Genomic DNA, 72089 nt, shown 5'->3' on the forward strand with positions numbered 1-72089 from the left:
GAGGAGGGACTCAGGGCATGAGGCATTTTTATTTTTTTATTTTTATTTTCTGCTGGTGCAGATTTTAGTGGACATTATGGGGTTCTGGAGCAGGTGGCTGTAACAATAGTTTCTGGTGTGGCAGACAGTTTCCTGATTTTACAGATGTCTGATCATTTTAAAGGCAGCAGCTTCTTCAGCTGCCCAGTTCTGCAGTGTGCCTTTGGGAATTGTTTCTAAAAGCTTAGGAGAGAGTCTTTTTCATTAGTTTTCCTAAGTAAGCCACTTAATATTCTGTAATAAATCTGTTTCCTTTTAAACTAGTCACAGTGGATTCTCTTCTTTGTATGTACTTTGTAAATACTAACCAATACAGTACTGGTTGTTGGGGGGTTTTTGTTGTTGTTTGTTTTGATTTGGTTTCTGGCTGTCCATGGGCAATATCATCCAGTACCATAGATTGATGTCTCCTAATTTTATAACTGCAGACTAAGCAACTCTGTTAAGCTCCAGATTTATACATCCAACTGCCTACTGGACAACTCTGTCTGGATGTCAAATGAAACCTCAAATTCACTGTATCCAAAAATTGAACTAATTTTCCCCCTAATACTTTCTTTGCTCCCTATCCAGATATATAACCTAGAAGTCCTACAGTCATCCTGTACTCCTTTTCTGCCCTCATCCTCAAACTTTCTATCAATACCAAGACCTGTTGATTGTAATTTCTAAATATGCCTTGTGTCCATTTTCTTCTCTGCATCCTCACTGCTGTGCCTTAGTTCTTGTCTGGATTATTAGAACAGTCTTTCTCTTCTCTTTTTCTTCATCCTCCTCCTATTCTTCTAGGGTTTAAAGTCTGTATTGAAGATAATTATGGGGCTTTTTTGTTTTTGTATTTTAACATGTCTGAAGTTGGGATACACTTATAATTGATGGTGTCTTCCACTTGGTGTCAGCCAGGAAGTCATTCTAACATAGTGATGATTATCTGCTTGCACAAACTTGATTATTATTTAGGGTGATATGACTGGACAACTGCAGCTCTCTGGTGTTTTATTCAATAATCACTAAAGGACCATTTGAGGAAGGAATATAATCAACTTTTATTGACATCTTCTGCTAAAATTAAATTATGACAGTATGAAAAGCTGCAGAGTGGGTGTCAGCAGCTTGGAAGAAAGCCCAAACACAATATTAAAATATTAAGTGGCTTACTTAGGAAGGCTAAGTAAGCACTCTTTTAGTAGATGCTGTATATTGTTAATACTCTGGTAGCACAGAGATCAATACTGTCTGGAAAAACATGGAGATCAACAACTTTGAGTCCAAGACAACTCAGAAGAGTTGGACTCTCTAAGGAAGTTTTAGAAATACTGTGGTTAATTTATTTAATTTACATGTTCTTTTTTATGTATGTACAACGTGAGATATGAGACGAAATCTAAGCCAAAATAGCTCTTTCAATCAATATAAAAAATTCTAAGCTATAGGACAGAATTTTGTCCTAATTTTTCAGCATTTTTTTTCGTTGTGGTACATAAAATAATAGTGCATCTTAGTACATTGAAATTCAGTGAAGTATGGTAATTCTCCAAGTTTTCTTTTTTTTTTTTTTTAATAGAAGTCAGGTTTCTTGTAGGCACATACCCCCATTTCTGCTTCTTGGAGGCAACGACTTTCTAATCTTTTAGATGTTTCTCCTGGTATTTGCCTCTTTTTTTCTAAGTAGCATCCTTATACTGCTTTCTTCTGATTTTCTTTTCCAGTTAGACCTATCTATTAAATTCTCATTATAGAAAACAAGTGTTTAATAAGTATTTCATGCTCTTTTGCCACCTTTCACCCTTCAAGACATCTTACATATCCTCCTCACTTTCCTTTTCCTCCCAGTATGGTTATAATTCTTAGTTAGATTCGTATTCACCATTTTCAATATTATGGTTGTGTATTCCCACCTGAGCCATGTAGTGTACTATTAATTCATTTCTTTTCTTGTATAATGTTTTGATTTCCTGTAACTAATAGTCTCCTTCACTTGTTGGTTTAGTTTTCTATTTCTCTCACTATTTCATGTTCAAATTGTTTGGAAAATCTGTATCTTTTCTCAATACATTTAAACACTCAGATATCCTATTAATTTTATTTTGGGGATAATATTTCTTTGAGTGTGATTTGTTTTGTTCCCATCTGGACTGGGTGTTCTCTAAGCCTGTATTAACTACCATCCTGACATTTCCATTTGCTATCACCCTGTGGTTTCCCTCACATCTCTCCTCTGTTAGATCTCAAAATTCTTGTATTGCATGCTTTCCTCTTTCTTGCCTTACTCTTTAGTTTTGGTGAAGTGCATATTCCAATAGCAATCTCAGAAAGGATGGTGGAGAAGTAAATGTTTTGAGACCTTGTATGTCTTAAAATGACTCTAGTCCCCTCTACCACTTGATTGATAGTTTTTCTGAGTATAGAATTCTAGGTTGAAGTAAATTTTCCTCCAAAATTTGGGAGCAGTGTTCATTAATTATCTTTTTGCTACCAGTTTTGCAAGGGAAGTCTGATGCCATCTTGATTCTAGATTATTCAAATGTAATCCTCCCCCCCCCCCCAACCCCTACCCCAGGGACTTTAGAGATTCTCTTTTCTTCTGGACTCTGAAATTTTGTGATGCTGTGCTAGGCCCTCAGTGGACTCTCATAATTTGGAAACTTTTATCTTTAAATTCTGAAAAGTATTTCATTGATTGTTTCCTTCCTTTGTTTATTCTGTTCTCTTTTTCTGGAACTCTTGTGATTTGAATGCTGGATCATCTAGAGTCCAACATCTAGAGTTTTACTTTCTAGGATATTTCCTCACTTTTGTCATTTAACTCTTCTACTGAGTTTTATATTTCCAGTATAACATTAAATTTCTTTTGCTCTCTGAATATCCTTCTTCATAGCTTTCCATCCCTATTTGTGAATACATCATCTTTTCTTATTTTTCCTAAGAATATCAGTTATGATATCTGGAAATTATTTCTCTTTAAATTGTGCTTTTTCCCAATTTGCTCTTGGGTTGTTGTTGTTTGTTTTAGATACTGTCTTTCACATTGGAAGCTTTCCTCAAATATTTGGTGATCCTTGGCTTTCTGCCCATATTTATAAGCAGGCACTAAATGCTGATTCGAGGCTCTGTGTGGGGAGGCTGGGCTTTTTCATGGAGGGCTTTGCTGTAGGGCCATCAGGCAGAGCCGAGACAGTTTTACTGTGGAATGCTCAACTATCTCATTATCTAGATGTCTCTTCTCTTGGTCTGATCACTTTCCCCAGTGACACCTCTTGTAAAGTCCTTTCTTACCGATTGAACCCATTGGACATTTCAGCATAGTTGGCACTCTGTATATTTTACCAATTTCTGATGTAACATCTATAAAATCTAGGTGTTAATGTATAGAGCACATCATTAAACTGTTTATTTATAGATTTTTTTGGTGTTAGTCTTTATACTCTCCAACAGAAAGTAGATACCTTCTTACTCATTCCTGTGTCCCTATCCCCTAACAAATGCCTGGCACACATTTGTCCTCAATAAATATTTCTTGAATACATATGCATCAGGTGCTGTATTAAGTTGTGGAGTGGGTGAGATGGGGTGGAAGTGGAATTTAAAAAGTGGGCCAAAAACCCTTTACTCTCAGAAAGATTGTCTATTCATACCCAAAGGATTCTTAAGACCAAAATTTTTATCTCAAGTTAGCTTTGGCTTTTGCTTGTATTTTTACAATTTAAATTCTTCATTTTTTCTTTAAGTTAATTTTTAAAGTAATTTAAATTTTACACTCTTCAGATTTTTCAAGAATGTTCTCAAGTATTCAGAAAGGCAGGCTATCTCCAAATTGATGAACATATCCTTATTTGAGATTTTTTCAGTAATGATGGTTTTGTTTTCTTTGTCTCCAATAGACTAGACATGGCACTCAACAACTTGAGTTGTAAAATTTAAAAAATGATAATGGAATGGTAGTATACCCTTACACAACAAAGGCAGAGGGTGTTAAATATTTTTAAGTGCAAAAGTATTTATCACCAATTGCCTACACTCATGCTTGGTAATTTCCTCCCTGCTCTTACTCTGCTCAGATATCATTAAAGGAATATAGCAAACTTCATAACCCATTATGAAACTGAACATATTACAGCATTAAAAAAAAAAGCTACTTTCTTAATCATAGTACAAGGTGTTTTTTAAAATTACTTGCTTATCTTTTTCTTTCATCTTCTACCCAGTCCCACACCCTTCCCCCACACATGACTACTAACTAAGTCAGAATGCTCCTGTTGCTTCCTGCTCAGCTGAATCAACACTCCTGGAGGCTGTGACTAATAAAAGCCACAGCCCATGGTTACACTTGACTTTTGAAAATCCTGGTTTGCTTTAGGGACATAATTATAAGTGTCCATACTTACAGAATGAGTAAGTTGATACAAAAACAAGCTAGACTTCATCAATGATTTTTAACTTATTTGGCTTTATTTTTTGGTATTGACTGATTACTTAGCTATTCTGAGATCATGAGGGTGTAAATAAAAGTATTTGGCTTATAGGCTCCTTCATGGCCCTTTGCTTTCCTATTCATGGCTCAAAATAATGAGGAATATAGAAAAGGGAAAATGTGATTTCTGAAAGACAGTCTAGCAGAGAGCATGTCTCTGAACATTATTTCAACAGCTAAATTATTGGGGAGATACATTGATCTCCAAGAAAAAGGGGAATGTTTCCTCCATCGAAAAATATAAAATCTCTTCCAGTAGTGTCACTGTGCTTCTGTCACTGAACCATGAGTAGACTTTTAATTTCCCCCAAGAAGAGGTTCCACTAAGAGCAAGTCAACGTTGTTACTTTAGCTGTCCCACCTTGATTGATATCTGTGCCCATATAGTTCACTTCCCTTTTCTAGTGCCCACCCCACTCCAATAAGCAAGGCAGGGTCCCTGTACACTGGCCACTCATGGAGGCCCTGGGCCTGGTGGAGGTGATAGGTTTAGTGAATTGACTTATTTTCTTCTACCACAGGCAAGTGTCTTGACAACATAATCTTAAACTTTCGGTTTTCAGTTCCCCATATTCCCTTCAGATCTCAGCGCCTTGCACTCTTGCTTCTGCCTTCAATACTCAGTTGACCTGCTCTCCAAAAGCCATTCTTGATGTCCTAGTTGACAAACACAGCAGACTACTTTCTGCCCTTATGTTTCATGAGTTTTTAAAAGCAATTGGTATAGTGGACAACCTTCCCTTCCCTTAGACCTCTCTGTTGGTTTTCCTTCTGATGCCTCAGTCACTTCTTCTTAACCTCTTCTTGTTCCCATTTTTTCAATTTCTCTATCACTATTTTCTCCATAGCCTTTTACTATGCTAAAGTTTCTACCATATTAAAGGAAAATTCTCTCCCCCAAACTTGTAATCCCTCTTAGAGATCACCTTATATTTTGTCCACTTCATTATTTAACCCCATAAAAGAATATAAAACATTCCCTCACTTCTTCATTGCTCATTCACTTTACAGCTCCCCATAATAAAGCTTATAACCCATCAATCTGGTGAAATGGCTCTGGCAAAGTCCTTAATGACTTTCTAACTCTTTAAAATCCTCACCTCATTTAAATTCTCTTTCCAGCACTTGACCATATTGATGACTTCCTTCTAGAAGCTCTCTCTTCCTTGGCTTCCATGCCATTGCTCTTTGCTGGTTCTCTTCTTGTGTCTCTGGGCATTCTTTTTTCAGACTCCTTCTGTTCTACTGTCAAACCCTAAACACTGATGTTTCCCATCATCTTGGCCCTTTTCTCCTCTTACCTTATAAGCAACCCTAGAGTAAGTTCACCCTTCCCCATGGCTTTAACCACCCTACACAGGCTGATGACCAGTATGTAATCTACAGAGCTCAGACTCTTATACTTTTGTTCTCTGCTATGCAGTCTTGCTTTTGACTACTGCCAGCCGCTCTGAGAGACATAGAGCAATGCCCGTCCTAGCATCCCTCTTTGTTTTGCAGATTTTTTTTCCTCAGGGGACCCTTTTCCTACTCTCAAAGACCATGGCACTTCCTTTTTATTTCCTCTCTCAATCCCCAGGGCCCCTTTGTCCCTTTAGAAATATAGCTGTGTTATTCCTATGGATTAAGGTTTGAAAACAAAATTCTCTTCACTCTTTTCTAAGGTTGAAGGATGTGGTTTCTGGGATAGGTTTTTGAGGCTAGGGAGGGAAAAATGTCTATCTAATTGGATGCTCTACCATCACTTCAAATACAACATGTCCAAAATGAATTTTGCTACCCTCTCCCATCATATCCTAGGCTGTATCTGCTTCTTTTCCTTTATTTACCGGGCTGGTAAATATCATCACCATCTATTTCGTTACCAGGCCAGAATCTCGTGTGCCATCTTGGGCTCTGCACTCCTCCTCACCTGCCTTGTCCAGTCAATCCTGCTAATTCTGTTGTCTAAATGTCTCTTAAACCGTTTCTTTGCATGGTCCTTGGTATCACTGTCTCTATCGAGGCTCTCTTTGTCTCCTTCCCTAGCTGTTTCCTCTAGTAGTGTGTCCTCCCATCTGTCCTGCACAGTGTTGTCAGAGGGATCATTTAACTACAGGTCCGGTTATATTTATCTCCTACTTAAAAATCTTTTGATGGTTTAACTTTCCAGTGATTTTTATGGGAAGTTCGACCTTCGTGTGCTGTGCTAAGACTTTCATACTCCTAGTCTCCTCTCTTGTCTCATCTCTTACCATTCTCTGTACCTCTCATATCCATCATTATCTCTAGCCTCTGAGTCTTCCTCTTTATGTTGGTTTCCCTGTCTGTAATGACCTTCCTCCTCCCACCCTTCCACACCTGTTGCCTCCACCAATATCTACTCATCAGGAAAATGCAAATTAAAACCAGAATGAGATACCATGATATATGACGTACCTACCAGAATGGCTAAATGAAGGACACTCACAAATAGTAAGTGTTGGTGAGGATGTGGAGTCACTAAAATACAAATACGTGGCTGGTAAGAGCAAAGTTCCCAACCACTTTGAGAAACTGGTATTTATGAAAGCTAAACATATTCAAAAGCATTCAAGAATCAGTTCCTGTTAGAAATAGTTGACTTCAACTCCATGATCCCATAGCAGTTTACTGCAGCATTTATCATACTTTATTGTACTTGTTCGTTTTTTTTATTAGTCCTTACCACTGGACTGCCAGATATTTCAAGAACAAGATCTGTCTTTTCATGTCTGTGTTCTGAAAGACAGGGACAGGTCTGGCACATGATGGATACTCAATAAGTGCTTGCTGAATGGATTGCATGTATACTTAAAAGAAATAGAATCTAATGCTCGCTTGGCAGTTCTAAGTAAAATTCCTTAGTTTATGAACTTGTATGATTTCTGATAGGAAGTGAAAACTGTAGCTCCAAACACCTCCCCCTTTACATTAATTTTCAGAAAACTCTACAACTTTAAAAATCAGGCTTTTAAAATATCAGTGCCAACTCACCTTTCTATAAAAGAAGCAAATAAAATGAACTGAAATCAGCATGTCACACCACTCACCTGGCAAAAATCTTCAGAGGGAGAGTAAAGTGGCATCAAGAGCCATGTAGAGAAGGGTCAGCCTGGATTAGTGACATCAATAGAAGCATCAATACGTAAAAAGTGTTTTAGATTCATATGTGATGACTTTATCTGGTTTACAACAGACAGAAATATAACACAAGACACTGGCAATCAAACACAGTAAAGATCATCTTGGGGAGCAAAGGGAAAAGACTCTACCAGCTCCCTGAAATGAGTCATCTGGTACAATAGAGTGATGGTTGAGCTCCCAATTTTCTGGAAACTAAGGGGAAGAAAAGAAGCAATGAAGTTACATAGCTTTCAGTTTCTGTTGAAAGGACACGTAAATTCACACACAAAGAAAATCAACCGGCTCATAGATGACAGAGCCAGAGTTTGAACTTGTCTGCTCCCAGAGCTGGTGTTCCGTCCAGCACCCCAGGCTGCCTTGTCCTCCCCAGTGGGAGGTGTGTCTGCACTGGTCACGGTGCATCTAATCTGGGGAGCAAGACTGCGCCCCAGAATAGCGAGGTTGGTTATGTAAATTTCAGATCTTATCAGTGACAAGGATGCATGATGAAAAGCGTAAAGGACTCTCATAAATGAAGACTAAAGTATATCAAGTTTACTTAAATTACATCTATTAGTTTTGATAAAAGAGTGGAATCATAAAATTCGTAATCTCTTGGTGTTCTGTGACATTTCTAAGAGTGAATGAAAGAGCTGGGTGGGAGACCTTGACGCATGACTGCACTGAAGACGTCTTCTCTCCCTAGTCACTGCACCTGTATCTGAAAAGAGGAAAGGAAAGAGAAAGAAGGATTTGACAAGAGATGTGTCTCATCCCATTCTTCCTTATGGAAAACTCTTTTCTACTCCAGTCACCGGTGCTTTGCCCACATGTTTCCTCTGCTTCCAGGTTGCATTTAGTAAGATAGTACAGACATCGAGTCAGGAAATTCCTTCCTTCTTTAATTTTTAAATTTACTTTCAGCCGCGCCATGCAGCGTGTGGGATCTTGGTTCCCCGCCCAAGGATTGAACCTGTGTCCCCTACAGTGGAAGTGCGGAGTCCTAACCACTGGGCCGCCAGGGAATTCCCTGAAAATCCTTCTTTCCACCCTGCTTCCTCATTTTCTTGCATTGCACCCTGCACCTGATGGCAGCTAATCTAAGTACAGTGAAGAAAGGAAGCCAGTAAAGCAACCACAAGTTCACTTCTGATACAAAAAGGAAATACAGATTGACTGTAAGGCAGGCACTGCTAGACCAATGCATTAGATAACTTGTTTTCTACTTTGCTGTCTGCATTCTCTTTCAGATCCCAAGTTATGCTTGGGAACAGCGTATCTGTGCGATGTACTGAGGGCACAAAGCCACGGGGAGGGAGTGGGGAGGAAAGGAGGAATATACCCTCCAATGCAATCCTGCTTTCTCACTGTTGAGAATCAAGCAGAATTTAACTGAATTAAAACCAGTTCTCTAAGGAATTAGACAAAATGCTGTATTGATAATTCAGTAGCAAACTGCATTTAAAAATACCACCTGTATGAAACATCACGCGAATTTAAGCAGCTACCCACTCTAAATTTATTGCACAGCATTGGAATTGAGGATTGGAAATTCATTTATGAAAATCATACATAAAAGATGGCATTAAATATAATCGTTTTAAAAGCTTAAAAAACATGGCATCTATTAACCTCTCCACCAAAATAAAACTCACCAAAATAAACATTTAAAGGCCCAAATCCCCAAAAGACAAGGAGAATTGAAGAGAAAGTGATTACAACAACATTTTGGGAGGGAAAAACAAATAGTGGGACCACAGAAAGCTAAAGACTAATTTTACAGTGACAAGTGCTCAGGAGCGGGTAAACTTTTATTGCAGAACCTCCAAAACACCCAGAAATTGAATCTGAAAGTGAATTGGATTGAAACTCCAAATGAGAATTACTCAGGTCCTCTTCCCATACTCCATACCAGGCAGCTACTCCTCTCTTAGCCTGGCAGAAGATGGAAGGTGACCCTTTGAATCAGAAGGACTCTGGCCTCAGGGACAGTAGACACACCTGTAGGCAGAGCACTGCCCTGAAAACAGGGTAAATCTATGTATTAAATGGATGCAATTCTTTCTTCCTGCAGACTACACGGCTCCAAAAATGTTGACAGAGAGGCTTGCACACCCTAGGCAGGAATTTGGAGAATTCCTCTTCGGGGGAACTGATCAACCCAAGAGAAAAACCAACAGATACTGATGGTTTGGGGTTCCCAACAAATGGCTGCATGCCTGTCCAATCAGTGAAGTCTGAAAGCCCTATCCACTCACTATCCATTTTTCAGTGCTTCATCTTTAAATATGATCAAAGATCCAAGGGTCACCAGAAAACTGAGGAAAAAAAACCTTTTAACATGAAATAGTGTGTACAGAACTGAAGGGGAAATTTTTTAAAAAAAGGAATTTAGAAGGTACACAGGCAAGGCAGGGAGCAGAAAACACTAGAAAATTATAATTAAAATTTGAAAGGTAAGAGAAAATAATACATACTTGAAAAGAAACATTCAGAAAATGACAATGACAATATCTTAAAAATGAAGTATATGGTAGCAGAGGTGAAAAATGTAACAGAAGAGTTAGAAGATGGGGAAATATTTCAGTATGTAGGAAAGTAATAGAGATAGAAAGAAAAGAGAGAATAGTATGAAAAATAGCCAAAGGAAAAAGTTCCAGAAATAGAGAGATAGGAAAATATAAGGGAGAAAATTAACTAAGAAATAGTACAAAAATTTCTCAGAATGGAAAGGTTTGAGTTTCCATATTAAGTACCCAGCATGATGCATGGGAAAAAAAAAACGCACAGCAAAGCAATAATCATTAATTTTCAGGCCTCTGAGAGCAAAATAAAGATGCTAACGCTTCCAGAAAGAAAGAACAGGTCATACACAAAGGTTTAGGAATCAGAATGGCGTTCAGTTTCTCAACAGTAACACTGGAAACGAGAAGAAAATACAACAATCTCCCTAAAATGCCGAGGGAAAGTGGTTACCAACCCAGAATTCCATTCCCAGTCAAACTTTTAATCAATTGTGAGACTTAGGTACAAAGCTCTCCAAATCTTTGACCCACATGCACATTTTTTTTCAAGAAACTACTGGAGGAGGTGTTCCACTAATAGAAGGAGTAAGCCAAGAAAGAAGATGATGACATAGGATTCAGATATCCGAAGAGATCCAACACAGGAGAAAGATGAAGGGAATTCCCACAATGGTGGTAAAGAGGGAACCCAGAATGACAGCAGAGAATCAGGTCAAGAGAAACACTAATTCAGTTTGGCACAAAAGGGCTGAGGAGATCAAGAGGGAAGTCTCTAAGAAGTAATGAAACTGACATTTTGCCAGATGTGTTTAACAGTTTTGAGAGAGTATTTATAGTTCTGTTGAAAGTCTGTATATGAACAAGAGGTATACATGGAAACTAAAGAAATGAAAAAGAAGCTATTAATAACTCCAGGAATAGCAAAAAATAAGCAAGCAAAAATATGTAATCATATTACCCTACATGTTCAGCTGGAAATAATAGTCATATAGTCATTTAATGTAAATAGCAATAATTGATTTAAACAATTTTAATAATAATGGGATTAGATGTTAGAGTAGGGTGTGTGTGTGTGTGTGTGATGTAAGAGAGCTAAGTACTCAACTTTCATTAAAAAAAATCAATAGATAATATTTAAGATAAAAAAGTCAAGAAACAGTATAAGCACACTATTTTGAAATATGGAGCTAACTATGAATAACAACTATAAACAGAATGAATGATCGCTTACCTCTAAATTAATGTAAGCATTTACTACTTCCCTTAGGGCATGGAAATTGGAAAGGGAAGAGGTAACATCTGGAATTTTTATCTTTTTTTAAAAAAAATTGTAGAATTATTTGTTTTAAAACTGTATACAAGTATAACTGATACAAGGTAATCTAAAAATCATGTAGAAATTAGAAAATTTGAGAACTGTGGAATCCCAGTATTGGAAAAGATTTTAGTAGATCATTTGTTCAGTGGCTTTCAAACTTTTTGGACCCCTACTCACCATTAGAATCTATTCACGTAACAACCTAGGACACACACCTACACACACACACACACACACACACTCATCCTGCCTCTCCTACCACACTAGTACATATTTCAGGAAACAGTGCTTTGGCTTACTATTTGTAATATGCTGACACCCCCCGTCCTCTATTCTATTCTATGTTTTTAAAAAATGTGTTGGGTTGTGACATTAATTGATATTGTAACCTGCAATTTGAAAAACACTGATCTAGCCAGATCATTTGATGTTGTGGACCCTGCCCCTCACACAAAACTTACTGATTCCCACTTAGTACTGATCTTTTGGCCAGTTGTTCCAATCAGACTCTCATGGATTGGGCTTGGGCAGGGTCCAATCGGACCATCTCACATTGGACCAGACAACTCTCCTTCCTCCAGGTCCTTCCTCCTTCCTCCAGGTCCTCTGGAGACAAGCCTGGAGGTTGGGGTATGTCTCAGTGAATGGAATAGCTTTCTGGGTCCTACAGTAATGTAAACATTTTCATTAATGCTTTCGCACACAGAAGGTGCTCAATAAACATTTGCTGAGTTAGCTTGACTTGTTCTGAAGACCCACTAAAACCTCATCATGAGCACGTGTTCATTCTCCTCCTTCTCCAGCCGAGTAGCTAAAGGTGATGGTTTATGTTTGCGTTGCCTTTTGATTTGGCAGAGACTGCTCCACTGCATCTTGAAGGGTTTGATGCTTAGAATGGAGCTGAAGCTCCATCACCAGTGCCTTTCTTTTTAAGGGTATTCATACATCATTGCTCAGTCAAGTGCATTCAACTTCATTGACAGGGGACGGACTCTGGCAGACCAACCATGTGGGGCTTTATGTTCAGCACACCCAAAGGATGCACATTTCAAACATCTTAATGAACCAGATCCTCACAAAAGAATGAAAAGCATTTGAAAACACAGAAGCATAGAAGAATTTGGTTTAATGAAAATATAGGCTTCTGGAAACTCTACTCTGCCTTTAATTCTCATACTTCAAATATTACAAGTGAAGGCTGAACCCCTAATGCTTTAAAAATTAGAGCCTGTCTTTGATTGGAGAGTGGGTATAGCTGCAAAGTAATCAGAGACCTACGGGAAGCCTGCCTGCTGTGCAGTGAACCTAGGATATAATCTTAGCTGACTTTTGCTTTTGTCACCTGTGAATTTTCTTGGAAGTTTTGTAGAGGGAAACACTGATCACGAGTTTTTAAGTATTTATTTTAAATTAGGCAGACATTCATAAATATGTATTACATTATGAAGTTGTCAACCATTCTGTTTTTCCTTTTCTGTTCAAGGTTGTGGAAACTGTACATATTTTGTATGTCTCCAAATAAAGTACATATCAAAGGAAAACATTTCTTTACATATGAACAATTTAAAATCCGTTAGAAAAGCTTTATACAATCCTGAATTTCCATGGAGCATAGCACAAAAACTGCTGGTCTAGAGGAAAGCATATGGGAGACATTTAAAAACAGAAGGGTAATAGCTATATGTCTGTGCCTAGATTATATAGAAAACTGAGTTACAACCAAAGAAGATTCCTAAAGAACGTGCGGAGATCTGGGAAAAGGGAGGGAAGATTGCTAGTGGATTGCTGCCATAGAAAAGGTGAATAATAAAGCATAATTTAGTCTCAAATGAAGAGTTTCTCAAAGTGTTCTCTGTGGGCCACTTTCATCAGAGTCCCTTGAGGTGCTTCTTTTTTTTTTTTTAATTTTTTATTTATTTGTTTATTTATTTTTGGTCGCGTAGTTGCGGCGAGCAGGGGCTACTCTTTGTTGCCGTGCGCGGGCTTCTCATTGTGGTGGCCTCTCTTGTTGTGGAGCAGAGGCTCTAGGCATGTGGGCTTCAGTAGTTGTGGCATGCGGGCTCAGTAGTTGTGGCTCACGGACTCTAGAGTGCAGGCTCAGTAGTTGTGGCCCCTGGGCTTAGTTGCTCCGCGGCATGTGGGATCTTCCCGGACCAGGGATCGAACCTGTGTCCCCTGCATTGACAGGCAGATTCTTATCCACTGCACCACCAGGGAAGCCCTTTAGGTGCTTCTTAAAATCGGAGGTGAACTGGATCCATCCTGTACTTACTAAGTTAGAATATCTGGGAGCAGGGTCCAGGGATGTATGTTGGACAAGTTTCTCAGGCAATTCTGACGAACGAACGCTAAGCGAAAGAACCACTCTGATGATGGGTTGTGCCCACAGACTGGTCAGTGTGACAAATACAGCTAGAGTACTTCACGTCTGATCACTGTTATATAGCGGGTTGACGATGTAGCAGGAAGGTCCTGGTGGCGCAGCAAGAAATAGTGTCAGCCATCTAAATGGGAGATCCAGGGGACCTGGCTTGTGAGAAGTAGCTTTTTATTTACGCAGGCCAGTTAAGGTAATTATGCTGGAGTTTCAGAGTGACATGATTGGAGGGTACTAAAGTCTTGATTAGGTTCAAGTGCTTCGTGCACCTGGTAGGACCTTACCTCGGAGAAGCAGGTTGTTACTGCCATCAACTGAAGTCTCCCACTGTAAGACTGAAAAAACCACACTGAAATACTGGTGTTCTTGGCTAAGAATCTACCTTTCATGCTTATTGCAGTCAACTGTAACTTCCGTGAGCTTCTTGGGCCAGGCTGGGCATTTTGTCAAGCCTGAGGCCCAGTCTTCGGTGGGATGATGTCAGCCGCATAAACATCTTTAGAGGATGCCGAATGAAAGGAGATGGTAGGGAAAACATGCGCACGCACACAGACGTACACACATGTGCGTGCGCGAGCGAGCGCAGACTTGAAATTAAGGAAGAGACCAATTATTTAGATTGTTTTACGATCCAAGTTTTAAAATTTGAACATTTGAGTAGTATTACCTCAAAAGTTGCCTGTTGTATGATTAATGAATTGATATATTCATTCATCCTTTCAACAAATATTTACTGAGCACCCAAATACCAAATACTATGTTAAGAGCTGGGGATTCAAAGGAAATTGGACTTGATTATGTCTTCAAGACTTTTAGGAAAGAGAAACATGGAAGCAAACTAAAAAATATTGTGTTAAGTGCTTAAATGCAGATATGGATAAAACAATTACATAAGGAGTAATGCTAATAGTCTTAACAAAACAAGGTAAGAAAGTTCCCTTTTTACTATAATTCTACCTATTTCTGGTGGGTAGTAATGCTTAATTTTCTCTTTAGCATTTAAAATATATTAAAGAACAGCCTCTACCTACCTGTATTCAGATTGTTCACTGGACATCCTGACTTCAAGGGTGGATGAGAAGTATCTACACACTGTTATCGACAGACTCTGCATTGAAGTTTCTGGTTTTCAAATCAAGGCCTGGGTTTTTTTTAGTGATTTACAAAGATCCTCAGGGAATTCAGGGAAATGCTGTCCTGTGGTTTTAATCATGTACTATGGTAATACTTTTTCTAACATTAATCATTTACTTAATATATTCCTCATTGATATCCTATCAAAAGAATATTTTCTCCATTGAGTTTCTGCCCTACCTTTTTAATAGAATCGACGCCCCATTGGGGCTTTTTCCTCAAAAATATAGTCCAAACATTCTGCAAATAAGCAAATAAATGAAAACGGAAGACCAGTTTCAAGAAGATGGGAGTTAAAAAAGTGAATCGCTAGACAGCATCACGACAAAGCTGTGTCCATCGCAGTGTGTTAAAGTCTTCTCTATTATTATTATTCCTAAGTATATGCCCTGTTTCTCAAAGCACCAAAACGTAACTTCCATTCCCTGAAGCTACCCTATGTAGTGAAGTGGGAACAAATAGTACCACCAGTATTAAGACCATAAACTTTGATCTGATAATCTTGAGATTTCATAGAGCCCAAGGATGGCAGACCCACACGTTACTGAGGGCACACAGATTACGAAACCTTCTCAGCTCCAGCCCTTGTGACCATGTTGAATGAGGACCCATTAGTGACACAAGTAACATTTTTCAAGAACAGCAAGAGAACCTTAATTCTTTTAAACTTTCATGGTTATTGAAATTCTGTGCAGGTTCAGTTGAAGCACTTTTGTAGATTTGCAACCCCTGACCAAGGCTATAGTCCTGTAACAAAATAGGAATTAGTCTTATACAAGATCTTGGGAGAGTCCATGTCCTGTCACTGAAAAATAATCCTATAGCTCAAAGTTAAGAAAATTTCTGATTGTCTTTTTCTTGGTTTTCATGGTATATTACTTTTTTTTTTAATTAATTAATTTATTTATGGCTGTGTTGGGTCCTCATTTCTGTGCAAGGGCTCTCTCCAGTTGTGGCAAGCGGGGGCCACTCTTCATCGTGGTGCGCGGGCTTCTCACTATCGCGGCGGAGCACAGGCTCCAGACGCGCAGGCTCAGTAGTTGTGGCTCACGGGCCCAGCCGCTCCGCGGCATGTGGGATCCTCCCGGACCAGGGCTCGAACCCGTGTCCCCTGCATTGGCAGGCAGACTCTCAACCACTGCGCCACCAGGGAAGCCCCGTGGTATATTACTTAAATTCATGTGGTAAAGCATCTTACTCAGAGGCTGGCACTGTGTTGAATAAAAAATAACACCCTCTCCTCCCCCATTTTATCCTGAGAGACAAATTGATAGACTTAATAAATGTAATTTAGGGTAAATGAAAGAGTCATCATTACTACAAAGTAAAACAAAATAATGATTATAAAATCCCAGTAAAAAAACTTATCAAAAAGGTGGTCATGCTGTAGGTCAAGATATTATCTTGAAAGTTACATAAAGGCCCTGGCTTGATTCTGCTATAGCTCTTAGTTACATAAAATTTTCTCTGGTTCTACACAGAATCCCATTTCTTGCTCTGCTCCAAGTTCTGTCTGAACAGCAGTAGAAATCCATGCATTCTGTTAGATTTAGATGGCATTCCAATAGACAGAAGTGAAAATGTCCTGGATCTAAGTTAGACATCCTCTCTTCACTTGCATCCAAGCCACCATATCCGTGCACCGTGACACATGGGTGCTATATCCATCCACACATTCAGGACCTTGGCATGCGCTTTGGAAGCCTGAGGTGCTGGAGAGGTTGTACAGCTCTTCCTCTTTTCTACCACTCTCTCTAATCTCAAATCACAATAACACTAAATTGCTAACTAAGAGTCAGGAAACCTAACAGAATTCTGATTCTTTTTTTCCCCATGAGGCTACTTTGATGCTTTGTTGGGAAATAATAAGTGCGAGACTCTTTCACAATAAACATTCCCATTTAAAGATTACCTCACATATACTGGCACTATAGAAGGTACTGGAGATGCAAAGATAAATAAGAAAATCTGCCTTCCAGGATTTACAGGAAGTTATTTACAGGAAGTTATTTACAGGAACACACTAAACTTACAAGATATTTTTCTAGTTTTGGAAGGCTTTAGTGGTTAGAAAGTTTGCTTTATTTACATAGTCATGGCAATGTAAATGCCAGATACAGATTTAGCAAAAATATGTGATATAAATATGTTAAGAGGTAGAACAAAGGAGAATCCACATCTGGCATAGTAAGAAATACATGAATAATATTTTAAACTGAAAAATCAAGAAATAGCAGTTTAAGCATGTTATTTCAAAACATGGACAGGAGAAATGCCAGAAGTGTTGAAAATGGTTGCTTCTGGGAAATGAAAATCAAAGAGTGAATTTTTTTTTTCCAAAATCTGCTTCTTAAAAATGAGCACTCACTCTTTAAATCCCTAATTGCCCCCCCCCCCCCCAGATCCTGGTATTTGTGAGCAGAAGAAAATTAAGGTAACTGGACTTATTTTAGTGATTATTTCATGATGTATGAAAATATCGAATGACTATGTTGTACACCTGAAACTAATATAATATTGTATGTCGAGTATAACAATAATTTTTAAAAAAATGTTGTAGGTCAGGAGTTAGTAAACTTTTTCTGTAAAGAGCCAAACAGTAAATATTTGATGCTTTTCAGGCCATACAGCCCCGTTGGCACTGCTCAGCTCTGCCATTATAGTGGGAAAGCAGACATAGACAATACAGACGAGTGTAGCTGTCTTCAACAATATTTTATTTACAAAAACAGGCCATAGGCTGGATTCAATCCATGATCATAGTTTACTGACCCTACCATGGAGCTAGGGCCACTGCATAAAGTTGAACAATCTGTGCACAAAAATAAGTGACCGAGGGGATAAGCGGGGTCTGAAATGCAGCTGTACTCCCTTTGCCATATTCTGTACCAAAGTGTGACAGCCTATTTGCCCAGAGACAGGAACACTTTTTTCTAATTCATTTGCCCAGTGGGAATGCTTTTTACTAATCATACAATAGCGCTCCATGGCTAGTTGGTTCCCTGTTTAGAACCTTAGAGAACATGCAAATATTAAAATGTTCGCAAGTCCTTAATAATATCCTACATGAGACTTCTATTCTCCAAGGAAAATAATCCAAGCCATCTGTCCATTCTTCCCATGACCCAGTGTTGAGTCATTTTATCTTCCACATTGTTCTTCTGGGGAATAGACTCCCATGTGCCAATGTCCCAGGACTATGCATAATACTCCAGGAATGGTCTGAAGAGTGCAGAGCAATAGTGATTATGACTGATACAGCTGTAGGATCACATAAGGTCTTGGACAAAACGTCTACCATGGACTCGTATTAAGCTTGCTGCCAACTGAACCCTCTTGGTCTTTTAAACATATGTTGCTATTAAGTATAGTTCTTTTATGTTATACTTCTCCGGTTGAGTTGACAGACTCCTGGTTTAGACTTTATACTTGCTTCTATGAAATTACATTTTTAAAGAATTGGTTCACTGTTTTAGAAGGAGGTATCAGCTCTCTCCTGTCTCTCCATGGAATCTCTAAGTTTGATAAGCCCACCCACCACTCATCATCTTATCTAAAGCACAGATCAAAATGTTGAAAATGGTAAAAGACAGAGCATAGGACATTGCTTGTTCGCATCCTAAACAGAAACTTGTAATTTAAAGCAAGGTATATGCCTACATAAGTGCAATTATAAGAAACTACCCTTTAAAGAAAATACAGCCACTGTAGATCTTAATTCCAGATTTCAACAAATATATACAAGATATGTCATAAAAGAATTATTTTAATAACACACTAGACCAATATATTTTCTTTTAAGTGTTTACCACCAAGAGACCACAATAAGTAATTGTGAGAGACCATGAAGGGATAATTCAAATAACAGTAAATATAAGTTAAGAAGTATAAGAGAAAATGTTCACTCTCACTAGTAATAGAAGAAATGCAAGTTAAATAATAATTAATAACTAAAGACAGGCAAAAATGCTTAAAATATATAAAACAATTCTGGAAATGTTGGGGTGAAACTCATATTGCTGGAAGTATTGTAACTTGGTTGTGATCTTCTTAGAAATCAATATAACAATATGTATTAAGAAGTCTCAAATTTTTTCTTCTTGACCAAGGAAATTTATCCTAGGGAAGTAATGAAAAGAAGAAAAAAATGCTGAAGGGGTACATTTGAACATTGTTGATAATCCTGAAAAACTGAAAACAGTGTCCTTATGGCCTAAATATTCCACAAATATTATATTTGAACATCTTGGTAGAAGAAATATTATATTATGAAGAAGTAGAAGTATGGTGTATTGATTGTGTAAAAATACAAAGAAATATTTATACGTTAAGTGAAGAAAACTATGACATATAAAATTAGAACTAATGAAACATGAAAATAGATATTTGAAAATGGATATTATGGAGTGGGGTTTTTATTTACATTTAAAAAATCAGTGTTAATGTAATATCGTTTTCACAATAAATGTATTTTATGTTAAAGTTTACTACCATATAAAATATGTCCTACTGTCTGATTAGTTTGAAAAATCATTGGTGGGGACAGTGCAATAAAAGCTGGAAAACCCGTTTGGGAGAGGATCCTTAATTCTCTTTATCCGTATAGAAGGGAAGAGTCACTGAGCTACAGTCTAGGTACTAAACAGAGAGTGGGAGCAGGTTGATGAGATAGTGGAAATATCTTCCTGGCCATAATTTGGGGAAAACAGTTCCAGTAAATCTAGCTACAAATCTTCAAAGCTAAGAGTTAAGTAACTTAAATGGAAATATTTTACAAATGACATAACCCTGTGGTCTTTTGGTCTTTTCTTGTCCAACATATTTTTGTAAATTAATTGTGTTTTGCTTGAGACAGTGATTATTTATTATGAGTTTCTGCTTGAATGTGGGGGAATTTCTCAGGAAATATTTTGAAATCTAAAATAGTTTTGGCAAAATCTCTAACACTGGTAGTCAGTGGCGGCAGGTGCATAAGGGGGCATCTATTGGGGGCGGTGTGCAGTGCATGTCATAATCACCTGGGGTCTGTATCAGTTACGGTGTGTTTGGCTTCAAGTAACAGTAGTTTAAGTCATAGTGACATTTACCGATTCCTTAACTAGATACCCGGAGGTGGGCAGTCTCAGGGTTGGTTTGATGGTTCAACAATGTCGTTGAAGATCTAGACTCTTTCTGTCTCGTCCCCACCGCCCCATCCTCAACTTGAAGTTCATCCTTGGGATTTTGCCGAGAGAACTGCTTCTTCACTGCCCAGCAGGGATGAGATTTGTGGTGCCCTATTTGGACTTCTCTGACATCACCCCAAAAGGAGTGGTGGGGTGCCTAGTTATAGCCTGGTGAGGGTAAAAGCCATAGTGTTTTTTTGGGGGGTGGTGGTGTTTTGCTGCAGTAGATCGATAATTTTCTAAAAGTTTCTGTCTTGCTAGGCTACTCCTTTCTTGGTCCTAAAGCTAGAGAGAACAAGGTTTTGTTGGCGCTTTTATGTCTTTTATGTCTGTTGGCATTTCTTGGTTGCTGGCTTCTCCAGCACTCAGTCTGAGATGTGTGCAGAAAAGAGAAAAAAAGAGAACGCAGGGAGCTCACTGCTGTGTTGTTCTTTGGGTTCTGAGGTCCTTAGCCTGTCTGCTTTCTCTTCTCCCTTCTTCAGTCTTCTTATGTTCATTTTATATATAATGACCAGGGTTTTAAATTGAAAGTAGCAAGACGAATAGGAAAGGTACAGGTATTTCATCTTCCTGGAAGTGGAAGTTCTGGCCTCTCAGTTTAGGTGTGTATTTTGTGTATTTTACATTAAGCAGTTTTAGAGCATATCAGAGCTTCGAGATAACTTTTATAGAAAGATCTAAATGACTTTATAATGATTCTAATGAAAAGGCTGAAATTGATGAATCATGTCCTATGTAATTCCACTTGAACTAAAAATTAATGCTATCTCCTTGGATTAAATACAAGAATGTTAGAAACAACTCTGGATTAACAGTTGGAGACCTAGGTCCTGGTTCAGAGTAGTCTACCATTCAGCTGTGTGAACTTGGGCGTATCTCTTGGCATCTCAATATTCTCATCTGAATTAAGAATGTTGGACTCATTACATGATCTCTAAATTTCCTTCTCGCTCTAACATTTTCATTTTCCCCTCATCAATCTATTACTTAAAAAAAAAATCTATAGACTCCCACTGTAATATAGGATTTGAAATACATAGGTTAAACCAAGTAAAATCCTCAATTAGAGAAGACAAATAAAGATAACTGTTATTTATTGGATGCCTGCCGTGATCTGGGCACTCTAGTAAAAGTTTTACTAATGTTCACTCATCCAATCCTCAAAACAATCTATTGTAGTAGAGATTATGCCCATTTTATAGATGAGGAGATAGGCTCAGAAAGATAAAAAATGTGTCTAAGGATATTGTGTTATAAAGATCTGTTTGATTCCAAGTCTGTTTGATTCCAGAGTGGATGCTCCCAGCCACTTACAGATACTTTTTTATTTTTTGGCCACTTTGCAAGAAGCAAATTATTTCACAGAAGTGGAATCTTAAAGCACACGTTCTGGATAGCTAAGAGATATATGTTATTTTCAATTTCTCCAGTCACTGCTTGGTTTAATTCTTAAACTACAGAAATTATAAATTCAGAAAATATACACATAGAGGTAGTTTTTTGTTCTGTTTATTCTTATTATCCAATACTTATATATATAGGAAGCATCATTCTCCTTGAGAGGTAAAGGAATAAACTCAGCATTTTAAACAATGTTTCCTCAAGAACAAAATTTTAATTTGCCAACTTTCCATAAACCTTATAGTGTCTTAGGAGTGTCCCAGGATCTAGAAGAAATATATTATCTTTATGTGTAAATTTTACTCACTTATGGAGAATGGATAAGAAACATTTGTAGGACTATTTAAACTAATCAAAAGACAGAGATCAAGAAGAAATGTAAAAATAAGAAACAGTGAAAACGGGAGAATAGAGAAATCGAACAATGCCAAATTTAAAATTATACAATAAGTTGTTTGACATGATATTAATTCCTAAAAATATTTCATACAGATATTGTTTGGTTTTAAGTAAATTAAATGAGTATGTATTATAAAATGAACTTTTGAACGCTCTACAATTTGTTGAGACCTTATGTTTTCCTAGAATAAGAATGGTCTTCTAAAAAGATTTATCCTTTTAACTGAAATCAATTCGCTAGGTTTGTGTAGATGCCTGGTATGTATTTATGTGGCAAAAGACCCTAAACATTTCCATAGTTAAGAACCCTAAGTACTTATCATATGATTAACATGGAAGGGAGGAAATAACAATATGAGAAGCCAGGAGTACATAAATCCTTATTTTACCCTTTTCTTTCACTATGAAGTCCCCTTACTACTCTGCTGGCTTACTCTGTGAGATTTTCTATGTCTATCTTGCAGGGGTATTCCAATGGAAGTTATACAAATTTCACATTCGTCTGTGTTCCCAGAATTACCCAGAGAACTAATTGTGATATAAAGAGTTGTTGTAATGACATTTCCTTATAAGGACTTAGGAGGCTGGTAACTGGCTCCATAATCTTGTCCTGAGACCAGGCTGTGCTTTTCTAGGAAAATGATTTTCTCTTCAGAAAGTTACCATGATTTTGGTAGGTTGAGAACTGGTCTCCTGGTAGGACGTTTGGTTTTTACCATAAACCCAGTGTGTGGAGAGGGTGCTCTGGTGTAGAGAAGCAACTTTCAAAATATTTTTGTTTTATTTTATTTATTGTTCATTTTATTTACTCTATTCCTTTGTTTTGAAACTAAACGAACAAAATCTGGTTCTAAGAAAATATCTGTAAGTCCAATATAGGGCAGATAAAAACTGCTCAATTCTGGGAGGAGTGGAAGTGGAAATACGGGGACAGCTCTATCCCTTAGTCACTCCACTCTTGCATAAAGCATTTTCTACTGAACCTCTTTGAGTCTGAGCAGCACAATTTGAAAAACCCCCAATGAAATATAAAGATCACTAGATTAGGAATCCAAAGCCCTAAACTATAGTCCTAGTCCTGCCATCAAGAAGCTGTATTACTGAACCTCTGTGGGTCCAAATTTCCTCATCTGTGAAATAAGGAGATTGAACTAGGTATCTTTCAGCTCAAATATTCGAGGGAACCATTAGCAGCTATGTGCAAATCACAAAACTCTGCTTTATTAGTTCTCTGCTGCAAATAAGGTGCTCACTGAAGGGTAAAATTTGCATGCCTACCTCAAAGTTCTAAGGATTAGGAGATTTTTTTAACCTTAAAACTTTAATGAAGTTAAGAGAAAACTGCAATGTAAAATATAAAATATAAAATTGTCCTGTCCTTAGCGATTTCAATGTATCTTTCTTTCTCACATCATTTTAAATTATCAGTGGTATTTCATTGATTCACTCAACAAACATAGAGTGCCCACTATCTGACAGGCGCTGAACTAAGTACTGAGGATAGAAAAGATGACTGAAGACTGTCCATTACTCTGTAAACCTTCATAATCCCCTCCTCTCAAATTCAAAAGGTGATGGGTTCTTAACAATGTGTTCTCTTCAGCAGAACCTTTTTGATTGTGAAGCTGCATCCTTTCTCAATGATAGAGATGGTGCTGCAAAGGGACATATTAAAACTAAATGAAAAGTGAACTGCACTCATTTAAAAAACAATTATATATTCAAAAATGCTATTTTCCTTAAGGAGAATGGCTTTGTTGTCATTGATCTTTGATCAACTTGAGCAGAGTATTTAGTTCTACAGGTATAAGAGGCTTCGCTTTCCCAATAAGCAGAGTTATCTCTTAAAAGGTGAAGATGGTTCCATTGTCTAGAAGGAGACAATGCCACTGATGCCGTCCATATTACCTGAAAGATTCTGGATTACTAGTGTTGTTTGACATGGATTGGGGTCAAAAGCGGGAAGAGTGGGATGAAGATGCAAAAGAGGCCTCTGAAGGTTTAGAAGGGAATGGTGAAAGGCCCATTCCCCCTGGACTTAGACCCAAATTCCCTTTCTGTGATACAAACCACAGCCTTTGGGCACGTCTCTCTTTGTTATTCAGACTGGTAGACCTCCAAGCTCAGTCTTCAAATGCACACCCACTCACTCCGAGAGTGACTCTCCCCAAGATGGAGCTGATGTCCACCCCTTACTCTAGACAAGGTACCCTCCCCATATACCCACCCAACTGTTGACTCGCGTTCAAGGGCCACCACCATCACCCACCCCAGCACCATCTACCAGGAACTGGCCTCTCCCCCAGTAGTCCCCGCCCCTCTTCTGAGAGCACCCAATGGGTGGAGTCGGGGCTGCGGTGGGAGGGGCCTGAGGCGGGCACATTTAAAGAAAGGCAGAGGGCGAAAGGAGGCAAGAGAGGAGAAGAAAGAGAAACCAGGGGGGCGAGGCGCCGTCCAATGACAAAGCCCAGGGGTGGGCGCCGGCCGCCATTTTGTACCGGTCGGCAGGATCTTCACCCGCGTCCTCCGCCCTCGGAGGGGGAGGGGCGGCGGCGGCGGAGGCGAGAAAAGTAGCTAGAGACGCGCCGGGCGGGAGGCGCCAGCAGCTGCTGCTGCCGCGGAGCCGAAGGCGGGCGGGGACGGCGGCGGCGGGACCCGGCGAGCGCGGGCGGCCCCGAGCGGCCTCCGATGCGGCGCAGCGTGAAGAGGCGGCGGCGCCGGCCCCCGGCCGCCCCGGCCGCGGCCGCCCGGGGCGTCGGCTTTAGGGAGGGAGGAGGGGCCGCGCTGGAGGCGCGGGAGGAGAAGGTGGTGTACTCGCGGTCGCAACTCTCGCTGGCCGACAGCACCAAGGCGCTGGGCGACGCCTTCAAGCTGTTCATGCCCCGCAGCACGGAGTTCATGAGCTCGGATGCGGAGCTCTGGAGCTTCCTCTGCAGCCTCAAGCACCAGTTCTCCCCGCATATCCTGCGCAGCAAGGACGTCTACGGCTACTCTTCCTGCCGGGCCCTGGTCCCCGACCTTCCGGGACCCCCTGCCGCCCGCGGCCCGACGCGCAGGCCGACCTTGAGCGCGGCGGCCAGGAGGAGGCGCCGCGGAGCCCGGGCGCCCGCCGCCCGCCGGAGGAAGACCCCGCCGCCGCCGCCGTTGCCGCCGGCCCCCGGGGAGAGCCGCCCCGCCAAGCCCGCGGCGCCCGGGCCCTGCTTCGGGGGCCGCACCCTGGAGGAGATCTGGAGGGCGGCCACCCCGACGCTGACCACCTTCCCCACCATCCGCGTCGGCGGCGACGTGTGGGGCGAGCGCAGCCTGGCGGCGGCGCGGCGTACAGCGCATCGAATCCTACGAGTGAACCTGGAACCCGTGGTGAGGCTCCGCCGCTTCCCGGTGCCCCGGGCGTGAGACGCGGCCCGCGTCGCCCTCCCAGCCGGCGCCGGAGCTTCCGCCCGGAGGGATGGACAAGTGTCAGTCGAGTGTTTACAGATCCGGCCTGGACCCTGTCCCCTCGTGCACTTTACGGGCGAAGAAGTCACCGGCTGGCGTTCCCGGCCCCGCGCCCCGGGCTCGCGGCGGCGCCGCCGTCTGGGACTCCGGGGCAGGTGCGCCCTCCGCCCCTTCCCGGCTCGGGGCTGCGGAGGAGGAGACCGCCGGACCCGTGGGGGAGGGCCCTTTGCTTCCGTACCCCGGACTGAGACGTCTCCAGGACTGGAGGGGCAGATCCGTTTTCTCCCTTTGGACTCTACCTCACTGGTCTGGAAGTCCTCCGAAGAAGTCGTTGTTTTTTCCAAAGGAATTTGGTTTCGTGCTTGTGTAATAACGCCAGAATCTACTTGCTTTTCACCCCGCTCCTCTACCCCTACCCCCGTTTTTCTTTTCGACTGCCACCCCTCTTTCTGGACGAAAGATCGAACCTGTTTTGTGCTGTTGCACCCGTTTGTGCTCAGGGTATTCTGAATCCCACTCGTTTCCTAATTTTAATCGGATTCCAAAGCTTTGACCAAGGATATTTTTCTAAGAGATTCAAGCTTATTATGACTGTTAATAGTGCAAGGATTTGTATGCTGTGAATTCCATGGGCTCAGTGATTGCAAACAAAGAGATGCAAACTACAACTGTTTAAACATTTTTGAGGTGTTTCTAAAGATTTTATATTGAGATTTAATGTTTATATTTGCTGAGCTCCTAAAGAAAATGGTTGAAACTCATATAAAGTTCTGTTTAGGAAAAGTTGAGTTGTTAAAATTCTTTTTGATTAAATAAAAATTAAAGTGCATTGAAACCACATGGCTTGTGATAAAGAAAACGAGTTATAAAGAACTGGTGTTGGTTAAAGAGATGGATGGAATCCTATTGGAAATGATTTGGTCTCCTTGTACTGGTCTAACATACAAATCCAGGTATAGTTCAAGGATAACCTATTTTAAATTGGGAATCACATAGGAGAAATAAATGTGTGTAAACCTTGTGATTAAAATGATAAACAGAATACCCATTAGAATTCTCAGAACTATCAGTGATTTCGAGGGGATGGGGACATTTCTTGGTATCAAATAACTGGTTGAAGTTACTTTGGGCAAAATAGGTCTTTCTTTACTTTTTGTTGTTGGATAGCAAGAAATGTCCAAACTAATATCCATCACTTTTATAGACATGAATCATGACAATTAGTTGTCTTTTTTGCTCCACGAGTTTCCTTTTTTATCTTAATTCCATTCATAATTTGTTTGCAGTTACCGGTCTTTGTTGACAGCTGAAGACCACAGGAATCGAACAGGCGAGTCACATAGAGTACTGACCCTTCTTTCACACTTTTATGATAGCATTTCTATCATACGGCCCAATGTGGAATTCCTGATTATCCAAGTGCCTTTGGTCATTGGTGGCAGCAAGACTTAATGGTTTTTAGCCGGTGGTGCCACAACCAGATTTTACTGCAGTGTCTAAAGGGTCAGGTGGTGTCTCTGTCCCACTCTTTTTCAAATTTAAGTATTCTGCCATGGAACCATTCATACTGGCTGGAACTCGACATATGAATCCCCAATATTAAGGTTTATCTCTGCTTGGCAGCTTCGTAGGAGAGTAATAAGAGTGGAAGTTTTGACTCTTGTGTTCTTAGAATTCAAATGGCATAGCTTTCTGGATTGAGTTTTTCAAGTTTAATAGTCCGTAAGTAGGAGTTTTGTGACTTTAATTTCAGTGTTCTTGTTTTGTAGAAAAAAGAAAATTATATATATATATCTACGACTTGATGCCAGTTTCCCATTATGCCTCATATTCTTTTATTCACTACTTAATACTAACGCGTTGTTACAAACACTGTCACATGAGTAAATAAAAGCGAATCATTACTTAGTTGATGGAGAGTGTTAAATTTTATTTGTGTGATAGGAAGCTTATATATATTCTTTTGGTTATTAGCTTATTGCCAGTTGTATTTCAGATACATAGGGTTTCCCCCCCCCCACCCCCAAATTGTTAAATTTTTTAGCTGACTAGCCCCTGAGGAAAAAATATGTATTGGTACCACTCAATATTGTACATAGTTTTATAATAATTAAAAATTAAATTCAGTGGCCATATTAGAATGTAAGTTTAACATACAGCTTATCTAGATAGTTTCCCAGAGGATTTTGAAATTGGACTTAGCTGGGAAGATACCTCTGCTCAGCTCAAAACTGAAACAACCATTGACACCATGCATTTATTTTAACTGAGATTCTTAACATTTTTTCCTCATGCCTCGTTACTTTAGTGCACTTGAACTAGCATAAATGCTTCTTTGGATTATCTGGGCTGTCTCATTTCAGTTTGGATCTGGTTGCCCATCTTGAATTCAATATGTTATTTATCTAGTCTATTTAAAAATCATGCCATTTCTAGTTTGTGAAATAAGATGTCAAAAAATCTTTATTTCTGCCAACTGTTCTTTAGCAAAGCCTATGTTACAGCTTCTGAAACGTGAAGAAACAAGTAATATAGTTGGTTAGTATATTAACAGGAAAGTGAAAGTACTTGATGGGTACATTGGGCAGAATGTGAAGAGGAACTTGGCAAGGTGGCCTTTTTGGTGAGGCATCCATTTCCTATCCTCTAAGTCTGTAGCTTAGCTTGTATATAGTTTTTAAAAAGAAATCTCATGATTTTATTCATTCTCTTATAAGATTATCTTATATCTCATACGGCGCAAGTAGAGGGGGAAGCTAGGAGGAAGTTGATCACCTTGCTGTGCTTTTATTTCATTTTTAACTTTTGAGTGCCTAAACGTGGTGACTGGCATCTCCGCTAACCTTTGGGGATTCCTGATGTCATTTTTTATCCTCCTTCCTGTCAACCAGCAACTTATTTTTCCTTCCAGAAACCAGGAATGTCATGATCGTTGAGGGCAAGCTCTGTTGTTGATAGTGCAAAGTGTTGCTGTTGTGGTGTGTATTTATTTTGTTGAAGTTCGAGTACCCTGTTGGACACGTGTAAGGAAGCTGGTGGCGGACACCTATTGATTTGCTACGTGCAAGTGATAGTACTATTTTTCTGAAAACTTCAATAAAGAAACATTAAAAATATTTGAATACAAATAAATCAGCAATTTTGAACTGAAAGCTTTTTGTTTTAAGGGTTGCGACAGCACTCTTTAAATTGGTGGTTTTTAGTGGACGTATATACATAATATTTACTTTATTATAATACTTTATTGGTGTGTTTGAAATATTTTCTGATAGACTGTTATGTCTTAAGTGCAGTAGAAGGCAATTGTTTGTAATGGAACCGAATTGTTTCCTTGGACAGTTTGATGTGCATATGATTAAGATTTACAATCTGGTTGTACTTTGCTTTTTAACTTATTAACTGTAAATAAATTTTAGAGAATACACAGTGACTGGTTTTTCTAATGATGCTGAAAGTTTCTGAAATGGGATTTTATGTTTGCATGTGAGTTGGAAAACATCATAATTAACAGTGGGATCAATTTTGACTATTTTGTGTGTGTGTGTGTGTGTGAACTTGAGATCTGTGGTTTGTGCTGTCTTGGGACTCTATATGTGACATCACCTCTTGAATGATCTAGTGAATCACCAGAATAGTACTTCACGGCCAATCCCAAGTCATTACCAAGTTTGCCAGCAAAAAAGACTTTAAAAATGCGTCAAGGGCTTCCCTGGTGGCACAGCGGTTGAGAATCTGCCTGCCAATGCAGGGGACACGGGTTCGAGCCCTGGTCTGGGAAGATCCCACATGCCGCGGAGCACCTGGGCCCGTGAGCCACAATTACTGAGCCTGCGTGTCTGGAGCCTGTGCTCCAACGCAAGAGAGGCCGCGATGGTGAGAGGCCCGCGCACCGCGATGAAGAGTGGCCCCCGCTTGCCGCAACTAGAGAAAGCCCTCGCACAGAAACGAAGACCCAACACAGCCATAAATAAATAAATAAATAAATAAAAATGCGTCAAAATTCAGTTTTGAGCCCTAGCCCCATGTCCTCCTGTGGTGGTGATAAAAAGTCTAAAGCTCACATTCTTTCACGCTAGGAAAGAAAGTCCAAGTGCTTCATGTGAGTAGCAGCAGTAAAGTCTGTTCCACAGAATGAGTAAAGCCAGAATTTTCATTGCAGTCTAGAAGGTAGGAGTGGAGTATTAACAAGGGCAGGATTCATAGTACCACTCTGTGGCCTGAAGTTCCTATCAATAATTAGAGGGAGCATGGTGTAATAACTGAATCCCAGTGCCTAGCATGGAATTAAGGTTTCACCACTCATAAGCATTAGAACTTGAGGTAAGTTATGTAAACTGTTTGTGCTTTAGCTTCCTCAAGTATCAAATGTAGTTAGTAAAAGAAATGATGGGGCTGTTGAAAGGGCTAAAGGGGATGTAAATGGTAGACACATAGGAAATACTTTAAAAATCCTATTAATTGGAGGCATGTGTACTGAGAATAGAAATGCTGAGAGTGGGGTCCTCTGGGAATTTAGCATCCTGAGAATAGAGCATGGTCTGGGAAAGCTAAAAGACAAATTAAGAGTTGGTAATTTGTGGGTGAATTAAATCAAAGACAGAGAAATCTCGAAATGTTTTTAGCCTGTTGACAAACCGGCAGGAGGTTGGATTAAGTTGATTTAAAAAACAGTTTTTACTGTTGGAGTTTTAGGCTTTCTTAAAATTTGGGGGTCTTCTTTTATCATCGTGGTGTCTCTGAAAGATATTTAAAATGTACTGTTACATGGTTTAAACTATCTGAGAATTTATAAAAGTAATAGATTACTATTGTTGATCCCATAACTTGCCAGATTTCCACACTAAGTTTTCCCTCGGTGTAAGTTCAGGAAGGGTTGCTTGAGAACCATATTAATTTGCATGTACAGACTAAATTAGAATCAATTTCTGCGAAGTTTGTACTTCCGGTGTTCAAGGAAACAAATGAGTATGATAGTTATGTTTGAACAGTAGAAAATTATTACTAAAAGTAAAACAATCCTCATCTTTGAAGCAGTGACACAATTATTTTCAGATTTTGTTTCTAAAGCCTGTAGTTTAGTTCTAATTCCTCTTAGCACAAAGAATAACAGAGCATATTCTAACTTGGTGAACAAGCTGAGGTTTCAGTATCTAAAGCTGACACAAAAGAATTTCATTAGATGGAAGTTATCCCGTAATAAGAAGCTCAAAATGGAGCCTGATTGCCGATTTGATTTCACAAGAGCGATGACTTCTCACTGTCAATGCTCACTTGTCTTGGTAAATGTCACCCTAAACCATGATCTGTAACATGATAAGCATATCCAGAAACCAACAGGAAGGTAACAGTCATAACAACAGCAAACACTATGGCTAGACCAGCAAGTTTGAATAAATATTCTGTTGGACTCAAAATTGGACTTCTTCTGCTTCTGAAAGTATTCATAGAAATGTTACACTGAGATTCTTCCAAGTACTGAAATTAACTGTAAAATGTATGTGTATATATATTAAAATATATATATATATATATATATATATCTTCTCGGATTTTTTTCAAGTACATGTTCTGTGTTTAAATATTTAGTGGGGAGAGTATAGAAAAAACGTGTGGCTTAGGGTTCAAAACTCTCAGGTTAAAAATAAATTATTGACGCATAATACACATACTAAAAAGTACATATATTAAAAGTATTATAAGCACAGCTTGATACATAAATTCAATATACTCGTGGAACTAGCACACAGATTGAAAAAACAGAATCTGGCCAGTAGCCGCAGAGGACTCCCGTATGCCCCTTTCAATCACTCCCCATCTCTCCTCCAAGATAATCTTTATTTTGACTTCTTACAGCATAGATAATTTTGCCTCTTTTTGGACTTTATATAAATGGAATTAAGTGTCACATGCCTAGCTTATTTCACTCAAAATTATTTTTGAGATTCCTTCATATTATTACATGTTGTTATAAATCATTTATTCTTGGTGGTGTATGGAATTCCATTGTGTGAATATTCTACAATGTTTCTGCACCTCTTGATGGGCATTTAGGTAGATTTCAGTTTAGGGCAATTATGCATAAAGCTTCAGTGCACATAGAGAACAAACATGTCCTGTGGTGAAATTTTTTTTTTTTTTGAATATTTATCTAGGAGTGAATTTGCTGGGTCACACGCTATGCAAATTATCAGCTTTGTTGGACGCCGCCAGTTTTCTAAAGTGGTTATACCAATTTACATGAACTTTCATATAGTGTTCTGGATACTTCATATCCTTGCCAACACTTGGTAGCTTTGGTCTTTTTCATTTTAGCTATCCTGGTGGGTAAACAGATTTTTAAAAAAATTAAAAACATTTTAATCCAAGTAATGTATACATAGTTAAAAAAACACCTTAAAAAGCACATGAGGGCTAACAATAATAAGCCCTGCCTCACCCACAAACACCCCTTCCTTACATTTTTTTAAAAAGTCAGGGTTTTTTTTTTAAATAGGCTATTTTTTCAGGGCAGTTTTAGGTTTACAGGGAAATTCAATAGAAAGTACAGAATCCCCCCCCTCCAGTTTCTACAGTTATTAATATCTTGCATTAATATGAGTACATTTATTATATTTGATGGATGAACCAATTTTTAATTAAAATTTTTTTAATTAAATATTTTTCTGCCAGTTCTATTGAGATGTAATTGACATATAGCACTGTATAAGCTTAAGGTGCACAGCAAAGTGATGTGACTTACATACATCATGAAACGATGACCACAGTAAGTTTAGTGAGCATCTATTATCTCATAGAGATACAAGATTAAAAGAATAGAAAAAATTATTTTTTCCTTGTGATGAGAATGCTTAGGATTTATTCTCTTAATAACTTTCATATATAACGTATAGCAGTGTTAATTATATTTATCACAGTGTACATTACATCCCTAGTAATAACATAACTAGACGTTGGTACCTTTTGACTGCCTTTATCCAATTCTCCCTCCCTCCACCCCCACCTCTGGTAACCACAAATCTGATCTCTTTTTCTATGAGTTTGTTTGTTTTGGAAGTATAATTGACCTACGACACTATGTTAGTTCCTATTACACACAGTGATTCAATATTTCTATACATTTCAAAATGATCACCATGAAAAATCTAATTGCCATCTGTCACCATACAAAGATATTATATAATTATTGACTCTCTTCCCTACACTGTACATTTCATACCTGTGACTAATTCATTTTACAACTGGAAGTTTGTACCTCTTAATCTCCCTCACCTATTTCTCCCTTCCACCCACTCCCCTCCCCTCTGGCAACCACTTGTTTGTTCTTTGTATCTATAAGTCTCTTTCTGTATTGTTATATTTGTTCATTTGTTTTATTTTTTAGATTTCAGAGATAAGTGAAATTGTATTTGTCTTTCTGTTTAACTTGTTTCACTTAGCATATATCCTCCAGGGTGTGTTGTCGCAAATGGAGAGATTTAATTCTTTTTCATAGCTGAGTAATATTCCATTGTATGTATGTATACGTATATATATGTGTATATATATATATATATATATGTATATATATACCCCACTTACTTTATTCATCTATTGATGGACACAGGCTACTTCCATATCTTGGCTATTGTAAGTAACGCAACAATGAACATAGGGGTGCATATATCTTTTCTAATTAGTGTTTTTGTTTTCTTTGGATAAATAGTCAAGAGTAGAATTGCTGGATCATGTGGTAGTTCTGTATTTAATTTTTTGAGGAATATCCATATTGTTTTCCATAGCAGCTGCACCAATTTACATTCCCACCAAGAGTACACCTTTTCTCCACATCATCGCCAACACTTGTTATTTGTTGTCTTTTTGATTATAGCCATTCTGACAGGTGTGAGGTGATAGCTCATTGTGGTTTTGATTTGTATTTCCCTGATGATGAGTCATATTGAGCAGCTTTTCATGTGCCTGTTGCCCATCTCTGTGTTTTTGGAAAAATGTCTAGGTTCTCTGCCCATTTTTTAATTGGATTTTTTTTTTAAATGTTGAGTTGCATGAGTTCTTTACATATTTTGTATATTAACCCCTTATTGGATGTATTGTTTGCAAATATCTTCTCCCATTCAGTAAGTGGCCTTTTCATTTTGTTGACAGTTTTTCACTGTGCAAAAGTTTTTAGTTTGATGTAGTCTCCTTTGTTTTTTAGCTTTTGTTGCCCTTGCCTGAGGAGACATATCCAAAAGAATATTACTAAGACTCATGTCAAAGAGCATACTACCTATGTTATCGTCTATAAATTTTATGGTTTCCGGTCTTACATTTAAGTCTTTAAACTATTTGAATTTATTTTTGTATATGGTGTGAGAAACCAGTCCAGTTTGATTCTTTTCATGTAGCTGTCCAGTTTTCCCAATGACATTTATTAAAGAAGCTGCCTTTCCCTCATTGTATTTTCTTGCCTCCTTTGTCATAGATTAATTGCCCATTTAAGTGTGGGTACATTTCTGGGCTCTCTATTTTGTTCCATAGATCTATGTGTCAGGTTTTTTTTGTTTGTTTTGTTTTGTTTATGCCAGTACCATACCGTTTGATTACTGTAGCATTGTAGTATGGTTTGCAATCAGGGAGCACGATACCTCCAGCTTTGTTCTTCTTTCTCAAGATTGTTTTGACTATTCAGAGTCTTTTGTGTTTCCATACACACTTTAGAATTATTTGTTCTAGTTCTGTGAAAAGTGCCATTGGTATTTTGATAGGGGTTTCTTTGAATCTGTAGATTGCTTTGGGTAGTATGGTCATTTTAACAATTTTAATCCTCCAATCCTTGAACACAGTAGAACTTTCCATCTGTGCCATCTTCAATTTCTTTAATCAATGTCTTATAGTTTTCTGAGTACAGGTGTTTTGCCTCCTTAATTAGATTTATTCCTAGGTATTTTATTCTTCTTGATGCGATTATAAATGGGATTGTTTTCTTAATTTCTCTTTCTGATAGTTTGTTGTTAGTATATAGAAATGCAACAGATTTCTGTATATTAATTTTGTATCCTGCAACTTTGCCAAATTCATTGATGAGCTCTAGTAGTTTACTAGTGTTGTCTTTAGGATTTTCTATGCATAGCATTATGTCATCTGCAAACAGTGATAGTTTTACCTCTTTCTTTCCAATTTGGGGTCCTTCTATTTCCTTTTTCTTGTCTCATTGCTGTGGCTAGGACTGGATGAGCCATTACTGACATTTTATTATTAACTAACACTAGGGTTCACTTTTTCTGTCGCACAGTTTCATATGTTTTGACAAATGCATAATGTCATGTATCCACCATTACAGTATCATACAGAATAGTTTCACTGCCCTAAAAAGTCACTGTGCTCCACCTAGGCATCACTTCCTCTCTCCCCCTGAACCCTGGGCAACCAGTTTGTTTTTGTTTGTTTTTTTTTTTACTGTTTCTATAGTTTTGCCTTTTTCAGAATGTCATATAATTGGAATAATAAAGTACATAGCTTTGTCAGATTGCCTTCTTTCAGTTTGAAATGTGTATTTAAGTTTCCTTCATGTCTTTTAGATAGCTTCCACCCTCCCTCCTACCCTCCCTCCCTTCTTTTTTTTAACTGATGGAGTTTATTTTTAAAAACAGATTTAGGTTTACAGAAAAATTGACTGGAAAGTACAGAGAGTTTCCATGTACCTCCCCATCCCTGCCACCACACACACACACACACACACACACACACACACACACACACACACGGTTTCCCCTGTTATTAACATCTTGCGTTAGTGTGGTGCATTTGTTACAGTTGATGAGCCAATATTGATACTACTAAAGTCCATAGTTTATCTTAGGGTTTATTTTTTGTTTTGTATAGTTTTATGAGTTTTACAAATATATAATGCCATGCATTCACCATTGCCATAAAATAGTTTCACTGCCATGAAATCCCCTATATTCCATCTATTCATCTCTCTCTTTCTCCCCTGAGTCCTTGGCAACCACAGGTCTTTTACTGACTCAATAGTTTGAGGCAACAGTTTGAACTGTTTCAAGTTTTTATTCTTTTGTTTGTTATCTTCATAATTCTAGATAATATACTGTAGTGCTATTTATTGATTTATCAATTTTAGGTACCATCTACTGACTTCCTATATTAAGATGAGATGTAGTTCCCTTATACCACCTTTCTTCTCTCTGCTCTCCTCCAAGTATACTTATATTGCTGAATTCCTATCTTTATTACTGTTTCAGTCAGGGTCCAGCCAGAAAATGATTCACTATAGGTATTTTAAATAGTTACATAGGTGATGGGACATCCCAGGAGCCAAAAAAATGATGACAACCAGGAATTAGTATCATCAGAAAGTGTTTCTACCCCAGGGCTAGAGAAACACAGAACTGTGCCTAGTAAGAGCAGGGGTCACAAGAGAAGGGGCTGCCCAGAAAGGAGATAGAATCTGGGCTTATACCTCCCTTCCTTTCTGCAGTCAAGCTACTGTTGGTCAAACCACTCTGGAAGCCAGCTGGCAAAGAACCTAGAAAATGCAGTTTGGAGGAGAAATGCAGAAACCGGATCTGAGGGCAAAAAGGCATAATGGATGAAGTTCATAAGTGTATTAGTCAGGGTTCTACAAAGAAACGGTATCAATAGGAATTGGCTCACATGATTATGAAGGCTGAGAAGTCCAGACCCAGGAAAACCAATGGTATAGTTCTGGTCTGAGTCTGAAGGCCTGAGAAGCAGGAGAGCTGATGGTGTAAGTTCCATTTCAAGTCTGAGTCTGAAGGCAGGAGAAGACCAGTACCTTGAAGACAGTCAGGCAGAGAGAGTGAATTCTTTCGTACTCAGTCTGTTAGTCTACTCACACCTTCAACAGATTAGATTGCCTCTGACGTTTGGGAGGGCAATCTGCTTTACTCAGTCTACTGATTGAAATGTTAATCTTATCCAGAAACATCATCACAGACATACTGGAAATAATGTTTAGCCAAATATCTGGGCACCCTGTGGCCCAGCCAAGTTGAAACATAAAATTAACCATCACATTATGTAATTTTAAACTAGATACTTGTCTCTTTTACTTGTTTTATCAATTTTCACTTCCTACATTGTAAGATGAATGTCTCCCTTATCCTTTCTGCATTTTTTATTTCTCCTCCACCTACTATCAGCTTTGTACTTTTATTTTGTCATTGCTATTAACATTTTTCTTCTTCCCTGCAATTGAGTCCTTTTAAAATTGTGAAAAGTTTGATTCTAAAAATTGAAAACCAAAAAATGGTTTATGTTCTTATGACTATGTAAATAGTATTCAAATCTAGAATTACTGTCCTTCTTTGCAACACTTGGACCTCTTGAATGAGGACACCCCTAGTATCAAGGCGAAATGGATTCTTTTTCTCTGTACTCCATCAATGCTTTAAACCATGCCACATTTTGTTTAGTTCATTCAGACTAAGACCATCTTATGGATATTTTTTTTTTTGGTCTCCAAGTTTTTTTAATAAGAAATTTTTGTATTGACTTGGTCTGTTTCAGTGTCTAAGGTCTGGACTGTGCCAGGGAATGGATAACCTGCGGATGCTCCCCCAGCCCCCATTTTCACAGTGTACATTACACTCCAGGTGGCCCCCAACCCCACTACCGTCATCAATAGGGCTTCAAAAGGGGACCTCTTTATGGCATTTAATTCACGTCAGTGGTATAAACACTAATGAGACATAATCCCTGCAACACCTTGCTTTCAGGTTGAAATAAGCAGATTTTGTTAGTAACCTTTAAAAAAGGTTACCCTTGAGCTTTAGCTCCACATAAACCGGGACTAAAAACACCTCATGGGGCCACTACAAATAAGTGAGCTAAAAAGGAACTGTACATATTTCATTAAATCTAAGACTATCAAGTATATCATTTTAGTTTGTTAAAATGTGAAAAATGGCAATTAAGTTCTACATGCCAGTTTCTGGAAAAATGTGTATCTTAGAATCAACAAAACCTGCATGTAAAAGCATTAGCATTATGCCCACAATGTCCCAACTACCTAAATAGTCATTCTCAAGCCAGGTTGCCCTTCGAAACCACCTTAGAACACCTGCCTAGACCCTGTCCAAATATTCAAAAACTCCAGGGACTGAGGAGAGGGGCCCAAGCACAGTACTTAGGAAATGCTCTCCAGATGATCCTGTAGTTTGGAACTGCTTAAAGATATACAAGATTTTAGCTGCAACTAGAAAAGGAAAATTAAGATGCGAAGGCAGTTCTATAACTTTATTCAACAATCAGCAGTTAGTTCCCATCCACATTAACTGTCTGTAGATGTTTTAAAGTGGTGACAGGTACGTAGGTAACAAACATATAGAGCTTGTTTGGTGAATCTTCATTACGTTTTCTGGACAACCACTCACGGATACGGTATGGGACATTCCTTATTCCTTTGGCCCAGACAGCTTTGTTGAGCCTGGTATCAAATGTGTACATCTGGAGTTCCCATCTCCTTCATGGCAAATTTCTGGATTTCTTAGAGCGTCCGAGGGGCATGCTTCTCGAAACCCACTCCATGGATGTGCTTGTGAACGTTGATAGTGTATTCTCTGGTCACCAACTCGTTGATGGTGGACCGGCCCTTCTTCCTCCCGCCACCCTTCTTTGCGGGAGCCATCCTGCCGGGCCCTGGTTGGCACGGAAGGGCTCAAGGGATTGTCCATCTTATGGATATTTTTTGATTTTCCTTGATTTTCTAACTGCTGTTTGTTTTCTTGCGCTCTTTTAATGTTCCCAAATCATGCCATCTATGAAGTCATCTTCGTTTCCTCCTAGAGTTGTCTCATTGAATCCTTCTTTCTCCTGCCCCAGTTTATTATACTGATGACTCAATAGTCCTGCTCTATAGCTTTCATCCTGAGATTTTCCTTTGCTGCTGTCCTGATTTGGTTCCACAGTTTCATGGTAACATAGCTATCTGGGATGATAGGGAGTATTTAAGATCATGGGCTCTGGAGCCAGATGGCTCAGGGTTAGATCTTAGTTCTACAACTTACCAATAACTTAGGTAACTTATTTGGCCCCTTTATAACTCAGTCTTCTATTCTATAAGATAATAACAGCAATAGTATATACTTCATAGGATTGTTGTGTGGTTAAATGTAATAATACATGAAAAACACACACAGCACAGTGCCTGGCACAAAATAAGCACTCAGTAAATGCTAGCTATTATTAGTTATCTTCTTTCTTTATTTCTCTTCTCCTTGTTTTGTGGGAGTACATCCTCAGATGACTTCCTAATAAAGAGTGAATAGATCAGATATTCTGAGGCTTTGCATCTCTGAAAATATCTTTATTCTGCTCTCACACTTAATTGACAGTTTTGACAGGTTTAGAATTCTAGATTTTGATGACTCATTGCCCCTTCCCTTAAGTGACCCCGGACTATAACACTGTTAGAACTATCATATCTAGTTTCTATAGTGTTTCTGACTCATATTGTCACTTTTGTCTTATTTTATTCTTTTGAAATGATTCACTAAGTCCAAATCACACTCAAGGCAAGGGGAACTAGGCTCCACTTTTGGAGGTCCTAAAAAAGAATTTATGAACATATTTTAAGCCAACATGGTCTGCCCTCTGGGATCAAGTTATTTGCATTCATCTCACATACAAAATATCCTCACCCCATACTGAGAATCTCTCCTCAAAGTCCCAGCCCTTTATAACATCAGCTCAACGTCCAGGATGTTTCATCTCAGTTAGGTCCAGGTGTGGATGAAGTGCCTCAGATGCAGTTTCTTAAGCACAGGTTCTTGAGTACACTTCCCCTCGATCCGAATACCTGTGACTTAAAGGTACAGTCAACACCCCATGATGGGACAGGCATAGGATAATCAGAATAGACACTGCTCTTCAAAAAGTAGGAAACAAGGAGGTACACAAGGTTCACTGGTCCATTGCAATTCTGAAATTCAGCTGGACACAGCTTGGCTGTCCCTTCATTGGGATGCAAAGCCTGGGAATAATTTTCCATGGCTCCAGTTCCACCCTGTGGACTCTTGATTTCATGCTTTGAGTCATTCTTCCTTTTTTATGAAAGAGCCTGTGTCTGCAGCTGCACAGTTGTCTCAGTCTTCTTACTGATTATAGTAGTTTGTGGGTCCAAAGCACTCTTTCACTGTATTGTCTCCATTCTTTGAAGAAGACACTTCTCTGTGTTGGGCTTCTGCTGAGATTGATGAGTAAAACACTCTTCAACTTCCAGTTATGTAGTAACAAAGAGAACCTGTAGGTCCTACAGTTTACTTTACTTTATGAGGGTATGCTTATATTGCAGAATACTGGGATTCTCCAAGACTCTACTTCTTTTAGGAAACTTTTCTGGCATCTTTTCCCAAATGTCATCTGTTCAATTTTGTTCTTAATTTCACATTTTATAAGGCCTGCATCATTAATGTTATCTGTGCCATTAAAATATGAAACTATATTTCAGTGGTATTGACAATGTATCAGTCAGGAATGCATTCAGCTATAAGTAACAGAAAGCTTGCCACCAGTGGCTTAAACAAAGAGAGATTTGCTCACAAAGCAGGGTGCAGGCTGCACTCCTTTAAGGCAGTAGTGTCATCTAAAGCAAGCTGCATGGAATGGCAGAGCTGCCGATTTCTTTATAACCTACTTTAAAACACTGTAAGAAATGCCAGCAATCATTAATACTAATAATATCTATTTTTTACTGCTCACTTACCACTTGCCCTCTTCAAAGTACGTTACACAGATGAGCATTTCAAGCTCACAACAGATCTATGAGGTGGAACGGTTGATGTTATTGAACGTCATTCCTTTTCTTCTTCTCCAGGTCACAAACTGGCTGTGATGTTTCTAGGGTATGTGGCTTCACCAAAGTTCCTCCACAGCCTCCTTTTGCTTATCAGTGCATCAAGCAAACTTAGAGGAATTCTAGACTCCAAGGCTTTTGGGTTTTGGAGAAACCAGTCGGTCTAGCCTTTTCAAATCCATGTTAAAGATCCATGGGGTTCAGTATTCTTTTTTTTTTTTTTTTAATTGCTCTCCATCAACAACCTCAAGAGAGTCTTTTTTTAAAACTTTTGGGTTTATTTATTTATTTATTTATGGCTGTGTTGGGTCTTCGTTTCTGTGCGAGGGCTCTCTCCAGTTGCGGCAAGCGGGGGCCACTCTTCATCGCGGTGCGCGGGCCTCTCACTATCGCGGCCTCTCTTGTTGCAGAGCACAGGCTCCAGACGCACAGGCTCAGTAATTGTGGCTCACGGGCCTAGTTGCTCCGCGGCATGTGGGATCTTCCCAGACCAGGGCTCGAACCCGTGTCCCCTGCATTGGCAGGCAGACTCTCAACCACTGCGCCACCAGGGAAGCCCCGGGGTTCAGTATTCTTTCAGGATGAACCCTCTGATGGTGCTCCTGTGGGTGGATTGACTTTGTGCTTCTTGCCTCCCAGGAGGCACTGCAACTTTTGAATCTATTATAATTATCGATTCAAACGAAAACAAAAGATTTTACTTTGTCTTCTTGTTGATGTTTTCTAACTTACGCTAAGTTACCAGATTTCGTTTTATTTACTTCTTATCATCATACAACTTCTCTAACATCATTACAGAGCAATGGCGGACCGAGGTGTAGCCTCAGCTGCCGTAACTTAAGATGAGGCAGTAGCAACAGTTAGCTTGGACTCCATCCAGTCCGTGGCCACGTGGGTTTGTCTGCTTCTCTCCATTCTTCTCACCTCCCAGCCCCATCAGTGGTGAGAATCTGATTAGTAAGTGAGTCTAGCAGATATGAATATAGACCATCTCACTGGTCAACCTTTGTGTTTAGCCAGGGTAGCAGGGTTAGTTCTGACAGAAGCACCTGGTTTTGGGAGGCCATAGAGCAGTGTCTGCGCTCCTCCTTAGAAGGGGGCAGGATACATTTCAAGCACTTAGGGGATTCACTGCTTCCCAAGGGCTGATGTGTTTTTGTCACCTTCATCCATTTACCAAACTAACATAAACTTTATGATAAAGAAAGTGGGGTTTGTGTATCCTTTGCAGAGTGGAATCCTTGTCCTAGTTTTGGGTATCTTGCCAATAACTGGTAGATTTCCTAAAAATATAGGAGTAGGACCTTAGAATCTGAGCACTTTATGGTTCTGATGGGGGGAAGGGGTGGAAGGGTCAGATCATACTTCGAGAAATTCTGCCTTAGAAAGTTATAGCCCTTTAGATTTTCAAAGCACTGTATACAACCTGGTTAGCAAAGCTCTGAAAAGTATGTGTCAGTATAAATTTAGAGCTTTTTTGAGATCTGGATCTTAGTCTCCCCTCTTTCATTACCTTTCAGTGGTTTTTCCTCCAGAGCTTCCTTTACTTCCTTTACATTATTCCATTAGGTATTTGACCAAACTTGTCAAATAAAGTTTTCCTAAAATTGAACACGAACATTTGGAAGAACACTGACATGTTCAATACCCACATATTTTATTATCTCTGGTAGGAGCTGGTTTTTTCTGTGGAGGGTGAATAAATAAACTAATGTCTTTTTTGGTCCCAAATGAAAATATCTTCTTTATTGATCAGCAAATGTATGTGCAAGGAAACATCCTAGGTACTACAAGGAAGAACAAGAAGACTGGGTGTATAAATTATATTCCATTTGTGTCATCAAAAAAAAGATAAACTATTTTTATCTGATTAATGAGGATAAGCTGTGCTTTAAAAAATAAAAGGAAAGATAGCCATGAAATCAGATAGAAGTTAAACAATAAAATATTTTTTTCCCTAAGGTAGCAAGGAGTTATGAGTAATACCATAATCTGTAAATTTTGTACTAAAAAAGTTGCTGCTATATAAGACTTATCTTTAAAAAGTTTGCTTTGTGTAGTGCTATTATTCCTTTGTTCTTCAGAGCTGAAGACTTTTTTTACTTCTGCTTTTAACATGAAAAGCAAAGACATTTTCCCCCTATATTTTCTTCTTGCCATCTTAAAGCTAAGCGTCTAAAAAAGTGTTTTGTATATTAATTATTTTCTCTCCATCCTTCGTACAAAACCAGGTCTGCGATTGGGAATAGTGTTGACAATTGTTAACCCAAGCCCAGTGAATTTCAGTTGTCATAAAAGTAAGCATTTGAGGAGACTTTGAGTTCATCTCTCAGAGCTCCTTTTCTAGCCCTTGGACAGGATTCCATTGAAATCATCCATAACATAGTGGAGACCCTGTCTGTGGAAGGAACTGTCTGATTTGACCTCATATATTTATTTTTCTAGAAACCTAGGCATTGAGAGGGCTGGGGATTGGGTGGTGGGAGACAGAGACTGCAGAAGTGCAGAATATTCCGGTTTACTTGAAGCCAACTGAGCCGAGGGAAGTTCTGTCTTGGAAGGGCTTGGCTCAGCAGGGCTCAGCCCTCACATGTGTGGAATTAGTGAAAAATATACTTATGAGAACCCACGTGAAGGGTGCCTCCAGAAGTCTAAAAGGGACTTGTTCTTTTTTTTAATTATTATTAAATAAAGGGTCTTGGGGGGGATATTTACTTCACCCTTGTGTGTCTGCACTACTTCTTCACACCAATGATGCTGTAATTACCTCCTTGCTAAGTCTCTTTCTCCCCTTCTGGGCCACAAATTCCTCATTGGCAGGGCTAATCTTTTTATCGTCAGCGTAGTGCCAGCCATGTGCAAAGTGCTCGGTAGATACTGAATGAATGCATTGTGTTTACAGAGTTCAGACAAACCCAGAACACAGGCTCCCAAATTTTACAGGAGAACTAGCTGTGTCGATTCAGTTTATGTATAACAGAAACAATCTGTAATGGGAAATATATATACATATATATATATATATATATATATATATATATATATATATATATATATATATGTATATATATATATATTTGACCTCATTCTCCCAAATGTTTGATATATATATATATACATATATATATATGTATTTTTGACATACAAAATACGTAATGTGTATTTTGACATAGATTTTTTTTTTTTTTTACAGAAACCTATGTAATAAACTTCTGATGAATTCCTAGCATTTTGTGATCAAACCAATTGGCTGAAAACTTCGATCTCTCTTACGATCTGACTTGCAAGCCAATGCTACCTAATAATCACTACATTACAGCCCCTTAGCGAGAGGTTAAGTGGGTGGCCTCTAGAGCCAGGCTGCCTGGGTTCAAGAATCCTACCTCCCCCTCTGACCAGCAGCAGACCTTTGGACAAGCTACTTAATCTCCCTGTTCCTCAGCTGTAAAAACAGGCGCAATATAGCGCCTACTTCATAGAGCTCTTATTAAAGATTAAGTGAGGTGACGCAGGTAAAACACTGAATTGTGCTACAACTTGGCTGGCTTTGAGTTAATACATGTTAGCTTTCATTAGTACTAATGTAAAAAACGTTATAAAGCCTCAGTTTGCTCATTTGAAATTTTCATATCAGCATGTGCTGAAAGCAAAGAACAGCCACAGAACATAAAACGGCATATTAGAGTCAAGCTTATTTGGGAGAGGAGGTCAAATTCACTAAAAGTACTAAGAGTACAAACCGAGGGAAAAATGGTCAGAAATACAGAGGATAATAGAAGGAAGAAATTAACTTTAATTCCTCCCATACACCAGGTACTACTGTGTGCATTTTATGCTTGTTTTTCTTTCAAGCAAAAATAACAATCCTATGAGATAGGCATTATCATTCCCACTTAATAGATGAATAAACTAAAGCTTAGAAAGGTTAAGAAATTTGTCAAATGTCACACATTTCTGTAGCAGAGCCAGGATTTGAACCTATACCTGTTGTATCCCGCTTTCTCCACTAATCTTTATAAACACATTTGGAGGAAGTTAAGTAAATTAGTCACCCCTCTGCTCCTCTGAGTCCACCCAGAGGAACCGATCATAGGATTGTGAAATCCCAAGGTGGAAAAAAAAAATCAATTTAAGAACCCTGTTTCCTTCACCTTTGTATTTCTCCTGGTGTACAGCAGAGATGTTCAATCTTTGTGAAATGAATAAGTTTATGAATGAATGAACAAAAGCAGGAATTCCTTTACTCCTGTGATTAGATGGTTTAGTTTGGCTGAGGATCTCAGGGCAACTTGGCTGACATCTAAAGCCACTGTATGTTCCTCCTCTTCTAAATGCCATAAGCAGGTGAAAGAGAAGGTTATCTCATATAACTGTTGTCTCAAATTACTTGTAAGCCAGTTAAAAAACAGACTTCATGAATGCAGCCACGGGGAGTCATTTAGAGTTTTAAACCCTTCCTCCACCGGCCCTAGAGACTTGCCTTCCTAGAGTCTCTCTGTATTGGAATCCTGCAGGGCAACTGCAGACACCTCTTCCAATTTATAATGGTATCAGCTATGTTGGACTGCTACAACATGACAAAATGGGTGGGGTTCTAAAAATTAAATATTCAAATTCCCTTTTATCTCCTAAACACCTTCATAAGGTTTAAGTCTGAGGTTTTACTTAGATAAACTGCAGAGCTGAAAAACAAAACAAGACAAAATGGAATAATGGATACAGAATCAGAGATAATACTGAAATAAGGACAGGATAGGTGGGAGAAAATGGGGGAGATAGGAAAGCGGGGGAGGCACCCAGAGAGTCTTTAAATGGAAGTTCAGATTCTAGCCAAGGCAGAGAGTTGGCCCTTGCTTCCTTTGTACCAGAACTCCTGGTAGCTGGGCACTATCTGCTTCCCAGCTGTAGGATAGATCAGCTGCCCCTGCAATCACGTGGGAAAACACCACCGAGAGAATCTGCTCATTCTCTTGCCCTGTAATGCTTACCCACTGGCTGGTATTGCTAAAAGCACCTATGTTTCTCATGATAGAACAGGTAGGTTTACCTCTGCCGGACTTTGCTTGCTTTCTTCTTCTCAGTTCGTTGATCCACCCATGGCTTTATCCAGACAGTCAACAAAAATTTATCGAGGACCTCTTTGTGCCAGGATCTGTTCTAGAGGTGAACCCTGCCTCCCCGTACTGACAGCTTGGTGGGTGAGGCTTACATTCTGTGCTTGCAGCTACTACATCAGGAGGTCACCGTAGCCTTCTGTTGCTTTTTCCTTGTCATTTGGCAGGTGTCTGCCTGAGGCTTTTCTCTCATTACGTACAGGGTGGAATTCAGTGCTTTGGGGATATGAATGATTATAGTGAACGGACTCCTGGATGTGTCGGTTATCTTGGTGAATTGTACGCATTTTTTTCAAAAGCTAGTTTACTTTTGAGCTAGATTTTTTTTTTTTTTTTCCCTTAAATCCCACAACGTCCTTCTGGAGCACGCCAACGCCTGGGATGGCTGGAGCCGGAGCCCTGCCCACTCAGCTCCCCCTCACACTCCCCTGTGTTGAGCTAGATATTTTAAACAAGGCAAAACAAGCCGGAAGGGGCTCATGAAAATTACCAACGGATCGACGAACATTCAGTGGCTTCTTGTGGAAAGCACTGGTCAAGGGACAGAGTTGTGGGGTGAGTGCCCATGCTGCAGGGCTCTTTATTCCGATTAAAGTGCAGCCAACCTGGACCTTGAAAGGTGTGGCTTAGAGAAAGCTCTGAGAACACCCCAGCCCCGCCTCCTCATTTTCCTGTTTTGCCCCAGAGAGCCACAGCGCCTGCCCAGGGTTGTTCAGCTAATGAGTGCATACAGCTGGGAGGAGAATCCTCAGAGTCTGTCGTCTGTCCAGCGTCGTTTTCTGCAGATCCATTTGCCTGGGAGGGCTTAGCCCTTCTTGGGCTTTTATTGGGTTTTGCTGTAGGAATCTAACGCTAGGTAGGTTTCTCAGGTAGTTGGAGCTGTGGGAGGGGCCGTGACAACCGGGTGGGGTGAGAGGCAGGGAGACGTGGAAAGAGAGAGGACCCTGAAAGACCAGGACAGTGGGCCTGGGGGATACTCTGCCTCCTTCCATTTTGCTCCAGGCTGGTCTTAGTGAGGTTTTCGGGACAGCCTGGTCTTGAGCGCAGAGAGTAGGGGACGCCTTGGGTGGGTACCTGGCAGTCTGTGGGAAATATGTGTGTGTATGTGTGTGTGTGTGTGTGTGTGTGTGTGTGTGTGTGTCTGAGGGAAGGGAAGAGGCTCACAGTGGAGGGATGTGATATTTATTCTGATTCCCATCCAAGTCATTTTCAAATGTTTCAAATTATAGAGCATTTTTCTTAAAAAAAAGTAAGTCCTAAGTAATAATAACAATAATAAATAACACTGGGTCTAGGAATTGATGTTCATTGTTTACAGCGATTCCTTCTAAATATGTTTCTTTGTTTTTAGAAGTTGGCTTTGGTCTCCTCTGAATCCTGGAAGATGTAATGGAATATTAAAGATGGTTTGGAATGGAACCTTTATTGGTGTGATTTTTGATTCGTTTCACAGGTCGAACGTTCTGGCCGGAGACATCTGAAATGTACAGTCAAGTGAGTTACGCCAGCCCACGTGGGATAGAGAGCAAGGCGGAGTGGGGTGAGTACGGAGAGTGCAAGGTTTAGACGCTGAGTTCACAGCACAACTACCAACCCGCTGTGTGGATTTGGGCAAATCAGGGTTCTTTCTATTCTGAAGTTTCATGATGCAAGTTCTACGTGAATTCTGTACAATCAAAATTCATGCCTGCATGAATAATTCAGAAAAGAGGGTTTCAGGTGGAGCTATTCAGGCAGACATTGTTCATCTTTCAAGTCAGTGATGGGAAATGATCAGAACTCCAGGATCATATGGCTGAGGTTCAGAAATTTTATTCATTCACCATGAAGACATTTTGATATTGAATTTAATGTTGTCCAGGCTTAGTTCTTCTATTTTGGTCACTTTTTAGTTAAAATGTTAGTTAGATTAGCAATGCATTTATCTTAGTTATAGCAGAGCTAACATCTGAATAGAGACTTGTCAGAAAATTAATAAGGTTTTTCTGTTTCTTTTGTAAAGAATAGTCATCGATTTGCATAAAATATGCCTTGATTATAGTGACCAGCCCATGAAAGAATATTGTGAGCCTAGGATTCTATTGTGGAATACAGGGTTTGTTACATTGAAACATGATTATGAAAATTCCAACATTCTTACTCCTGATGGTTAAAAGAAGAGGGATAACTTAGTTGAGATAAATTATTGCTGTTGAAAATGTAAGTGTAAATTAGATTCTAATGCATTATTATGCTAGTTGTTCTTCATTATGCAAAGTATTGTGTTAGAGATGGAAAAACGAATCTCTCTTCTTGAGAAAAAATAATATTCAAGAGTTCGTTGATCATAAAGGGCCCCTGGAAATTTCACAGAAAATCCTCTTTTCTGTAGATTTGTTCATTGTCTCACTACCCCATAGACCTTTTTCTCACATTTTAGCTTGGTGTTCTAGATCTGAGAGTTAGGGTGCTGCCTCCTTAAAATACTTCGAATAAGTCTTTTCCTGTATGATTGTTCCATGTTCAGAAAAAACAGATGTATTTAAGATTTCTATTATAGACCCACTGTTATGATGATTGGTGCATGTAAGCTGTGTTTACCTTTTCTGGAGAGCAAATTGGCAGTAAATATCCAGAACCTTAAACTGCTGCTTATACCCTTTGGCTCAGTAATTTCACATCTAGAATTTTGTCCTAATGCCATAATCAGAGATGACAGATGAAATTGGTGTACAGAGATGCTTGTGTAAGAATATATGTAAGAAAATTGGAAATAAATGATGTCCAATAATGGGATGGTAATTGAGTTACAATACACCCACACAGTGAAATTTTATGTAGTCATTTAAGTCATGTTTTCATAGCATGTTTAGTGCTCTGACGTTAAACGAAAAAGAGCAGCAGTATGTAAAGTTATATAGAAGATATATTCCAAGTTTTATTTATATATTCAATCAAATACCTCAAAGTCTTTTGAGGTATAATTTACATACAGTAAGATTTTCCCTTTTTAGGTCTATATTTTGATTCGTTTTGACAAATGTATGTGGTCATGTGATAACCACCACAATCAAGATATAGACTCTACTACCCCAAGAAGTTTCTCTTGCCCCTTGGTAGTCGGTCCTCTCCCTCTACTCCCAATCCCTGCAAACTATAGTTTTGCATTTCAGAAAGTCAGCTAAATGGAATCACACAGTGTGTTGCCTTTTGCATCTGCTGCTTTCACGTCTGAGGCTCATTTATGTTGTGTACGTCAGTGCTTCACTCCTTTTATTATGGAGGAACATTACGGTGTATGGAGGCATCACAGTTTGTTCATTCACCAGTCCATAGACATTTGGATTGTTTCCGGTTTCTGATGATTATGGACGATTTGTGTACAGGACATAATGTTTTTACTTCTCTTGGGTAAACATTTTAAGAGAAGGATTACTGGGTTGTATGATGAGTGTATGCTTAAGAAATTGCCAATGTCTTTTTCAAAGTGTCTGTACCATCTTGCATTCCTACCAGCAATGAGAAGTCCAATTGCTTTGAATCCTTGAAGCTCATGGTATTGCCCATTTAAAAATTTCAACTGTTCTAATAGGTGTGCAATGGTTTCTCATTTTCCTAGTGACTAATGTCAAGCATCTTTTCGTGTACTTATAAGCCATCCATATATCTTCCCTAGTAAAATTTAAATCTTTTAAATCTATTTAAATCTTTTAAAATTAGTTGTTTCCTTATTATTGAGTTTTGAGAGTTCTTTATATATGCTGTATACAATTCCTTTGTCAGATATGTGATTTGGAAATATTTTTACCAGTTTATAACTTATCTTTTCATTTTCATAATAATGTCTTTTAAAGAACAAAAGTTTTAAATTTATCAACTTAGCTGATTTAAATTTTATGTTCCATGCTTTTTTATAATACATTTTTTGTTTAGAATAGTTTTAGATTTATACAGAAAATTGCAAAAACAGCACAGGGAGCTCCCATAAACCCCACACCCAGCTTTCCTTCTTATAAACGTTTGTATGATTTATTTGTTACAACCAATGAATATGGCTTATGTTTTCGGTAACCCATCTAGGAAGTCTTTGCCTGTCCCAAAGTCACAATGATTTTCTGTTTTATGTAGAAATTTTATAGTTTTAGTTTTTCAGTGTAGGTCTATGATACATTTTGAGTTAATTTTTGTGTATGATCTGAAGGAATGTTGAGGTTCATTTTTTTTTTTTTTCTGTGTGGGCATTCAGTTGTTACAGCACTATTTGCTCAGTGGAACTTTTAATTTAAAAATATATGCATATATATAACATGTATGTGCATATATGTATGTATATAGTAATGTATATATTATTGAAAGATGTGCTTGAATGGTGGTTTCATTTCATTTTTACCTTGGATATTTTCTGTATGTCTCTGCAATTCTACAAGCATAAGTTTTGAGTGAGCACAGTGTGGGGAAAAGTGATAGTGAAGGTAAATGAAGTAGAAGCAGAGACTGAGAGAAGCTGGCCTCTGAAGGAGGAATCAAGCAGGTTGTGTTGCCGAGAGAGTGATGGGTACTCCGTCACCCGTTTGTCAGTTTCTGAACTACCCTGCAGAGCCTTCAAGCCCTGCCTCTAATGTGGTTCCTCTTTTACTCTGTAGTCTAGTCAGTCCAGTGGCTGAGAATCCTGTGGTTTTTACTTCCACTTCCACCCTTACAATAAATACCCACTACTCTGTTTATTGCAACCTAAAGGAAACATACCAGCCGACCTAGGCACATAGAAAGCTGGCACCTCTTTACGGGGTAAGGATGAATGACTAAAGAAAAACACGTACCCCCCCCCCCAACAAACAAACAAACAAAGAGTTTGGCCTCCATTGTGAAATTAGAGCTATGTCTTTTATTACAATATTGAATTTCTGATGCTTGTAAATACATTGCTAAGATCAAGGGATAACATATTCATATATTAACCATTTATTTATTTTTCAATTTGTTTTTCATATTATTCCAGCTCAGAGACCAGAGATCTGGAAATAAGTGAATTCCGGTCGGGGGTGGAGAGAGGGTTGCAGGTAGAACATTTTTGAACATAGGCCAAAACTCGTACTTGTGACACTGATTATCAGAGATGGCAAAAGCGTCACCAAAGCTGAGTCTTCGTACATGAGACATAGCATGTCATGGTTAAGATCGTGGGCTGGGTCTAAAGGCCATCTCTGGGACTTTCTTAGGTGTGTGACCTTGAGCAGGTTCCAAAGCCCCCTTAAGCCTCAGTTCCTCCTTGTGCACACAGGGGTGATTGAGAGGTGTCTATCAGGTACTGTGCCTGACACAGAGGAAGTGCCACTTCATGTCCTTGCTCCCTAATAGTCCCCAGCGCTCGTGCCAGGCGCCCAGAGGCCTTGTGTTCATGCCTGAACTTTCAGGCTAATTGTTCACTTTGCAATGAAGGCCTCCCGTTTCACTGAGCCCTTGAGCCACCCCATCTGTTTAGCCATCTCTGTCTCCCTGTGTGGGTTCCCGCCTCCTTTTTAAGACCCTTAATTAGGTTTGGGTGATCGAATGATCAGTACCACCTGAGCATCAGTTACTAGCAATAAATGTGGCTCCTCTGAGTAGCTATGGCATACTAATTATTCCCACATAAAGGTAGTTTTCTGCAGCTTTGATTATACCTAAAATAATGGTAAATTATACCCAGTGCATATTTAACATTTTTTGGGTTTTTGTTTTGAAATCATTCTCCTCGGGTTCATGTGGTCAATCCAGAAACATCTGCAGTGACATTGGGGATAAAATTCTTTCGTTCTATTTGTTTTTCCAATTTTTAACTCCAGTGCATTTTTTTAGCATCCCACTGGGAAGTTCAACATCCCATTGTTTCTTCTGTTTTCTGGCTCATGTTTCCTAAATAGCCAATTAATTATCTAATAGGCACTATCTCTGGGAGGTTGTGGCTCTTTGCCAGGTCTAGCGTGTTAATTCTTTCACTGACTTTCTCTCCAGGTCCACAGGAGAGAGGCAACAGGCCAAAGAAGCTACTGAGTTGAAACAGCTAGAAATTCAATTCAACTAGGATTAGGTTAGCACCTGCTAGAGGCAGTGTGCATAGTGGTTAGGGCAGGAGACCTGGAAATGAACCACAAGTAAGCACAATGGACTGGGTATGAGAAAAAAATCCCACTATTTCCAGCACTATAATCAAACTTTCCTTATTTTCATTATACGATGGTATATGTAACATGCTACAAATACATAATCTTTTGGAGGCTTATTTTAATTTTCACATTGGGTCTCAGTGTTGGGGATACCATAGGGAGTGGTGTACTTGCCCAGTCTAAAGGGAGGAGAGCTATTTAGATCTGACTGATTTTTTAATAAGGTTTTGTATAATAGAAATATTTCATAATTAATTAATTTTAAGAATATATTCAAAGATTGTAATTGGGAGGAAATCTAGTCAGGAGTCACTACAATAGCCCAGGAGAGGGGCAAGTGACAGGGATTAGAGTGGGGGGAGGAGATGGAGAGATGAGAACAGATCTGGGGTTTTTTAAAAACACTTTTTGTTGGACTTCCCTGGTGGCGCAGTGGTTAAGAATCTGCCTGCCAATGCAGGAGACACGGGTTCGAGCTCTGGTTCAGGAAGATCCTACATGATGCAGAGCAACTAAGCCCATGCGCCCCACCTACTGAGCCTGTGCTCTAAAGCCTGTGCTCCGCAACAAGCGAAGCCACCGCAATAAGTCTGCGCACTGCAGTGACGCAACTAGAGAAAGTCCGCGCACAGCAACAAAGACCCAAAGCAGCCAAAAATAAACAAATAAATAACTAAATTTTAAAAAATGCTTTTTGTTGTTTAATTCACAGACTGTAAAAAGAACAGCTTTTGGTGTATAGTGCTATGAGTGTTAACAAATGTAGAGACTCATGTAAACCGCCCCCCATCATAACGTAGGATAGTTCCATCTCCCTGCCCCCAAGAAATCCCTCATGTTTTAGTCACCCCTCCCCCACCTCTAAGCCCTGACAACCACTCATCTTCATCCCCGTAGCTTTGCCTTTTCTAGAATATCAGAGAAGTGGAACCTTGTTGTATTTAAATTTTCGAGGCAGATTTCCTTCATTTAGTATAATGCGTTTGAGATATATCCATGTTATTCACATATCAATAGTTCATTCTTGTTTTTTCCAAGTAGTATTCCATTATATAGATATAGCAGAGTTTGTTTAATCATTCCCCTCCTAAAGCATATTTGTGTTGTTCCCAGTTTTTGTCAATTATGAATAGAACTACTATATACATTTATGTACAGGTTTTTATATGAATATAAGTTTCACATCTCTAGAAAAAACACGTAGGTGTAGGATTAACGGGTCATATGACAAGTGTCTGTTGAGCTTTATAAGAAACTGCCAAACTATTTTCCAAAGTGGATGTACCATTTCGCATTTTTACTAGTGATGCGTGAGCATTGCAATTTCTCTGCCTCCTTTCAAGTATTTGGTATTGTCTTTTAAAAAATCATTTTAATGGGTGTGTAGCAGTACCTCATTGTGGTTTTAATTTGCATTTCCCTAAAGCCTAATGATGTTGAGCATCTTTTCACGTACTTAAATGTGTGATATTCTGGATATGAGACCTTTGCTGCGTATATGATTTGCAAACATTTTCTCCCAGTCTGTAGCTTGTCTTTTTGTTCTCTTAGTGTCTTTGATGCAACAAACGTTTTAGTTTTGATGAAATTCAGTTTACTGAAGTCTGCTATTAAATAAACCCAATTAAAGCTTTTAACTTCAGACATAAAATGTGTGCTCTTTGTGGCATGCATTTGCTATTATATATTTACTAGCATCAGAATGTTTTCAGGCTTGTTGCTTATCGTTGCACAAGTTGTGCACTGCACAACTCTAGGAGGTATGATTGTTATGGACCACAATGTATGGCAACTCCAAGAGCCATAATGTGTGCAACTTTTACAACCATCCATTATCTCTGCAGTGTCTTCTTTACTACACAGATTGCCGTCATTGCTGTGGTTCTGTTTTACTTCTCCTGTCATTTATTTGTTATTAGGTGGAATGTATATTGGAGGTATATTTAAGAAGCTCCTCTATATGAACCATCTAAAGCTAACTTCTTCATACTGACTCTTCCTCTCCTTGGGGTTCCAGCAACATCATGCTTTCAGGACGGCTTCCTCAGCTGACTCTTTCCATCAATTCACATTTATGGAAATTGGAAACTCCCTGCGCTTAGCCAGTTTTCACTGTCTAGACAGCCATGGTTTTGAAACTCACATCTAAACAAATGACTAAAAACCTAAGATTTGTAGCATCATCCATTACACTACTCTGGATTTGCATTTTTAAAATGCAACAGAATATAAAAAAGGGAGAAAAAGCAACAGACTATAAAGACAGAGATGCCATTTGCAGGTAATATTTTGGCTATGAGTAATACATTATTAACTCCAAGTAGCTCTGAGTAAACTGCGAGATGGCACATGACTTCCCCCTGACCATGTGAGGTACCATTCAGTGGTAGAGATTTTTATATTCTGAATAGTTGACTGGTTGTACTTTCTTGCTCCCAGTTAAAGATGGGATCACAAGCTGCTGGTCGGTCAGCAGTGAGTGTCAGGGCAGAACCAGAAAAGCTTCAACAGAACAGAATTGTTCTCACTGTGCTGCTATGTCGTCATCTTCATCAGTTAATACAGGCTCTAAAAATGCTGCACTGTGTGAGGCAGGGTTAGGGAAGGAGGAACAGACGTCCTATTTATGAGTTGTTTTTACTCAAAATCAGGCTGATGATGTTTTCATCTAGGGAAAGTGCAGAATCTGATTGTATCTTGGGAATGAATATAAGTTAAAAGGGGAAATTGTTAAGGAGGGTAGCTTGGAAGGTGTGGACTTCGAAGGCTGAAGGTTTGGGAGGAGTGGGTGTGTGTATGATCAGGCCACTCAAGATGGCTGTTCTCTTGCTCCCTGTACATCCCCTGCTCAGCCAGTCCCTACTTCACTTACACCCTACTCACATGACTATCCAATCCTCTTAATCATAGGGCTTAATCAGTAACTACCTGCATGCTTGCCCCCCGCCCCAGCCGCTGGTTTCCCCGGTAACTGATGAGCCAACCTGATGTCAATTCCCCCTATAAACGGTAGCCTCCTTCGCCCCTGAATAGCAAGGGTGGCTGCCGAGTCTTGCCCACCGTCTGCCGTACACGGTGGCATGTTGCTCCAGGGCTTTGCTTCGCACTTGTAAGGTTCCCTGTCCATTAAACCACTGCTGTCTCTGTCTCTGTTGCTGTCTCCGGGCTCTTTCTTCCGTCTCATGGCTGGGCAACTACAAGGCTTGTAGGACTGCGAAGTCCAGCCGAGCAGTGTGTAATATCACAGGTAGGTCAAAAGATTGTGTAAGAAGGGATTACTGCTTGGAGGGTCCAAAGAAATGGCTAGAGGAATAAGGGAAGGGAATAATTTATTTGAGGGGACCTTGATCCTGCTCTAAGAAGTGATGAAATAGAAAAAGGTAAAACCAGCAGGTCTTCTGTTTTGTAAGTAAGCCCATCAAGATACTATAGGGAAGGTGATCTTCCCTGGATGTCTTCTACCTACCTGGCTTCTTCATAATAAGCTACGGAATGATTTCAGAAAGCATCCAGTTTTCCACCATTACATATGATGCTAGCTGTAGGGTTTTTGTTTTGTTTTATAGAAGTTCTTTATCAAGTTGATTAAGTCTCAACTTGATTTTTTTTTTATGAATGGGTGTTGGATTTTGCCAAATGCTTTTATTTTTGCATCTGTTGTTAAGATCATATGATTTTTCTTCTTTAGCCCTCAGATGTGATGGATTACATTAATTGATTTTTAAATCTTGAAGCAGTCTTGCATACCTGTAATAAACCCCACTTAGTCATGGTATATAATTTTTTTATATATTGTTGGATGGATTTGCTAACCTTTTATTAAGGATTTTTGTATCTATATAAATGAAAGATACTAGTCTGTAGCTCTCCTTTCTTATAATGTCTTTATCTCATTTTGTTCTTAGCTGGTTTTATTAATGCTGGCCTCATAGAATGAGTTAGGAAGTATTCCCTTAGCTTTATTTTCAGGAAGAGATTGTAGACAATTAGCATCATTTTTCCTTTAAACGTTTGGTAGAATTCACCAGTGAAACCATCTAGGCCTGATGCTTTCTTTTTTGGAAGGTTATTAATTCTTGATTAAATTTATGTAATAAGTATAGGCTTATCCAGATAATGTATTTCTCCTTGTGTAAGTTTTAGTAGGGAGAGTCTCTTAAAGAATTGGTCCATTTCATTTAAGTTATCAAAGTTTTGGATATGGAGTTGTTCATAACATTCTGCTATTATTCTGTTGATGTTCATGGAATCAGTAACGATCCTTTCTTTTTTTTTTGTGGTTCAGATTTTTTTTTTAATGTGTCTTTATTGGAGTATAATTGCTTTACAATGTTGTGTTAGTTTCTGTTGTACAACAAAGTCAATCAGCTATAAGTATACATATATCCCCTCCCTCTTGAACCTCTCTTCCATCCTCCCTGTCCCACCCCTCTAGGTGGTCACAAAGCATCGAGCTGATCTCCCTGTGCTCTGCAGCAGCTTCCTACTAGCTATCTGTTTTACATTTGGTAGTGTATATATGTCAATGCTACACTCTCACTTCGTCCCAGCTTCCCCTTCCCCTTCCCCTTCGTGTCCTCAAGTCCTTTCTCTGTGTCTGCCTCTTTATTCCTGCCCTGCCACTAGGTTCATCAGTACTGTTTTTTTAGATTCCAGATATGGGATCCTTTCATTTCTGATATTAGCAATTTGTACCTTTGTTTTTTTTTTTTTTATATAGCCTGGCTATAAGTTTAACAATTTTATTGATCTTTTCAAAGAACCAGCTTTTGGCTTCTGTATTGATTTCCTTTTTATTTTTATTTTTTAATTTCATTGATCTCTGCTCTAACTTTTCTTTTCTTCTGCTTGCTTTAGTGTTCATTTATACTTTTTCTCTAGTTTCCTAAGGTGAAAATTTAGGCTACTAATTTTAGATCTTTTCTAGTGTATGGCAATGCTTTCACTGAATCCCACACATTTTGATAGGTTGTATTTTCAGTTTCATTTAGTTAAATACTTTTAAATTTCCCTCGAGACTTCTTCTATGACTCATGTGTTATTTAGAAGTATGATGTTTAATCTCCAAATATTTGGGGATTTTTCTAGCTGTCTTTCTGTTACTGATTTCTAGTTTAATTCCAGTGTGGCCTAAAACCATAGTATGATTCCTATTGTTTTAAATTTGTAAAGATGTGTTTTATGGCTCAGAATGTGGTTCTTATTTTGAACAAATATTTACCTATTAGATCAATTAAGACTAAGAAAAATACAAGACTTTATTTTACCTTCATTTATTCCTTCTCCAGTACTTTTCCTTTCTTTATGTAGATCTGAATTTCTGTCTGTTGCCTTTTGGTGTTACAGGTTATTATGTGATCTCAATTTTCTGATGAATCTAAGAAAAGTCACTGATTTTCAGTCTGTTCAGTTTTTATCTTGTTGTGAGGATAGGAGTGATGACTTCCAAGTTCTTTACATGTTAGATCTGACAATAAAAGGCCACATTGTATTTTTTTATGACTCACTTTTAAAATTTACATACAGAAAAATTCACTCTTTTGGTATAAAGTTCTGTAGTACAAACAGATACAAAGGTTCTGTGTCCAAATCTTTCCTTTTTATAAGGATACTAGTCATACTGGATTTAGGACTCACCCTATCCAGTATGACCTCATCTTAATTTAAAATCGCATCTGCAAAGATCCTATTTCCAAAACAGGTGACCTTCTGAGGTTCCAAGGACATGAATTTGGTGGTGGTAGTGAGGGGGACACAATTCAACTGAATACATTTTAGCACTGAAAGGAGGAAGTGATCGAAATGGTGCTTGGCCAGAAAGCTTCAGGACATGTGATAGACAGAATGTCCCCTCTCCTCCTCTGGCCCCAGCAAAAGTGTTCACATCCTAATCCCCGAAATATGTGTATATGTTGCTTTACATGCCAAAAAACAAAAAGGACTTTGCTGACATAACTGAGTTAAGGATTTTGAGATGGAGTGATTATCCTGGATAATCTCTGGAGGTACGCAGTACAATCACAAGGGTCCTTATAAGAGGGAGGCAGGAGAGTCAAAGGCAAAAGGAGATGGAATGACAGAAGCAGAAGTTGGAATGATGAGCTCTGGAGATGGAGCAAGGGGCAATGAGCCAAGGAATGCCAGCAGCAGCCTCTGGAAGCTGGAAGAGGAAAGGAAATTGATTCTTTCTGGAGCTTCCAGAAAAAACACAGCCCTTCTGACACCTTGATTTTAGCCTCCTAAGAGTCCTTTTGGACTTCTGACCCCCCAGAACTGTAAGAGAATACATCTGTATTGTTTTAAAGCACAAAGTTTGTGGTCATTTGTTATAGCAGCAGTGGAAAGAGAGCTCGTTCAGCTGGTTCCTATAGATTGAGTGAGTTCTGGCTGTGGATGAAGAAGAGGTAACAGTGGGGAAATGGAGGAAAGGACTGAAGAAAAATCATGCAAGAACTAGTGAGTGTGCATCTGGGGCAAATGAGAAGTCAAAGAAAGCTTTTGTGCTTCTGCCCTGTTAAATAGGCATGTGTTCTAATTTGGGAGATGATTTAAAAAAAATTTTTTTAAATTGAAGTATAGTTGATTTACAGTGTTGTGTTAATTTCTGCTGTACAGCAAAGTGATTCAGTTATACATATATACATACATTCTTTTTTTAATATTCATTTCCATTGTGCTTTATCATAGGATATTGAATATAGTTCTCTGTGCTATACAGTAGGACCTTGTTGTTTATCCATTTTATATATGAAAGCTCACATCTGCTAACCCCAGCCTCCCACTCCATCCTCCCCCATCTCCCTACCCCTTGGCAACCACCTGTCTGTTTTCTATGTCCATGAGTCTGTTTTCTGTTTCATAGATATGTTCATTTGTATCAGATTTTAGATTTCTTTAGGAGATGATTTAAAAAGGCAGGCAGATTCTGTTTAGGCCTGAAATTTTAAATAAAAATGATTTAAGTTTATAGAAGAGGTGGTGTTTTCTTAAATTAATGACTGAACTTAGGATGGACATGCAGTTTTTCAGATTCAAAACACTCCCAAGTGATCTTCATAATCATGTTCCTTCCAGATGACCTCCCACAGATGCCCTTGTTCACTTTACAAAACACCAGCATGTTGAAAGGACCTCTCAACAACTTGTACTGAGGGCTGTTAAGGGCTCATTTTGGCCTGGAGAGCTAAGAAATATATGTAACCAAGCAGACACTTCATAGGTGGGATGATCCCCAAAAAGGACTATTTACCCAGGAGCACAGAAAAATGTCAGAGTAGGAAAAAGAAGTTGGACATTACCACTCATTATCGAGTTTGGATCAGACTCTGGGTTAAAAATAAACTCTCTGCTGGCCAGCTCATTCTGTCATGACCCCAGACTTCTTAGGAAACAGTAATGCTGGAACTCTTTTTTCAAAGACATAGCAAATTATGAGAACATCATGCCAAACAGGGGATAAAAGATCAGATGCCCAGAAAAAGACTTCAAAACCATTTAAAAATTATAAAAACAATCTTTTATTTGAAAAATAAATGGTGATAGCTACAAGTTTCTTTTAACACTTGATTTTATTTATTTTAAGGAGGAACACTATTTTAAAAGGCAAAGGAGATTCTAGAATTGTGTCCCCAGACATTCTTGAAAAAATAAAAGTGAGACATTTATCCACCTGGGATGGATACAGGAAGTCACTGCCCACTCAGGTAAATAGGTGAGATCAGAGCAAAACTAGGGAGCCAATGGTTTTGAAGTCCTTTTCTCCAGTTAGAGACCTTCAAAAAATGCTGATGCCCAAGCCCCAAACCCTGATATTCTGGTATAATTGTTTGAGAAACAAGACTAAATGGGTCTGGAGTTCCTTGAAAATGAGAAAATTCCTTGATTGACAGAAATTTTCTAGTTATGGTGACTTAATTTTAATAAAATGATCATATTTATGATCACTTTAATTTTAATAAAATTATGATCACATTTTATAATTATTGTCAAAATCTTATCAGTATGACCACTTGAGTGAGCCGAATTCTTTAACAGATTTCATGTAGCCAGCTTTCATCACATACTAAGTATGCAGCGTTACTCTTAAGAAACTGCAGTTCAGTAGAGAAGTGAGGCATGTAAAAAAGGGAAGAGTTCTCACGCCTTGCGATATGTACCAACATAGAATTATGTTTAAATTAAAGGAGTAGGAGACAGGGAGGAGAGGTTAGATTTATTCAGGGTCGGGTTGGGGTGATGTTGAGATAAGAGAGGCTTTTGGTCGTAGCTGAGTTTGGAAAGCCAAATAGGGTTTGTGAGGTCGACAAACAAAGAGGGCATTTCCAGACCCAGGGAAAGCGGGTGAAAAAGCATAGACCTGAGACAGCATGTTTAGCAGATGATCATTCATTTTGCTGGAGGGTGACATTCGGGAGACACAGCAGGATTTGGGGTTGGCAGAAGGTAGGAGGTGAGGCTAGAGAGTCAAGCTGGACCCAAGGATAAGGCTCCCTTTCAACAGGGGCCACATCCTAGAACCATTGGCCAACAGTTGGAGGGTTCTAAGACATGGGACGTGAACAGACTTGCTTTTTGCAGGATCCCTCTGGCAGTCCTGGCGGGGAGGAGTCTAGGAGGAGGAGTGAGACTGGAGGCAGGGAGACAAGTAATGAGGGTGCTGCCAAGCCCAGGCAGAAGGGTTGAACTACAGTGACTAGAGAGCAAGGGCTAGATCTAGACTGTATCAGGGAGGCGGGATAAACAAGACCTGGCCAATGGGCGATAGATACAGAGGAGACTGGGAGGCAGGTTGACTTCCAGATTCTTTATCTGACCAGCCAGATGACTTATGATACCCATTACACACTAAACACCGTTGATTTTATAGACTCAGTACTACAGGAGCAGACATCTTCCACTTAGCTCAGCAGCAGGGAGAGGGAACTGTGTATCTGCAGGTCTCCCCAGCCTCCAGTGTGTGGATGGGGGTATAGGGGTGTGGAGTTTGTGTACAGGTGTTCAGGGTAGCATATTGGAATGAAGTAACACTGTCTGCTTTAGTTGTGGTCAAATAAGACAACATAAAATTTACCATTTCAACCATTTTTAAATGTACAGTTCAGTGGGTATATACCAGTTCAGTGGTATAGAATATTGTACAACATATATACCACTGTAGTGTGTACGTATATACACATACACAGTGTATATATACATTGCATATGCAGTGGTATATACACCGTTAATATATTAAGCATGTTTACATTGTTGTGTAAATATTACCACCATCCATCTCCAGAACTCTTTGCATCTTGCAAAAATGAAACTCTATACCCATTAAATAAAAATTCCTCATTCCCCTCCCCCCCAAGACCTGGCAGACATCATTTTACTTTCTGTCTCTCTGAATTTGATGCTTTAGGGGTCTCATATAAGTGGAAATATATAGCATTTGTCTTTTTATGACAAGCTTATTTCATTTAGTATCATAACCTCAAGGGTCATTCATGTTATAGCGTATGTCAGAGTTTCCTTCCTTTTATGGCTGAAAAATATTCCATTGTATTGTATACCACATTTTGTTTACCCATTCATCCATCGATGGACACTTGGGTTTCTTCCGCTTTTTGGCCATTATGAATAATGCTGCTATGAATAATGTTGCTTGAACAATATCTCTTCAACACCTTGCTTTCAGTTCTTTTGGATATATACCCAGATGTATTATTGCTGGATTATATGGTAATTCTACTTTTAAGTTTTTGTGGAACCACCATACTGTTTTCCACAGTGGCTGCACCATTTTATTACGTCTCACACGGTACACAGGGTTTCAGTTTCTCCACATCCTCACCAATACTTATTTTCTGTTTTGTTTTTGTTTTTTTAAATGACAGTAACCATCCAGTGGGTGTGAGGTGGGATCTCATTGCGGTTTAGCAGTGGCCTTTTGCTCCCGCTTCTATTAGCTAAAGCAAGCAGCCACAACCTCAGCCCTCAAATTATCCCTATAGTTGAGGGGTCCATGGGGTTTTCCGATGTGGCTTATACCATCGTTCTTGCCCTTGCTTTTTCCAACAGCCATCAAGCCCAGTGGGGACAACCACCCGCCTCCCACTGCCCATGAGTCCAAACTGAGCCTTGAACTCGAAGCCTCTTTTCCACCAGTGCCCTGAACCAATCATTTGACTTGGTCAGTCCATTGCTGCCCCCTCTCTAACTACCTGACACAGAGGGAAGGGCCAAAAAATAACGCGGAAGGTACAAAACTGGGCATCCCTCCAACTTTGTCCCCATTTGCAGGCTAAGCCTGTTTCCATCACTCCCTCCACCTCCCCAGCTGCACATCCTCTCCCCAGCCTGGATATTGTCCTGGAGAGGAAGGAGCCCCTGGTCTCTACCCACATAGAGCCTTAGCCCTGCAGGAAGGCTACCAACCCCACAGGATCCAACCACTGTCCCCATGAGGCTCATGGGGTCTTCCTGCAAATAAAACCCTGGTGGGCCTGCTCAGGCATCCTGAATTCAGCCAAGGGTACACGTGTAGGTCTTTCCTCTGGCCTCTCCCTTTATTGTCATAGAGATTTCAGGCAAATTGCTAGAATGTTAACCTAGTCTTTTGTCTAATATAGAAATTACTCAATTGTATGTGTTATATAAATCCTGGCAAAAGAAATTCTTGCAGTAGCTCAAAGTAATACTTCCTGTAAGTCATTTCTGTTCACTTTTATGCTCAGACCTGAGGCTTGGGGCCTGTATTTGTTTCCAAGGGCTGCTGCCACAAATGACCACAAACGAGGTGGCTTAAAACAACAGACATTGATTCTTTTACAATTCTAGAGGCCTTCAGTTGAAATCACAGTGTCAGCAGGTTTAGTTCTTTCCGGAGGCTCTGAGGAAGTATCTGTTCCATGCTTCTAGGTTCTGGTGGCCGCTGGCAACCCTTGGCATCCCTTGGCTTGGGGCAGCATGACTCCGGTATCTACCTCTGTCTCCATGTGTTCTGCTTCTCAGCGTCCCTATGTGAAGTCTCCCCCTCCTTTCTCCTATAAGGACATCAGTCATTGGATTGGGGGCCACCCAAAATCCAGGATGACCTCATTTCAAGATCCTTAACTACATCTGTAAGACTCTATTTCCAAGTAATGTCATATTCATAGGTTTTGTTACAAAGTCCAAGCTCATACCGCTTGCCATGTGATAGGCCAGTAAATCGAGAGATGAGGTGTCGGGGCAAGGAATAGCGACTTTATTCGGAAAGCCAGCAGACTGAGAAGATGGTGGACTCGTGTCCCAAAGAACCATCTTACCTGAGTTAGAATTCAGGCTTCTTTTATACTAAAAGGGGACGGGGCGTGGTTGGTTGTTGCACACTTCTTGGTGTTGGAATCCTTTGTTCTTGCAGCTGTCCACATAGGTCAGGTCACAATGTTCTTGTAAACCTCCAACAAGACAAACGTTATTCTCTGTTCTGCAACTTTTTATCTCTATATGGATGGAAAAGTGTTATCCTTTAAGGTCAGAGCCTTGAGAACAGGCTATCCTGTACATTTTAGGTTATAGGCAAAATTCTTAACTTGTAGAAAAAGAAATAGAATACAAAGGCTAAAGTGAAAGAAACAGATCCAATATGGAGTCAGATTTGTTCTTCCCTATTATAATATAGGGGGTTAGGACTTGGATATATCTTTTTGGGGCTACTGTTCATCCTACTACAGGGCCCAATGTCATTTCTGCATCAGTCATTACCTTTTTTCAAGGTAATGACCTAGAAAAAAGATTTATCTGATAATTGGCTGTTTGGAATAAGCTGGGAGATGGCCCCCTTCTGCCTTTAAGGTTACAAAGATTGTATTTGGTGCTCTGAAGAGTATTTATTATTAACAGGGATTTAGAGTCATACACACACAAACACACACACTCACACACACACACACTCTCTCCCCAAACAATTTGATTGTAATTTTCTACTTTAATTATTTTAAATTTTAAATTTTAATTATATTTCCCACTTTCTGAGTTGAATTTCCCTCTCAGTTTTCAGAACTTCCATCCTCTACCCTCACCCTGAGTTGGACAAGTGATGTAGCTTTTCAGAGAGTGTCTCACACCTGTATTCCTTAAGGCACAGGCAGCCCCGAAATAGGGAATGCCTCTTCTCAACACGTTCCTCCCCTGAATTTGATGGTGAAAGGATTCCTGACCACCCCGCCCTCCTCCAGAGCCCGGCTGGCCATGGCCACGTGCTCCTCCTGCTCAGAAGCTGTGTAGAGTGCTGTGCTTAGTTCTCATGTCACTTGACCCACAGACTTTGTTATCTGATGAACTCATAGCATTGGTTGCAAATATCAGTTTCCATTTGGCAACTAAGAATAATTACTGTGTACGCCATCTCAGATGGATGACTTGGAACTTCTTAAGAAAAAAAGACTCAGATAAGATTTATTGCTGTTCTCAGGCACTTCCTGAGTAGAATCTACTACTCACTCCAGGCAGAGATTGTGAAATAAGACTCTCCTTGGCCAAGAGAGAAAAATCTAAAGTCTACAGAGATCAGACACAAGTACCAAGCAAGGAAAGAAAGTCTCCTGAGAGGAATATGAAGACGGAGTTTATCTAATGAAGGCCTCATTTCCTGTTCCTTTCCCCCAACCCTTGTGCCCACTCTGTGTTAGACAATGCCAAGACTAGGGAAACAAATACTGGCAAAAAAAGGATGAGGCCAGAAAGGGAGGTGAAACACTTTCAAGAGATACAGTACTCCCTGCATTCACAGGACTGAAGCAGCTACCAATAAGATGTATTTCACCTCCTTAAACTGAGGTTGTGAGTTGTTCCTTATCTTCACAGGACCAAAACAGCTACAATAGCCTACACGTGTATTTACCTTCCAAGAAAAGTGGCTAAAAAATTAGTGGCAAATTGTTAAATAACCTTTTTCCATTTTACCTGCTGGAGCTCGCCCAGAGGAGGAGACACAATATTGAACAATTGGCTACTGTCACCTGTCCTCTGAGAAACAGTCTCTTAATATGGAAAAGACAGTCACTCTGAATGGCCCAGGAATAAGGGAATTCATCCATCCATTCATCCATCCTTCCATCCGTCCATCATCCTCCAAACACACTGAGCATCTATGGCATAGCAGGCACTGTAAGAGATGTAAAGGTAAGAAGACATGGTGCTGAAATCACATGTCTTTCAACCTCAGGTTCCTGTGATTCTGTAGTTTTCTTCATTAGATGAGAAATCCACCAATCTTCCTTTATCCACACCAAACAGTAGACTACTAGTGAAAGAGGTATCTGAAGCCAAAGTTTAGGTTCAGATCCCAGCCCCATCACAGGTGTGTGATTATGGGTTAATTAGTTAACCTCTCTGGACCATAGTTTCCTCATTTGTAAGTGAGAAATAATTCCAACTTCAAGGAGTTATATGGAATAAATAAAATATAGAGAACTCCTGTACATAGTAGTTCTCTTTCTCCTAACTCTTATAGGAAGATGTTTCCCTCTAACAGGGATGTGGCATTTCTCTCTGAAATAGTCTGTGGTGTTTAAAACTTTGGTTTAAGGCCCATAAAGAAAGGAATTTAACTGTATACCCCAAGTCAGGATTACCTGGCAAGTCTAGTTTTTTCACAACGTCTTCCTTTCAGGATACTTAGAATGTCCAAGTTTGAAGAAGTTTCAAAGCTCTCAAGTAGTTTCCTGCTTCATGCCAGGTCAGCTTGGAATTTTGCTCCCTGACAGTGCTCCATCTCCTAGAATATTTACGGTTTTAGTACATGCAAGTGCAGTGGAGATTTCCACAGGAGCCATTATTGCTCTTACAAATACTTAAGTATTTGCTCAACCAGCCTACGGATTCACCGACCTATATCGGGGAGTCACTTACATTTCCCAAGTATGTGGGTCAAAAGCCACTTGTTATCATTTGGGCCAGGCACATACTATTTATAATCTTATCTAAATTTGATTTTAGTTTCTTTTAATCCTAAAGTCTCTCCAACCAAAATTTTAGGATGAGAAAATGTTTATTTCTGAATGGTATTCTTTATTATTCAAAATGCATGTATGGTTCTTTGGAAAAATAAGATGAATATTGGTAAATGTCCTGTCAACCAATATGGAAAATATCATTAGAGGTGGAAATTCCACAATGTTCTGCTAATTTCACAGAGATTACATTGTGTAAATTGTAGATCTTTTGAAGGCTCCATCAATCCCTCCTACCAACTAGTTCTGTGATTATGGAAAACAATCTTTTACTTTTCTCATTTGTAAATGGAAGCTATAATGCCTATCTATGTTCAGGATAGTTGTAAATTACAGATAATGCCTGTAAAAAGTGTAGCAGAAAGCCTGGCACATCACACTCAGTAAACATTGTATTACTATTATGATTTCCTTTCCATAATCCCCACTACTTCTAAATGAACTGCATCTCAGGGGCAGGACCTTTTGTTGGTCAAAATGGCATCCATACAAGGCTTAAGCTATCAAAAATGCAATATTTTTCTTCTATGCTTGAGAGATGTGACCCTTCCTTTTTTTATACATGAATAAAGACTACTTATAAGTAATTAATCAAATGAGTTACTAAATTTGGTGGTAGAGATTATTGAGGACTTGAATCTAGCACACAGAGGTAGTTGGAATTCCCTCCATTTCAGGCACTGTAGATATATTTATGGCAAACCTTAGGTGTCAGGCTGCTAGGCTCAGGTACACAGTGATGAATCACACATATGTGGTCCATATTTTCATGATGCTTCAAGCCTTAAACACAAAAGTTACACGTATAAATACAAACTATGCTAAGTAAGTGCCATGAAATAAAAGACTAAAGGCTATGAGAGTGAATAACTTGGGGGACAAAATTTAGATTGCGGGATTGGTTGAAGCAGGCCCCTGTGGAGACATGACCTTTAAACTTTGACCTATAGTAGCTAGCCTGGAAAAGAATGGATGCCTAGTACATTCTAGGAGGAGTCTGGAAAAAGCAGATCTAGTTTGAGGAACCAGGAGAGAGCAGGTCTCAATCACCTACCGAAGGGGCACAGGAGGAAAGATGGCATTAGAGAGGGGACAGGGCAGGTCCCTCCAGGGTCTTGTGGGCATGTTACAGATTCTATATTTTATCCTGGGTACAGTGGAGACCATAGGTGTGTTTTAAGAGGGGGGCGGTTATCTGCTCAGATTGAGGATTTTTAGGTGACATTCTAGCTGCTTGTGTGAAGAATGGATTGGGATTGGGGTGGGAAGAATGAGGGGGGCACAGAAGTTAAGAAATAAATGTGGGAGACCAGTTGGAAGGTGGTGAGAGATGGGCTGCTGGATGGATCATAGGGAAGAGGTTGATGAGGGAAGGATGGAAGATGAGGTTTCCTGCTTGAGCAGCTGGGAAGAATGCCCTGAGCAGAGCGTCGTGAGAGTGGTCTTAAGTCGTTCGTGGATTTCAATTGCTGCTATTTTGGGGATTAACTCATATATGTAGAGAATTTTGCTCAGGATTTTTGCTCTTGATTGTTTTGTGTCTATCAAATTGCTGGGTTGTCACCGTCTTGTCTACTTGATCATCCCCAATTTTTTTGGCATCTTCTAACACAGGGATAGGGAATTGGTAGATTATAAATATACATCGTCTTCTGCTCTGCCTCAGTCCCAATCGCAAAACTTTAATAACCACTGCTTTCGAAGAGTCTCAGATTCCAACAGGATTGCCCTCATTGTTCTCTGAACATCTGCCCCTTTCTCTTGTTCCACCTTTGCTCTTATCTGAAGTGCCCTCCTCCTTCCTGCCTGCCCACGAGAAGCCCGACTCTCCTTTAAGATTCAGTTCATGTCTACTGCTTCAGAGAGGCCTGTACTGATCACTCAGCTCACGGGTGACACATCAGACTTGAAGTTTTAGTTTTCTTTGTATGAGGATGGCCTTCCCCACCCCCAAAACATGATAAGTTCTTTGAAGGCAAGGATGGGGTCTTTATGTGCCTACAGAACCTTTCATGCATCCTGACAGAAGGTCAAAGTTGAAATAATGTTTCTTGGTCAAGGGGTTGAGTTCATGCCAAGTCAGGCAGTAGGGGAGGCTGGTGAAGGAGTTATTCTTGGTCCGGTGGGAACTTAAAACCACTCTCCTACTACAAATTGAAGGCATCGAACTACCTGACAATGCATAAATTATATTAAGTTTCTAACACATTCTGCACATATCACAAAAGAATTGAGTTTATGGCCTCTGTTCTCTCCTATCTTCCAATGCATATTGGAGACTGATCCCGAAGAGGAACATATTTTTAGAGATTTGTGATAGTTCAGTGCTTTCTGTTGCTGTATTTTCTAGAGCCACATTATTCATTTCTGTTTTTATTCCTTCTCTGAAATACATTCATCAAGACAGCTCCTGGGCATGGGTCCAAAAAGCAGTTTCAAGAAACCAGGAAATTAAACAGTGCCAACCAAACTCTCGGTTGCAACAATGATTATTAAGCATATTTCATTTAATTCCAGGCTGACCTGGACCACAGAAAATTAACTCTTGCCTTTTTGAAGTCTCCCTGCTTATGGAGCTGGGACAGCTAACTAGTGTCTGTCTAAAGTTTTGAAAGCCTAATCCCCCACCCAGAGTATGCCAAATCATCACACATTTTTTTTAATTGAAGTAGAGTTGATTTACAGTGTTGTGCCAGTCTCTGCTGTACAGCAAAGTGACTCAGTTTTACACATATATACATTCTTTTTTTAATATTCTTTTCCATTATGGTTTATCTCAGGAGACTGGATATAGTTCCCTGTGCTATACAGTAGGACCTTGTTGTTTATCCATTCTAAATGTAAGAGTTTGCATCTACCATCCCCAAACTCCCAATCCATCACTCTCTCTCCCCTGCCCCGTTGGCAACCACAAGTCTGATCTCTAAGTCTGACGACACATGTGTCTTTAAAACATGTCTAAAATAACTTTGCTTTGAGAATCTGGGGAATTTGTGAAATAATTTGGAGGCCACTTACAGTATCATAAACCCAGTCCGTGTAGTCTTTTGGTTTAGGAACTCGAAGGGGAAAAAAAGGAAAGACAAAGTCAAAATGGACACAGCTTATTTTTTACATTGGATTTTATAGTCCTCTTTCTGGAAACAATTCATTCAAAATCCACTGAACTGGATTCCTCTCCTCCTTTTGTCTGGGGGTTTCAACATCTAGCTCTTTGGTTCTTAATCCCAGCTCAGGTCAGAATTCCCTGTGGAACTGGCACCCAGGCACCAGGGAGATGCCAATCTACAGTTAAGATTTTGGACCAAAGTGGCTAAACATTAACACACTGTAGTGGATATGCTTCTATCCAAGCACATGGAACAGGAATGTCCACAGTAGCCATCATTATAACAATGCCAGCCAGGGTGAAACCACATACAAGCCCGTGTCTCTGTCCTTTGAAGTAAAAGGCTTTTGCTTTAGTCTCCCAGGCCTCCCCTGAGTCTCAAAAGGCTGGCTCAAGAGTTAATGATTAGGAAATGTGAAGATGTAGAAACGAAGAATATCTGTTTGACTAGGAAACTGGTAACACTTTAGATCATAAACTAGCCACACAGCAGAGTCTCGGAACTCCCAGTTCCCTGAAAGATACAGATAAAGATCTGACACACATTCCTAAGTTATTTTTACAGGAAACAGACCCACAGCAATTGAAAACTGCTGGCCACAAGCATGTAGACCCCAGACGGGTTGAAACCAGAAGATGGGTGATGCTTGAAACTTCACCTTGATGCCAGCCAATCTGAGAATTGCACATGAGCTGCCCTTCAGCCCCACCCTTCACGATGCCTTTAAAAGCCCTTTGCCCGCACCGAGGTGCTAAGATGTTTTTTAAGGACACTAGTCCCTCATCATCTCGGTTAGCCAGCTGTCCTTACCTCGACACCTTGTCACTTGACTTATCGGCCCGTCGTGCAGCAAGTAGCCAGACCTGAGTTGGGTAACATGGAAACAGCTCAAAGGTCTACCAACTGTAGAATGGATCACTAGATGGTAGAACACTCATCCAAGAGAAGACAATACAGCAGTGGAAATAACTGAGTTTCAGCTACACAAAGCACCACAGAGGAGTCTCATGATATTGAATGCAAGAAGCCAGCAACGCAAAACTGCATATTTTTTCATTCTATTTATATAAACTTCAAACACAGACAAATCTCACCTATGGTGTTGGAAGTCAGGATATTGGTGAAATTTGGGGTGGGAGATGGAGCATTGACTGGGGGTGATCACAGGGCAAGAATCCATGGTGCTGGTGATGTTTTGTTTTTTGAGCTTTGTGGAATTTAGAGGCCTAAGGTTATACAACATAAAATATGCTTTTGCTTTATCATTTCAGTATGTGCTAAACTCTATACACCAGAATAATTAAAGAGGTTCACCTGTCATATCAAGTAATATAATCTTTTAGAAAAGATGTTTGGTCAAAAAAATAACGAGATTTTACAATGACCATTTATCATAGTGGGTCTTGATTTTCTACTAGTTCTTGGTCTTTTAAATATAATACAATCTTTGAGATGGACCTATTTAAGACAATATTTTGGAAGGTAATATGTTAATCGAGTGAATGGGGGTCTAAGATTAATTCTGCTCTAGAGCAAATAGATAAAACCAATTATATGATCTTCAAATAAATGTATTATCTTACTGACTCACATTGTGCTACAGACCTTAGCAGTGTTAACATTGGACTATTTTAAACTCCCCCTTAATATCTTGAGGGCACTTAATGAATTTATGAGGTGAAATATTTTATCGAGTCAAGCCATACTGGACCAAATTATTTAATTCACTTCTAAGTGTTATTATTTTCTGATTATGACAATAATGTAAGTTTATTGCAGAAAAGTTAGAAATAACGAAAAGAAATAAAAACTCTCATAATTCAGCCACCTGTAGGTAAACTCTTTTAACACTGTGGTATGATTATCTGGGAAGGAGGAAGAATGTATATATGCATTTAAACAAAGTTAGCTATATAGCTTTGAGTCCCACTTTGTTTTCTTTTTTAATCTTTATTGGAGTATAGTTTGCTTTACAATGTCAGTTGCTTTACAATGTTGTGTTAGTTTCTGCTATACAGCAAAGTGGATCAGCTATACATACACATATATCCCCTCTTTTTTGGATTTCCTTCCCATTTAGGTCACCACAGAGCATTGAATAGAGTTCCCTGTGCTATACAGTAGGTTCTCATTAGTTATCTATTTTATACACAGAAGCGTATATATGTGAATCCCAATCTCCCATTTCATCCCACCCCTTCTCTCCCCTTAGTATCCATACGTTTGTTCTCTACATCTGTGTCTCTATTTCTGCTTTGCAAATAAGTTCATCTGTACCATTTTTCTAGATTCCACATATAAGCTATATTATATGATATTTGTTTTTCTCTTTCTCACTTACTTCACTCTGTATGACAGTCTCTAGGTCCATTCACATCTCTGCAAATGGCACAATTTCATTCCTTTTCCTGGCTGAGTAATATTCCATTGTATATATGTACCACATCTTCTTTATCCATTCCTCTGCTGATGGACAAAGTCCCACTTTTTAATCTAGTCATATAATATAAGCATTTTCCTAAGTCATAAATGTGCTGCAGAGTTTTGAATTTTAAAGGTCACATAGCATGCCATAATTTATGTAAACTCAACTGTTGGACATTTAGGTTATTTCCATTTTCTTGCTTCCATTAAGTGCTAAGAATAGAATGAGCCTTGTATGGTGGAGAAAACAGGTTAAAGAATGTCAGTTCTATCTCAATTTTAAAAAAAAGAAAGAAAAGAATTAAAGTAGGTAATGTGAGGGAGAGGAGCTGGCATGGCCATATTTTACTATGCCTTCCTTATCTATTGATGGCGGTGTTTGTATCCACTGTCCTTCCTCTTCCTCTCTTTCTCCTCCCCTCCCCCTCTTCTTCCCCCTCCCCCTCCCCCTCCTCCTCACCTTCTCCAGCCACGCTGGCCTCCTTGCTGTCCGTCAGCCCACCAGTTACTCCTCTGCCTTCGGGAATTTGTGACTCCTTCTGCCTGGATTCCATTTTTCTCCTGTCACTATGTGGCTCACTCATTTCCTTGACGTCTTTATTCAAATGTCACCTTATTAGTGTGACCTTCTCTGGTCACCCTATCTAGCTTTGATACTCATAACCCCAGTTCTTCTATCATCTCCCAAGATTTATTTATCTCTTTCCCTCTAGCATTTATTATTATCTACCATCATTTCTATTTCATTTATTTTTCCTTCTTGGTCTCCCCCACTGGACTGTAAGTGCCAAGAGTGGAGGGATCTTTGCTTGTTTTGTTCAGTGCTGAGTCCTCAGTGTCTGGACTGTGCCTGTCTCATGCTAAATGCTCCAAAAAATATTTGTTGGGTGAATCAATGGATCATTGTTACTGCCATCATAATCATCATCAATAGTCCATCTCTATTCCTTTTTTAAATATCCAAGCTGTGTGGAAATTTATAATCTGGTCAGAGCAAGGAGTACATAATTTAACAGACTCCATTATTTGAAGTGACCCAGGAGTGGGTTTATCATCAGAGGCAGAGCAAAATGTGAAGTTGAAGAGATGGTCTTTGTTTATGTCACTAAACAGAAGAGCTAGGTGATAAGAAGCTACT

At 39.4% G+C, this 72089-nt stretch overlaps 1 protein-coding gene and 1 pseudogene across 2 annotated transcripts; one reads left to right on the forward strand and one right to left on the reverse strand.

The window, feature by feature from the left end:
• The first annotated feature begins 20280 nt into the window (after positions 1-20280).
• CCDC71L (coiled-coil domain containing 71 like) lies at positions 20281-28812 on the forward strand. The gene has a single exon (XM_082399911.1). It carries the CDS (start codon positions 24641-24643, stop codon positions 25346-25348), a length of 708 nt encoding a protein of 235 aa, XP_082256037.1. The 5' UTR covers positions 20281-24640; the 3' UTR covers positions 25349-28812.
• Positions 28813-32942: 4130 nt separating this feature from the next.
• On the reverse strand, positions 32943-40416 carry LOC309632388 (large ribosomal subunit protein eL31 pseudogene; annotated as a pseudogene). Its single transcript has one exon. The product of its transcript is annotated as a large ribosomal subunit protein eL31 pseudogene (transcript).
• Positions 40417-72089: the final 31673 nt, after the last annotated feature.

Source organism: Balaenoptera borealis (assembly GCF_965194805.1).
Source record: "Balaenoptera borealis genome assembly, chromosome: 7".
Classification (NCBI taxonomy): domain Eukaryota; kingdom Metazoa; phylum Chordata; class Mammalia; order Artiodactyla; family Balaenopteridae; genus Balaenoptera; species Balaenoptera borealis.

Bases quoted from the DNA above. Each gene is read 5' to 3' on its own strand.
- CCDC71L (XM_082399911.1), top strand. From the start codon at position 24,641: ATGCGGCGCAGCGTGAAGAGGCGGCGGCGCCGGCCCCCGGCCGCCCCG.